This window comes from Eretmochelys imbricata, chromosome 1 (assembly GCF_965152235.1).
Source record: "Eretmochelys imbricata isolate rEreImb1 chromosome 1, rEreImb1.hap1, whole genome shotgun sequence".
Lineage (NCBI taxonomy): Eukaryota > Metazoa > Chordata > Testudines > Cheloniidae > Eretmochelys > Eretmochelys imbricata.
The window spans coordinates 144,698,768-144,770,856 of record NC_135572.1 but is presented as its reverse complement, the minus strand read 5'-3'; the positions used below and the strand labels follow the sequence as shown (position 1 = coordinate 144,770,856).

General features: G+C 42.5%; 2 protein-coding genes across 2 annotated transcripts in view; one reads left to right on the top strand and one right to left on the bottom strand.

Annotated features, from left to right (window-relative positions):
* POLA1 (DNA polymerase alpha 1, catalytic subunit) overlaps positions 1–7,995 on the bottom strand; it is a 353,817-nt gene extending 345,822 nt beyond the window's left edge. Inside the window, exon 1 of the mRNA XM_077807202.1 lies at positions 7,946–7,995. Coding sequence (XP_077663328.1) covers positions 7,946–7,973 — 28 coding nt within the window. The 5' untranslated portion in view covers positions 7,974–7,995. The remainder of the gene's footprint in view (positions 1–7,945) is intronic.
* Positions 7,996–24,390: 16,395 nt separating this feature from the next.
* Positions 24,391–66,024, top strand: PCYT1B (phosphate cytidylyltransferase 1B, choline). The gene is made up of 8 exons (XM_077807201.1): positions 24,391–24,507; positions 37,943–38,042; positions 41,803–41,919; positions 44,382–44,533; positions 46,559–46,637; positions 55,004–55,146; positions 59,855–60,043; positions 65,812–66,024. The coding sequence occupies exons 1-8, from the start codon at positions 24,391–24,393 to the stop codon at positions 66,022–66,024; spliced, it is 1,110 nt and encodes a 369-aa protein (XP_077663327.1).
* Positions 66,025–72,089: the final 6,065 nt, after the last annotated feature.

The window sequence follows — 72,089 nt, the reverse complement described above, 5'->3', positions numbered from 1 at the left end:
ATACCTAGGCTTCCTTCTCTCCCAGGGCTCCCGTACACTCTATCCAGCCCGGGTACAAGCCATCCTTAGCTTTCCCCAGCCTTGCTCTCCACACCAGGTCAGAAAATTCTTAGGTATGACAGGGTTCTGTAGGCAATGGATTCCCCAATATGCTTCTCTGACTAAACCACTCCAAGAACTCACTCGATCCTCTGTACCTAACCCCATGCCATGGCCACTTGAAGCAAATGCTGCTTTCATCTCCCTTAAGCAGAATTTAGCCTCTGCCCCTGCCTTAGGGTTACCTAACTATGACAAGCCTTTTACCCTTTTCTGTCACGAACAATCTGCTTGTGCCCTCGGGGTTCTTACTCAGGAGCACGGTGACAGAAATCGCCCGGTGGTTTATTTTTCTGCAACCTTGGGCCCTGTAGCCCAGGGTTACCCCCTTGCCTACGCGCTGTAGCTGCTGCAGCGCGCCTGGTCGAGATGTCTGAGTCCCTTGTCCTCCGCTCTCCTCTCACTCTCATGGTTCCCCATTCTGTGGAAACTCTCCTTCTGCAACGCAACACTGCTCACCTCTCCTCTGCTCGCCTCACTAGGTATGAACTTTTGCTGCTTTCAACCTCACATATCACTATTAAGCGCTGCTCCCGGTTAAATCCTGCTACCCTCCTTCCTTTACCTAGTGATGGTGAACCCCATGACTGCCTTGCAACTGTCTCCGCTATCACTGTCCCACGCCCCGACCTTTCAGATGTACCTCTCCCTAACTCTGACCTGGTATTATTCACTGATGGGTCCTGTTATAGAAATGACCAAGGCCACCTTCTTGCAGGGTATGCTGTGGTCTCTCTCTCTGAGACCATAGAAGCTGCGCCCTTACCCTCTGTGACCTCTGCCCAGGTGGCTGAACTGATTGCTCTAACCCATGCCTGCTTTCTAGCCGAGGGGCTCTCTGCCACTATTTTTACTGATTCTCGGTATGCCTTTGGGGTTGTGCATGACTTTGGCACCCTCTGGCAGGCTCGAGGTTTTCTTACCTCTACTGGTACCCCTATCAAGAATGGCCCCTACATTGCCGCCCTCCTGTATGTAGTTTTACTACCGTCTACCTTGGCACTTGTTAAGTGTACTGGCCACTCAGCGGCAGACACTGAGGTGGCAAAAGGTAATGCACTTGCTGATGCTGCTGCAAAACATGCCGCCACTATAAAACCTTCACCAGAAGCGTTTCTTGGTCCCCTCTCTGTCTCTGTAACGCCACCATCCCTGTCTCATCTTGCTCAGCTCCAGGATTCTGCCCCAGAAACAGAGAAAGACTCCTGGAGTGCTTTGGGTTGCTCTTTGCATTCTCATTCCTTTTGGCGATCACCCACCGGTACCTTTGTAGCCCCCCTCTCACTCTACCTGTCCCTAGCCGCCCTGCTACATGGTGTTTCGCATGTCGGCAAGGAGGGGATGGCCTCTGCTATGAGTAAGGCGGGGTGGTGGGCTCCCCATTTCAGCTCCTTTGCAACCCGCCACTGTGCCGCTTGTGTTACTTGTCAAAGCCACAATGTAGGCAAATCTGTAAAAGTAACACAAGGGTTCCGGGGTTTGCCTCAAGCACCTTTCCTACACTGGCAACTTGATTTTGTACAAATGCCAAAGTGTCAGAAATATGAATTCATTTTAGTTATAATATGTCTGGTTTTGGGTTGGATTGAAGCCTTTCCCTGTCGCAAAGCTGATTCATTGTCCGTTGCAAAATGTCTATTAAACCACATTATCCCTACCAAGAGAATTCCTGCCACTTTGTCTAGTGACCGGGGAACACATTTTACTGGAAAAATTGTTCAACATCTAAACCAGGTATTACATGTCACCCACCTGTTGCACTGCCCTTACCATCCACAGAGTGCAGGGGCAGTTGAAAGGCGAAATGGTGTGCTTAAAAATAAGCTGGCAAAAATCTGTAGTTCCACAGGGTTAAACTGGCCAGCGGCTTCACCACTGGCCCTTATGGAAATTCAGTCATCCCCATCCCAGAGACACAAATTGAGTCCATTTGAAATCATCATGGGACGCCCTACGCGAACAATGGCTACTATTACCCCAGCCCCAGACCTAAACCTAACTCACAGCACGCTCCTCCAGTACTGCAAAGGGTTAATGCAAGCTGTGAGCTCCTTCCATTCGCAGGTGCGAGCAGCTTGGCCGACGGAACCCACCTCTGCTGCCTGTCACACTCTTGAGCCTGGTGATTGGGTCTACCTGCGGCACCACCTTCGGAAGCACGCCTTGGAACCCTGGTGGAAGGGTCCATACCAGGTACTGCTCACCACCCAGACAGCAGTGAAATTATCCGGCATCGCTGCATGGATCCACGCCTCACAGTGTAAGCCAGCGCCACCTCAAGGGGACCAAGCACCTCTGCAAGACCACGCAGAACCAGCTTCAACCCCAGAAGACAAAGAGGAAGAGCCTGCAATACCTTACAATCTGCGCTCTCGTAAGGGTTGCCAGAAGCAGAGGGTAAACAGACAGCAGGACCCAACAAACAAGAAGCAGTAGTGAGCCTAGCGCCTGCTGCCTGGTGGACGTAAAACCGTGACTGCGGTTCCCTCGAAAGGGGTTGTCAGAACCAGAAAGGGTCCTGCTTCCAACATGTGTCCTTTGAGAAGCTTAATCCTCAGCTACTGTGTCCTGAAGGTCTGGGGAATCCAGAGTGACAGTGACAATTCTTTCATCCAACAACAGGTGCAGATAGCTCAGATCCTGAATATTTCTAATTGCTGGGTCTGCAGCCACATCCCAGCTCACTCACAAGCTAGTATCCCCACCATGGCAATCCCTTTGAATTCCTCAGAGCTTGCTGGAGAACCCTATCCACTTAAAAGGACATGGAAGGAAAATGACACTTGGGGGCTGGGAAAAACATATGTTCCTAAACTTATAAGTGTGGTGAAAGGAAAGGGCCACTGGTGCTGGGTGTGTAATGGGACAGGGCTGAATCTAGGGAGGAGCAGCTGTCTCCAATACATCGTGTCCCATGGTGTATGGGACTATTCAAACAAGGTTGGAGAATGGCGAACCGGGTATGGAAAGATAAACTTCCTCTCAACCTGGGACCAAACCAAAGATTCAATCTCTTGCTCCTCCTACAGCCTCCCTGAGAAAAACAGCACCATCTACAAATGTCATGTGAATGCTACCTCTTCTCCCAGTGAAAATCATCCTGTGCTCTTTGGGGGATACTATTCCTCCTTCGTAAATTCTTACATGTCAAAGGGTTGCAGTCAACCCTTCCCAGCTTTAATGGGACATCATTGGGTTTGTGGGGAAAATGCTTACACTGTGTTACCAGCAAATTGGTCAGGTATCTGTTAACCTGCTCAGCTTTTCCCACAATTCCGGGTGCTTCAATCCCTCCCACAAAATCGTCTCTGTAATTTCAGGCGAAAAAGGAGGGACTTGCCAGATGCTAAATGGTATGTGGATAACATAAGCCCCCTAACTTGGGAAGAAGCTGTTGCCATTTCTTTAGTCCCAGTAGGGGGGGTAATCCACCATGCAAAAAGGCTTTTAAGGTTACAAGCGGTGGTTGAGATCACGGCCAATGAAACAGGAGAGAGCTTAAAAGCTCTAGCCAAAGAAGCAGGAGCGGTCCGACAAGTGGCCCTCCAAAACCGTCAGGCATTAGATATACTGGCAGCCAAAGGAGGGACCTGTGCTCTAACTGGAACAGAATGCTGTGTATACATACCTGATAATACTAATGAGGTAATAAATCGTGCTAGCCATCTGGAGCAAATTGCATACCTTCCCCATGAAGAACCAAGTTCCTTGTGGAAATGGATAAGTAACTTATTCAATTTCTCTAGTCTGGGAAACTGGTTGTTTCAAGGAATCCTGACTATCCTATTTGGAATTCTAATAATCTTCGTGTGTTTTCAATTGATTTCTTGTTGTATCCAAAACTGCATAAGACACACCATCCATCAGGTTACTGCTAACCAGAGTGCTAATCTAATGTTGTTAAATGTCACCAGTGAAAGTAATGAAAAAGAACGATTGATGTATGGAATCCAGTAAGTCATTGGTCATGGGCGTAGCCTTGACCAAAAGGGGGGATTGTGGAAGTAAGTATAATGTTGTATAAGGGGACATGCTGGATACATTGTATATGAGAGGGCATGCCAAAACATGTTACAAAGTATCTGAGGGAGCACACTTAGGGACAGTTAGCTTTTGAATGGAGAAGCAATTAAGATAGAGCCAGCACGTCTAAGAAGCAGGCATCAGAATGGAAGGTGTGAAGGGCAATTAGTTAAGTTAACTGGAAGCTGCTAAAGGAGATTGTTAAGGGTAGCAGGTAATTGAAGATACGTGACTGGTCTCAGGGATCTCAAAGGGTGGTGACTAAAATCTTTTTCTTCTTTTGTCTGTAACTTCTCTGTAACTTGTTCTCCAAAAAACTGTATAAATTAAGAGATACAAGCCCCACTCGGGGGGCTCACTTCTAAATGTATTAGCAGAGCAGCTTTGCTAATAAAACAGAGTGGTCTGATAAATTGTGAGTCTGAGTCAAACTTTGACAAGATTTGGGTTTGTGTTCACCTATGCAAATTGGTGAGGATTTTTATCATGCCTTCCCCAGGAAAGGGGATGTAAGGCTTGGGGGAATATTTTGGGGGAAGACGTCTCCAAGTGGGCTCTTTCCCTGTTCTTTGTTTAACATGCTTGGTGGTGGCAGCATAGGATTCAAGGACAAGGCAAAGTTTTTAACCTAAGCTGGTAAGAATAAGTTTAGGGGGTTTTTCATGCAGGTCCCCACATCTGTACCATAGAGTTCAGAGTGGGGAAGGAACCTTGACGCCTTCCAAGGGGAGCAGTGGGGGCAAAAAACCTAACCGGCTTCAAGACTGAGCTTGATAACTTTATGGAGGGGATGGTATGATGAGACTGCCTACAATGGCATGTAGCTCATCTGTGACTGCTAGTAGCAAATATCTCCAATGGCTGATGATCGGACACTAGTGGGTGTCCCACCAACATAGCTCTCGCCTCTTGCGGAGGTGAAGTAATTATGCTGACGGGAGAGTGCTCTCCTGTCAGCATAGAGTATCTTCACCAGACACATTACAGCAGCATAGCTGCATCAGTGCAGCTATACCAGTGTAGTACTTCTAATGTAGACCTGCCCCCATGTTAATGTCAGACTAACAGATTTATTCTTTTAGCCAGCACAACTGATAAAAATGTAAAGACCTGTTCTAAACCAAAATAGTTAGGTAATAAAGTAGCACATTGTCAGTTACTGTTCGCAAAGAACTATCATTGAGGTCCAGATCCCACAAAAAGATCAACAGAGGTTAACCCCCACTAACTTTAATGGGGCTCATGCAGACCCAGTGGTACACCTTCAAAAAGCTCGTTGCACAATCTTGCCCTGCTTATATCTAGGGCCCTATCAAATTCATAGCATCTCCCACAGTGCTACCCAACCTGAATGGCTATGAGCCAATATGTCTGATACTGAGTAGTATCTTTACCGTGTGACCTTCCCCCCTCTTTTTTTGGTCCACTGAACATAGTTGGTCAGTTGCCTCTGAAGTATTTGTTATAATACTGATACAAGTTTTTACAGCTTTGGAATAATTTGTCCGCCCATGAGCGGGAGGGCTGAGGGGGCATGGCCAGCAGCAGCATCAAAATGCTGCTCTGCCTCTGTGAAGCTACAGAAAGAGAAGACCAGCACAGACATCAAAAATGGGGGGAGGGGGGCATGGTCTATATGGAGGTGTTGTATTTGGGTTCCCCTTGAGCAGGTCTTGGATTTCTTTGGCAGGGGGTGGGGCAATGCTGCAGCATCATGGGAGAAAATGCGTCCCCCATGGCTGCTGGCTAGGAGCAGAGTTCTGAAGGCAGAGTAGAAGAGAGGGTGGCTGTCAGCCGCCCCAGCCCGTGTGGGAGGCTGCCGGGAAAACCAAAATGTATGGTAATCCACCCCCCAATACACTGCTGTTGGCGGTGGTGCGGACTTTAAAGCTTGGCCATTGCGGTCCAGTTCTGAAAGCAGCACCCGACAGCAGCAGCACAGAAGTAAGGAAGGCAAACCCATGATCCCCCCTACAATAGCCTTACGACTCCCAACCCCAACACTTTTTTAGATTGGGATCCTCAAGGTTACAACACCCTGAAATTTCAGCTATAAACATCTGAAACCATGAAATTGACAATTTTTAAAATCCTATGACCGTGAAACTGACCAAAATGGACAGTGAATTGGTAGGGCCCTAATTATAACCATTCAGAAGACTGCTGCAAAGATTATTTTCCTAACTTTGACCATGTCACCACTCTTGTTGCACCCAACCACTGGCTCCTCTTTCTCTATTGCATCAAACATAAGTTATTTGTCCCCACTCTACCTATCATCTTTCCCTCACTATCAAGCTGTCGACTCCCGCCTCCAATGCGCCCACGATGCCAGCCTCCATTGCCCACTTGTTAAATTTTTGATCAAGCAACATCATGCTTTCTTCTATGCTGCTCCTCATGCTTAGGAGAAGCTACCCATAAACATTTGCAAAACTAGCACATTATCCTTCTTAAAACTCTCCTTTGCTGTGATACCTACCAAAATAAAAACTTGATAATGGTTAGGTTGCTATTATGTTGAGGCCATTGCCCATCATGCTAACCAATACTGTCACTCTCTCTTGGTACCCCCAGTCTGTCTGTATCCACATATTGTCCATTATCTTATACTAGTCTGTAAACTGTTTAGGGGAGGGACCATCTTTTTGTTCCATGTTTATATAGCACCTGGAACAATTGGGACCTGATCTATGATTAGGGCTCTTAAGCGCTATAATATAAATAGGTTTCAGAGTAGCGGCCATGTCAGTCTGTATTCGCAAAAAGAAAAGGAGGACTTGTGGCACCTTAGAGACTAACCAATTTATTTGAGCATAAGCTTTTGTGAGCTACAGCTCACTTCATCGGAGGCATCCGACGAAGTGAGCTGTAGCTCACGAAAGCTTATGCTCAAATAAATTGGCAAGTCTCTAAGGTGCCACAAGTACTCCTTTTATAATATAAATAGTAGTGGTTTTTAGTTATTGTTAAGCCACAACAGCCATTCAAAAAATATTTACGTAAAATACACAGAATTAAACTTTTTTTGCATATACGAGGTATTTTCACTCTAAGCAAACTGAATACAATTTCTCTGTACCCCAATTTTGATTTTACTAGATTTAGAGGGTGAAGAAATTCAGGGCTCAAAACAGTGATGATAATGAGGAAAGTCACAACCTATCAAGTACAGACAACTGTCCTAAAAACAATGACATCTTGTGGGATGGAGTGGGGGGAAGGAGTACACGTCTGATAGTGTCGATGAAAATCATGCCTATGATTTCATGAAACAGCAGGTTTCTTTAAAATGAAAAAGGATTACAGTTCTCTCCTCCCTGTGTTTACTCCATGCACTTGACAGCATTTCGGGTATAGACATTTACCTCTATGTAGGAGCTTAAAACCCAGCCCGGAAAAAAAAAAAAAAAAAAAAAACATTCTCCCAAAAAAACCCCAAACCAAACAAAAAAGTGATGCAAAACCACAAATTCAGCAGGACGACGGAGACCAGTGTCAGCACTAGCTTCTTTTAACACGCCGGTGTGTTTATTTTTTTAGGACAGACTCGATTTCAACACACCCTCCCTGTCATCTTCCAAGGAGAATCTTGGAGACACCAATGAAGTATGTGTCCCCCCCCCACCAAAAAAAAAACCAAAAGCGGCCACTCCCAGCTGCCCCACCCAGACCCTGCAGCACGGCCACCCCCGCCCAGGAACTCAGGAGACAAGCTCAAAGGAAGCCCAAATACAACACCCTGCACCGCCGCCATGCAGACCCTGCCCCCCGGCTGCGCGAGCCCCCCTGCAGGAGTCGCACAGCCCCGCCCGCCTCTCACCGCCGCGCCGGCTCTCGCTCTCCGCCATGGCCCAGACCACGCACCCTCCGCTCGCGCCAACGCGCCCGAAAGTGGCGCGAGAGAGGCGACCCAGGCGCCCCGGCCGGCCGGCCAGCCAATCAAAAGCCGCGGCGAGTCCCGTCTTTCTGCAGCCCGCCCCTTCGCCCTGTTCCACCCTCTTGTGCAGGTCGAGGGGAGGAGCCGCAGCTGCGCGCGGGCGCACTGGGTGTTGCGAGTAATCTATGTGTTTGTGGCTGCGGCTCTGGAGGAGAGAGGCGCGGGCGGATGCCTCATGGGGAGAGGTGGGTGGTTGCTGCGCCCAGGCTTAGCGCCAGCGGCGAGAGGGTTGCTATTTATGGACAGGCGTTCCCGGGGGGCGGTCGTCACTGAGTTCCGGGGGAGGCCTTTTGTGTCCGGGGAAGGGAGTGAAAGGACACAGCTATGGGGCTTTCTCCTCGTCCTGGCTCCGGGGAAATAATTTGCAATTTGTAAACTCATGCTGGAGGCTTCAGAAAAGAGCTATTTCGACCCAGCATTGCTATTTGCTGCAGCCCGCACCTAGCCCAGAGGGATGCACGTGCCCTGCTGGCCCCTGGGTAGGGCTCTTAGGTGCTATAGTCATAGAATAATAAACGTGTGTACACAGTAAAACTAACATTTCACAGCTCACTCGGTGTATGGATAGAAAATGAAGTCTTCATCCTCACCATTTGACCATAGGAACAGACCTGACAGAAGAGATTGAGCCATTTGAACGTGGGCTGCAGTGTAAACCAATTAAAATCAGTGGTGTTACACCAAGGATTAACTTGACCCACTATGTTAACTTCCCCTCCTAGAAAAACAACCAGGAGTCCGGTGGCACCTTAAAGACTAACATTTATTTGGGCATAAGCTTTCATGGGTAAAAAAACCACACTTTTTTAGATGCATCGAAAGAAGTGGGGTTTTTTACCCACGAAAGCTTATGCCCAAATAAATCTGTTAGTCTTTAAGGTGCCACTGGACGCCTCATTTTTGTGGATACAGACTAACATGGCTACCCCTCTGATACTTCCCCTCCTAGGTTTCTGAGAGCAGGGTTTACAGGAAATACTGGTAAGCAGGATGCAGCCTTTTTTTTCACTAGCACCTGTGGAATTGCACAGTGCTACATCACCAGTGCAATAAAGTCAGGGTAGCAAAGGCCCTCCAGCTCCTGTGGGATCCCCACAGGGCAGAGGTGTTGGGTCCTTAATGGCCTTATAGCCTTGAAATCAAAAGAAGCTGCAGGATTCCTAATCAGCAGAAACTGTGGCTTGTATAACTTCATCATTTCAATGGCTGAACACAACACTGTGGGAGCAGAGGTAGGAAGGACTACCTGGAGCTAAGTCAGAAAGCAAAGCAGAGCACTGGCCTTTTGCATCAATCTTGCCAGTAATGGAAGATGCTGACTCTTGGCAGAGGGCTCATTCGGGGGAAGACATTTCCTCCTGTTGCTTAGCACCAGATTTCTAAAGTGACCAAGTAACTCGGGACAAGGCAAAGAGCCTTGTCTCCTTTCTCCCTGCCCACAACTGCGGGAGCATACCTCGACTTTGCTTGTGTTACTCCTATTGCTACGCAGATGTCTTCAGTCACATGCATCAGTGCCGCAGCTTCAACTCAGGAGCAAAGCTGGGTCTGGAAAATCATACATTTAACCTGAAATGACACAAAAATTATTTGAAATGGTTTTTAAAAGACTCAGTTGAGATTTTGCTAAACCTTTATTATGATTCAACTGGTGGGATCTCCGTGTAACAAAGTGATATTTAGGGCCCTAGTGAAGCTTTGTGGTCAGCATTTTCTATTGGGATGTGACCTTTGACTTTTCTTCAGAATGGCAGTTTACCAACAGTGCTGACCAATCACTACCCATATTACTCAATCCCTCATTTGTATACAGATTGCGTTCATTTGAGATGCACATGCTGCTCACAAAGGGAGAAATGCGGTAACTCCAGAAATGGTGTGAGAATTCCTAGATGCGCAGATTGTTTATAGCCCTTAGTCTTTTCAGCATCTGAATGAGTAGGATGTGCACCATCATATACTTGTTTCCCCGCTGGTGCTAGGTCATTACAGAAATGGTAAGTAGGACAAGATGGTTTATTCTCCAAAATCTAAAAGAGCTACTCTTTATGGTTCTAAAACAGACTGATAACAACTATTTTACTTCTCTGCAAATGGATTGGACATTCCTTTATGTAGATTAGTGAACCTGTGCTGTGAGGAAAGAAGGAATGCTAATTTTTAATCCTAGTTTCTTACCTGTTTACGAGTGTTTTACCTACCATTATCAGAACATTATCAGACTCTCCTTGCCATACTGAGTCTTAGAGCATGAAGGAACATTGAAGACAAGTAAAACAAATTCTTGAGCTACCTATAAATAACCCTCTTCCACTTGGATGTGTGCACATTTTCCCCTGTGTATTCATTGCCTCTTTAATGTGTGTACAACACAAGATCATATCATTGAGGAAAAGTGGATGACAAGCAAACTAGACATTAAAAGAAATCAGTCCAGTACTGCCAATCCCAAAGGTTCAAAATTCATGAGTCAAACCCCAAAACATCATGTTGGGGGTCTCTGTGTGTGCGCACACATGTGTGTTTGAGAGAGAAGATTATATTGTGGTTTTTTGGTCTTTTCGATTTTTGAACTGCCTCTGTCTGGCCTCAGTGTGTGAATGACAATTATTGATGCCAACTCTCTGAAATTTATTGAGTAAAGTGATTGTAGCTCTTACTGCAGGAGTTCTCACTCCTACATCTGCCAACTATAGTTGCCAATTTTGGTGGGATGTATTCCTGGAGGTTTCATTACATGACAATCTTTAATTCCTGCAGACTCCAGGCCAATCCTGGAGCGTTGGCAATCCTGCTGCCAACCCTCAAACCAGTCTGTCCCCATCCAGTCCCCAAGTAAATTCTGCCCCCACATTAGCATGACAAGGTGGGTGAGGTAATATCTGTTATTAGACCAACTTCTTCTGGTAAAAGAGACAAGCTTTTGAGCTTCAGGAAGAAGAGTTCTGTGTAAACTCAAAAGTTTTTCTCTCTTACCAGAAGAAGTTGGTGCAATACAAGATATTACCTCACTCACCTTGTCTCTCTAATATTCTGGGACCAACATGGCTACAACAACACTGCATGCCACATTACCATATCACACCAGTTCTGCCCATATCTCTGCTCTCCCTTCACAGAAGTTCTGTGCCTCCAGGCCCCTCATCACTTCAACCCTGCCATCAGTTTTACCCGTCTCTCAGCCCCCTCCCATAAATTCTGCCCTCAGATCAATTCAGTGTAAAATATGTAAACCATTTCAACAGTTTGTGTTCATTCAGTGCCTTTGTAAAATACTTTGGAATTTTGAACTGAATTTTGAAACATTTTTTTTTAATTTAAGCAAAGTAAATCCATTTCTGGCTCTTTGTCATCTGTCATACAACCAGAAGAATGTCTGTCATTCAGGCAGTACCAGCATTTGAGCCAGTACACAATGGCACAGTTAATTTATCAAACAAATTGTTGCCAAAGCTCTACCGTGGGACAGTGCAGATTAAACAATGTCCTTTTCACTAATGCCAGGCCAGTTCTGACATTCAGCTCTGGCACAACAGCAATGAGTTTGTTTCCCAGAGCATAACAAGTGCTGCAGAAAAAGGGACTGTGGGCTGCAGAAAAGAATAACAGCTAGTCAGACTTGGGTCTTCAAATGCTAAATGGCCTTATCACAGCAGATTAGTTGGAGCTGATCTTTAACCTCTCTTGAACAATTATTTTGCATCACCTTTGTTTTAAGTGCAAGAAGTGGAAATTTCATTGTGTGCTCAAAGTAACTCAAGGTTCGGTCAAGGGAAAGCTGCAAAGAGAAGTGTGAGAGAAGCAAGTTAAGGGAGATAGTAGGCTGCCAAAAACGCAGGACAGAGGAGGAAACTCAGGATACCTATGCACCCAAATTTCAACAAAAGGTGATTTAGATTTTTTTCATGTTTTTTCTGCAAACTATAACAAACATACAGGTTATGAATAGAACAAATTAGGAATTATGGTTACAGCTTTAAGAAAAGCAAATAAAATAATTAAAAAGAGATTTTTTTCATCAGCTCATCTTTATGTCTAGTTGTTGTAGTATGTACTTTATCTTAAGTATTATTGTAAGATAAATAGTTAAAATAATACTTCCTGGTTGAGGTATTGTACACCAAGTTTATACTTGTAAATGTTAGAATCTCTTGAAAATGCAGGAGTAATATATTAATAGAATGCAGGCAGATCATAAATTATAGCAGTGTTAGCAAATTTCACTGCCATACTTTGTTTAGAAATGTCTAACCATTATTTTATCACTTTTATATACCATATAACTTTTAGTGCATGTGTATATATGCACATGCACACACATACGGAGTGTGTATAGTTCAGTAATTCTTTTATCTCTTCTATATATTGGTCTGAATTCAGACTTGCTGTAACTCCATTATCATCAGGGATGAATTTGGCACTTTGTAACTAATCAAGGAATGACTTATCAAACTGTGCTATTTATACCACATTGCAACGTGACCTATTTAAACTAACATAACCCTTAAAAATGAAGTATTGCAAGGAATTTTTAGAAGAATACACCTTTAAAATAAGAATAGATGAAACAACAGGTTTCAGATAAGGATCCTGATAAGAAAGGTTTCCTCCCGTATATGTGCCACCTACTTAGGTGTTATGTTTGTTTCCAAAACATGTTATTTTTCATGTATAGTTAACTGATTGAATCACCACAAAGAAGCGTGTATTTTTTTCATTTATGTTTATGTAATATTCTGGTCAAACATCTATATTTAAACTGCAGCAATCTACCTGCTTACCAGGTCTTCTGTCTGTTAGACACTGTCTTCATACTCCACTTTAAATCACCTGTTAGGGTCAGGTTGAAGAGAAATGGAAATTGAAGTGCAGACATGAAGCCTTAAAGCCATCAAATTCAAACTGTTCCTAATGCAGTAGACTATCAAGCTGGAAAGTAAAGTTCAAGATGGCATGGTGACATCCACAGTTTTTTGTTTTATGGCCTGGCTGCATTAGTGACACTGAAAGAGTCAAAGAAGAGTAAGAGCATGGACTGAGCCTGATGAGAACACGTTTTAAAAACCATAGGCCAAATTCTTAGTGCAGTGACATTAGACTAAATCCAAATAACTCCATTGACGTTAATGGAGTGACACTGGATTTACATCACTGTAACATAGCAGTTTTCAAACTTTTTGAGCTAAGCTCCCCACCCCTTTGAGTTGCAATGTTTGGTTACGCTCCCCAATACCTACCCTTCCCCTCTCAGGTTTTTAGGGTTGCAGAAGGTGCATGTGATGGTTTCTGGGGTCAGAGCCAGCACTGGGCATGGAGGCATTGATACTGACCCACAGGCTGGGTGGCCTACTGTGAGTCAGGGGGTAGAGGTAGCACTCCCTCCCTGAGCCCCCGGAATGTTGCTCTGTGCCCCCCTTGTGGAATATGCCCCACAGTTTGAAAACCTCCGCTGTAACAGATATCGGAATCTGGCCACCTGACTATTTAAAACTCTATTCCCATCCAAACCGAGAAGAAAAGTACAAAATATTATAATGTAAATTAAATAGGGAAGACAAGCCAGTGCAAACTCACTGAGAATGAACCTTTACATTATTATAATGTCTAACAATTAATTCTGGTGCCAATGTCTTTCAAAGCATGTAGTTATTGCCACAGCATGAAAATCTCTGTTTTAACCACTTTCAGCACTCTCACTCTACAGTTTCACAAAAATGAACAATTAATATATAAGTAGCACATTATTGCAGAGCGGCTGTTACAATCCAAGACCTGGCTGAAGATCAAATACACACCCACTGGTGAACTAGAAATAGATGTGAGTTCTGAGCTAGCTCAGTATCTGTGTGCTCACTAATTCAAGTTTTTTCAGCAGATAAAAGGAGATCATCATGATAAAACATGAAGTTTCAAATAACATATTTCAAATAATTAGTAGCTTACTACTAAACACACTAAGGCTCCAGACTTGCCATTAGATTTGTGTGTGTAGACCATCATTCCCTTGTAGATCGTACTGCAGAATCAGGGTCTAATTTACCAAACAAAAACTTAAACACTGAATTGCTTCCACCATTTATATTAGGCTACTTTTGCATTTCAATCAGTTGGACAGTGAAACTACACAAGCCAAACTTCATTCTTGTTGAACTTTCTAGTTCATACATATAGATATTGGTATTTTTTAAACAAAACTTAGCCTAATGACAATAGTTTGCTATTTTATTTATTCAAAAATTCTCCCCATGCTAAAACTGGAAAAAGAAAATGATGACTCCCACTCCACCTTTCCCTCTGCCTGCCAACCTCCCCCAACCTTCACACTTTAGTTAGGCTTGCAAACCCCTTCGTATGTCTGTCTTCCTCCCTTCCCATCAGGATCATGGTTTGCTTTATCTACATTGTATCAGTCTCTTGCTGCAGCCTTTTCTTTGTGAAACTGTCTTCCCAATGTGGCTATGCTCAGGGCAGTGTCTCAGACCATGTTTGTTTTGTTTTATTCTATTCTCAGGTTCCACATGGCCTCTCTTGATGTTTAAAGAAGACCATTTCTGCAAATTCTACGGCATGACTCCTTTGATTTGTCAGAAGGTGGGATGTACCAGTGTGGCATACCAGCCCATATTAGCTCACTTCAAACACAGCTTTGAAATCCACAAAAATACCAACACTGTGTTTGTACATGAGAGCGAGGAAGTGAAAATGTTCTAGTTTTATTGTCCATTCTGAGTAAAATGCAAAAAATAAATTATAAAAATAGTCCTGGAACTTTCATGAAGTTACTGTGAGTGTGCTTGGATGAAGCCAGCACTTTACTAAAGTAAAGCTTTACTAAAATAATATATCATCAGTGTAGAGGGTTATAATGTTGCTTGCATACTTGAAGCCTAGTGTTGGATAGGAATTTATATTAGATTAAAATTGTGTCTTACATTTAGTATTTGCGAGCTGGAAATTGTACTATGTTCCTTCCCATCTCCCACAGCACCTTCTCTCCAGCCACTCCATTCTATCCAAAACACCACTATTTAGTAGAAGTAGACAGTCTCTTGTGCTCTACCTTTGGCCTTGTCTACACACAAAGTTAAGAAGCTCAGGACTTTCTATTCAATGAATGAGGCAAAGTCTTGTGGAAACATAGTATATGATCATGTAATTAAAAACCATCATTATACATATTCCCAGGAGAGCCAAGTTAAGAGTGTACAGGCAGCCTTAATTCTGGTATTTCCTAACTTTTGGGTGCTTGACTTTGCAACATTAATAAATGTCCTTTTAGCATAGCTTTTGTGTGTAATTTCATAGTTTATTAAACTGTAAGCTGAGAAAAAAAGCTGTCATGCCATCATATTGACACTATCTGGTTCTTCTTCTGGCTTAGAACATTTATAGCCACTACACAGACCTTTGCTACATAAGCTACAGGAGTAACTAAGAGCAATAGTAGGTTGTCATCTGCTATGTGGACTACCACTAGAAAGGGAGGAGGAATACACTTAGCTAGTAGTTTTCACAAATATATTCAGATAGCAGATGCATGCTGAGACTCAGAAATCTTGGATCCCATTCCAGGCTCTGTGTGCTGAAGTGGGCACAGACTCTTCTGCCCAGTTCCCCCAAGCTTGACTCCTTCTGCCCCTAAAACCTGTCCCTGTCCCATTCCTGTCTCTTCTCTGTTCTCAATGCCAGTGCCCAGCCCTACCCTAGGTCAGAGCAGCTCTTTGGGAATGACACACACACAGTCCAGTCAGCACTAGGAACTATGAAAGTCTCAAGCATACTCATTAAGAGTGGACTGTTAAGAGATTTTAGCAGCTAAAACCTAACAAGTCTCTACTGAGCATGTACAAATTGTGACCTTTCAAAGGTTTATAAGTTGCCCAAATTTGGGTGGATTTGCGTGAGGATGGCAAAAGATACCTCCCTGACACAGATGCCTCTCCCCCTATCAAATTTTGAGTCTTTGCTCCAAAGCAGGGGAGGTCCTAGAGCATTTCAAAGAAAAGGTCTCCAGAATTATTTGACATGGGTAAACCAACATATTAGATCCTAGCCTTGTTCTTGGAAACTGCTAAATGATTTTAGTTTGAATTTTTTAAAAAATACTGAGCCTGATGCAGACACCAGGCTTGGGAAATTTCAGCCCAAATGGTTAAAGATTGGCAAAATTATAGGCAACTGAAAACAGGCATAAATATAAAGGGAAGGGTAACAAACCTTCCTGTATACAGTACTATAAAATCCCTCCTGGCCAGAGGCACAAAATCCTTTTACCTGTAAAGGGTTAAGAAGCTCAGGTAACCTGGCTGGAACCTGACCAAAAGGACCAATAAGGGGACAAGATATTTTCAAATCGGGGAGGGGGGGGAAGGTTTTGGTCTGTCTGTTGTGTGTGCTTGCCAGACAAAGATCAAGGAAGCAAGCAAACCAACTCCATTAGAATTAGTAAGTATTAGCAAGGGAATGTGTTAGCTTATTTTTGTTTTGGCTTGTGATTTTCTCTGTGCTGAGAGAAAGATGTATTCCTGGTTCTCTTTTTGTAACTTTAAAGTTTGGCCCAGAGGGAAATCCTGTGTGTTTTTGAATCTGTTGTTACCCTGTAAAGTTATTTTCCATCCTGATTTTACAGAGGTGATTTTTACCTTTTTTACCTGACACAGGGTCTTAGAATAGGAAGTGTCAGGAAACCTTAATAATAGGCTGTGCTATTTAGATTTTATATATATATATATGAGTATAGTTGTTGTTGATCCTTTGAGTTCAAAGATGACCATGACATCACTGAGTGATTTTGTTTTTGTGAACACCTGAGTGGGTGATCAGGCCAATTTGAGCTTTGAATTGTCTGTGGCACACTGAATAAGAGATGCCACTATGGGTTACTTGAGGAGGAATAAGCAATAGAATTTGGACACGAAGAAGAAATCATTGTTCTTCAAACCCGATAGGGAGATAAAGGCTCTAATTTAACTCTTCTTAAGGCCTCCAATTTTGGAAATGTTGAAATGCTGTGTTGTAAATTTCTGGTGTGCAACTCTAGTATTAACTTGGGGCCAAATTCTGAAGCCAAAGTGGCAGTTGTACGTGTGTATATAATTTGTACCCATGTCTTTGGTTCTACAGAGAAAATAGCCTATTAATAGCTAGCTGAGTTCATCAAAATGCTTCATAGTCTCATCCCTGTGCATTCAACAGATGAGTCTGACTGCAGAAGTGTTTGGTTGGCAATCTGTCCTTCCTTGACAACAGATAAGTTAAAACCTGCTTTTAAAATCAGAAAAGAGAATCAAGCCAGCCACTCAGCTAATGACAGAAATGGTAGGTCTACTTGGTCTTAACACTAATTGGTCAGCTATTTATGTATCTGAAAGAAGTGCAAGTGTAAGATTCAAACTGTTATCCTCTCGGGAGGAAATCCACTATAATTGCTCATCAACTGGAATTTTGTTCCAAATTAGTTTACAAAAGCAGTGCATATACAGTCCAATCCCCTTGGGGGGGGGGGGAGTTGGAAAGGGGGGAATAGGGATACATGGAGAAGCCCTAGCATGGGGGAGGGAGAATATGGGATCCTGGTACAGGGGGAGTGGGCACACACACACATCCTGGCTGGTGACTTTGGGACCGTGGTATGGAGGAAGGGGAAATGGGGATACACGCAGATCCCTTGGCATGGGTAGAATGGGGGAACTCTGCAGTAGGGGGAATGGGGGCACACAGAGCTCCTGGCATGGTGAGGGGGAGATTGGGGAATCCTGACCTGAGTGGAAGGACATGCACACAGAGCCATGGGGATGGAAGAATGAGGAACCCTCATATGGGGGAAAGAGTAATGGGCAGCACACACAACCACTGGCAGGGGCAGATTGGGAAACTTTGCTGTGGTGGAAGAGGTAATGGGGGATATGGAGGAAAGTGGGAAATAGGGTCACACAGAACCCCTGGCAGGGGGAGACTGGGGGACCTGGTACATTGGACAAAATGGGATATGAGGGAGAAAGGGAAGAATGGAGGAACACAGAGCTCCTGGTATGAGGGGAAAAGGGGAATAGGGGGCACACAGAACCTTGGCCTGGGGGAAGGGGTGGGGAGTAGCACTGAGTTACTTAAATATTGGGGAATGGGAAAATGGCACATCAGAGCTTGTGTGTTTATGGGGTGGGTGGGAGTAGAGAGGAAGCGAAGAGCCCCTGGTGTGTGCAGTGAGTCTGGCCCGCAAAAAACGCAGAGTGCATGACCCCTTACCATAGCAAAGATCTTCATGTAACTTCTTCAAAATGTGTATCAGGGCCGCTATTAAAAGCCCCTGTTTTCAGGAGTTTATGACCTTGTGATAATTCACCTTGCGATAAAGTTATTTGTACAAAGTGTATATGCCTATAAATTTAAATTGTTAATTAGAAGTAAATTAAATCTTACAGGCTTTGTGCCTTCTGACCATACCTAGTTCAACTGTGCATTTAAAAATATGTTTTCAGATAAATAGGAACACTGGAAAATAAGCAAACTTTATTTATATACACACACGTTTTGTCACACACACTGAGTCCAGTGGGATTGTACTAGGGCAAATGACTGGAAATTGATCAGTGGCCCTGTTGTTGATGCAAAAGAAGGAATAGAATCCAACTCACTCTCCTTGCTGTGCTAGCTGTACAGAGCTAGCAGGAGTAAAAAGACATAAAAATCTTATTTTGTCACTACAGTCAGCAGATATGACTCAGAGGCAAATCTGTTGAGTAGGCAGGTGCTGTTTTTACATTACTTTCCAGAGTAGACTCACATTTTAAAATATGTAATATATCTCAAAAGCCATAAACATGAGTATGTAAAACAAGAACCCAAAAATATGGACTACCGAATCTCCATTAAAAATGATATCCAAGTGGTAACAAACAAAACTCACTAACTCATAGAAGACTGCTATTCTACCTTTACTGTTGTTCCCTTTCTTCCCCCAGGATGTGAGTTTCTCTTAACTTGGAATTTCCTGACTTCTCACTTTAGGTCATATTATTATTTTTAAATAATGAAAATGCCACCTTTGTTGTCCAAGGGTTAGAACTAAGGTCTGTGAGAAAATCACTTTGTTTTGTGACCTCAAGCAAATCAGTCAGAACCCAATTCACTAAAGCATCATGTTGAGGACAGCACTAAAACACATGATTAAAAGCAAGCATGTGCATAAGTTCTGTCCTGGATTGGGGCATTAACTACTGTCTCTCAGTCTGGCCCCCGTGCAGTAAATAGGATTACTCACATGAGCAAATGTATGCACATGCTTAAATGCTTTTTGGGATCAAGACCATTATCAATATGTAAAATTGGTATAGCATTACCTACTTCAGTGTTTTATGAGGCTTAAATAATGCTTATAAACCCTATGTAAATCTTTGGATGAAATGTTTATAGAAAAATCTGACAGAAGTTAATTTGGTAACCTTTTCACAGGGCCTTTAAGTCTAGAGAATTTATAGAAAATTGTATCCCTTCTGTAGAATGACTCAAAAAGCCTATAGAAAGGATATCATGCTGTATACAATTCTATATATTTTAGAATACTTTCTAAAGAACCCTATCATATTTCTATAGAACCCTAATCCATAATAAAAGCCTTTATTAAAGGGCAACATATGTTTATTAATTACTTTTTCTGTTCAGGCAAATGACAAAAGATTTTAATCAAGACTTTTTCCCCAGACCGGGATATACAATGAGCAGCAGCAAGAGGATATTCCACTTCCATCTTGCATCATTGGTATAGTTTAGATAGGCTGTAGTATTACTGCAAGAGAGAACCATTATTCTTTAATGCTACCATCAGATGAAAAAATAGCTGTACTGTAAACTTACTAAATCAGAATGTGGACAAGATTTAACATGCAGACCTTAAATGAAATAAGGGTATAATTCACCCTTCCCTGCACAATGCTAGAGTAATGGACTTTGCACAATTAACTAAAGAGGAGAGTGAAAAGGATGGGAAGAAATTTACATTGCCAACTCACACAAAGCCAATGAGTTGGAAGAATAGCTACGTCCCCTCTGTACTCCCTGATGGAGAGGGGTTTGGACCACTGGGTCCAGCTGAGTAGACATCGAGTGGTACTCCCGCCTCTGCCAGTTATTCTCTCCACACTGGTCTTTTAAGAACTGGCATGCCTGGAAAAGTTTGCAGAGGACTGCTTTATGTCAACACTCTGCCCAAGTCCCCACCTTACTCAGCCCCACTGCATGATGTGAAGGACCCTGCATTTACTTTCCATATCTGGGTGAGTATTACCCTAAAAAGCACTGCATTTGTTTCTTAAGGAAATGAGTAACAAATGAAGGTCATGGTGCTTTATTAATCATGTTTATAATTATTTCCCCTGAGAATGTCTTTAATAGTGTTTTGAGTCCTGTATATATAGGAAAATAAATGATAGGCAACTTAATTACAAGAGAAAAGATTCAGCAAGGGGGTTTAGTGACATCAAAAACAAAAAACCCCAAACAAAAAACAAAACAAAACATGTTTTGCCTTATTCAGAGTTTGCCTCTTTTTTATGTGTTTTCTCTATTCTTTCCCCAATCCAGTCTCTCCCTTGTACTCTCTTTTTGCATTTTCACTGGTTTACATTCCCATGTCTCATCTCCTCGTCTTCATCCACACCTCCCCTTCTCTTTTGAAGAGTTCCTCTTCTCTACAGCCTGTGCCATGTCTGATATGACATTTTAAATAAAGCTGCCTATTTATGAAGAACAGTTTTGAGTCATGGTTCTCTTATAGTTCATCATGGTGTCAGCTCACTCTAATTTCTATTTTTCCTTTATTAAGCTTGAATTGGAGCAACAAAATCTTCAAATTATTTTTTAAATAAAAGTTAAAAGTAGCCACAGTGGCTAAGTGCTACTGAAAGCCACATCTTTCAGCCTATTACATTTCAAGCCAACCAATGTATTTTCTTCATTACAAAAGCATCAACTCAAAGTTATCCTGACATTACTGCTATGTACAACAAGTCTGAGAAAATCTGGTATATCAGTAGTGAAAACCCATAACCTATGTGTCATAAAATGGCCGTACAGGATGACTAAAGAACAAGTCAATTCCTAAGAAGACACTGTCCAGATTCCTACCCTATTCACTGGAGATTAGAGATTTAATTCATATTTCGCTGTGGTAAAAATATTTGGTTATATTTTGGGCTGAGGGCATATTTTGGATCAAAGGTCTAATTCCTAAAACTGTGCCACTTTCTGTGTATCTAGAACACAAATACTTTTTGTTGAATACTATATAAATTTCCTTTACATCAAAATAGCAATTTTTATTACCAAAAACTACAAGCATATATAATGATAAGACTTTTCCACATAAGGTGAAGACATTTTAAAGAAAAAGAATACATTATTAACCCCTGTGTCCGCCTGCTGTCTTTTATAAAAAAGTATATACATCAAAGCAGGAAAGAAATCTACAACTATGGATGTCGGGGCTTGGAGCGGTTCTTCCCTGTCTGCATCAGAGGGAGGCCACTATGCCTCACTACGCCACTTAACGGCTGAGGGCCAATCAACAGGGGATTAGCACTGTAAATCAGTAAGGAGTCTATAGCCAGCCCTCTGGCTGGGCCAGGCAGCAAACACAGCTAAGCTCAAGCCCTCTGGCTGGAGCAGAGCAGAAGCAGTCTGTGGCCCAGCTCCACATCTGGGGCAGAGAAAAAGTAGATTGTGGCAGACAGTAAACAGTTAGGCTCAAGCCCCCTGGGTAGGGCAGAGAAGAAGCAATCTATGGCCGAACTCCCTGGCTGGGGTAGACAGCAAACAATTGCAGGCCATGCGGCCTAAGGTGGGAGGCTGCCATCTGAGGGGTGGGTTTGGCAGCAGGGGGTAGAGGGTTCTGGGCCCACCCTACTCTACCAGGTTCCAGCCCCGGGCCCTAACAGTGGCGGGAAATCCCACCACTGGGTTAGCGGGGATCCTGCCAAAAAACATGCTGACTGTAGCTTCAGCAAACACAACCGGACTAATGTCTGGTTTCCCTGGGCTACTTCCTTCCCCTACCTAGTCATAGGGCTTCATTCCTCACAGGCACTCGGGCTCCTTGGGGTACTCGGCATCTGGCAATTCCAGCAGCTCCTTGGGGTATTCGCCAGATGGCAGTTCCTCCTCGTGTTCCTCCAGAAGCAGAGTTGATACAGTTCAGTCCCTGGTTCACGGGCCAACAGCAAGGGACCAGCGTCTGACTCCGTCACTGGCTCTCCCTCAACTGAGTAGGAGGCCTGTCCTCTTATAATTCCTGTTCCGCCCTCCGCTTCCAGCACAAGGGGCAGGCCCAGCATGGCTTCACCCACTAGGGGACGGGAAGTGGTTCCTCCCTGTCTATGTCGGGGAAGGCCAATTCACCTTGCTACAATGGATAATAAATGCCAGTATCATCATATTCAATACATCCTTATAAATGGTCTAAGTACAAGTGTCAGGAACTACAAGGAAATACATTCCATCAAGGGGAGAAGCAAATAAACATGTTAATCAAAGATTCTACTACTGGCTCCATGACTAACTCAATGAAGGACAAGCCACTCACAGTTTCTCAGATTTCTCATTCTCTCTGTGTACTAAGTCCATCCGGGGGTTTGGACTGTAACACAGATAAGAATTTGTATTCTGAGTCATTTGACTTTGGAGAGGTACCCGAGTCTGAAATTATGTAAGAGATATGAGTTGACTGTTTTCCCTCCAAAATGTCAAAAAAGAAGGGCAGTAGATTTTTGCTTTCAAGCTACCTTGAAAGTCCAACTCTCAAGTCCCTTTAGTAAAACATAGCATTGTAGATTTTAGTGGTGTGCTAGGGACCAAGCCTTCAAACATTTACAACTGTGTGCAGTGCTTACTAGCGTGAGTGGCTGTGGCTAGATGAGCAGGTCTAGATAACATGGTGGTAAAAATAGTAGTAGTTGGTCTTTGTTTGCGCTCCCACAAAGCATCGCAAAAATGGAGCTCTATCAATAATCAATCACCAGTGGACAAAGCCATTGAAGACACTGGAAATAGAGTATTAAGAACAGTGCAATACGGTAAGTGTTAGCATGAACTGGGCCGGATAACCAGTCCCTCTCTATATCTATTTTTCACCAATTGATGCCACAAGTAAAGTTTCCACTTGGAGGAGCTGTCCCTTCAGCACCAAAGAAACACAAAGACACAAGTCAAGAAAGAACAGCAAAGCCATATAAGACTGGGTAAATTAAGACTCTCTTTATAAACAGCATTACCATGTCAGTAGAACACATCCTCTGCAACACAGAATGCTGCATAGGTCATTGATCTTTAGTTAACAGATATATCAAGCTGTTAATTGCCTTGTGATTTCAATTTAGAAAAATAATACTTTGCACTGTTATAGTGAAATAAAGTAAAGGATCTCAAAGTAAAGTATTATTATCCCACTTTATCGTGAAAATCAAAGCAGATGTAGGTTAGGTGACTTGTCCCTGTCACATAGGAGGCTAATGGCAGAGTCAGGCCAGTTGGCTGACTCCCAGTTTTACACCCTGTGCATGGACAGTAGCAATGCAAGCTTCACTACATCACCTTACCATTGTGTCTCAGCCAGGACTTAAGGAATCACCTAGACTCTAGAATAAGCTTTTACATGCATATCTGGTATCTGTATGTAACAATTTATAATTGTGCCTGCAAGTATGTGTTTTGTATGTGCAATAAATGCACACTTTTTTTGCACATGCATCTTAGTCCCCCATATATAAAAATGTGGTCCTCAGTTTTTGTCTATAAATCTCCAGCAGAGTGCAATACTAATTAAAGCTTGGTTACATGCAAAAAATGAGTACCTTTCTCTATTAATCATGCCAGAGGGGGGTATAATTTGAGAGAATTTTAATATGTATCTTGGGAAGGGGGGGTTGTCTGATATGTAGAGTGCAACTGTGTTTGTTCACATTAACAAAGTCTTATAGTGCTAAACAACCCCTCCTCCCATAAGTTCTGGTGCTGTGTGTATCATCTAATATCAATACAGCACATAAATCAGATGGAGTGGTACTATGGTGACAGGAACCAACCAGAAGACATCATGCAAATGAGAATACTGTATCCCACACCAGCTGCTCTGTTGCTGGCTGGTTGTCATAGTGATAAACTGAGGCCTTTCCTCTTCACTTCTCCTTGAAAGAAAAACCTTTAATTCCTCAAGGGAAGGGAGAGAAAAGAAAGGTGAGGGGGTGCGGGAGGCAATTACATGACAAAGAAAAACATTATCTGTCTGTGAAGAGAACAGCAGAGAGGGCATCGCGGAGAAAAACAAACATTCACTGGCCATGCCAGTGCTCACCACCGATGCTGAGTCAGAAACAGGTATCCCAAAATCCCTCTCTAATGAGCTTCTTTCAGAAACCATGGAGGAGATAGAACACACATGCCCTCAGCCTCGGTTGGTAAGTAAAGACAAAGGATGCATGTATTTGTCACCCAAGAGCTCTTTGCCTTATTAGAATGTAAAGGAATCAATTGTTCAAAGATTTAACATGTAAATATGAATTCAGCTGCAGCCTAATCTATCTCAATTGATTGTGTTTAGGGTCTGCACTGGGAGAACTTGGATTACAAAAAACTATTGTACCAGCTGTGGAAAAAATACAGACGATATAGGATTATTGTATTTTTGTCTGTGAGGAAGAGGTTAATATTCTGTTATGGCAGGTCTCTTTCTATAACAAAACCTGTCAGAAAATGTAAAAATGGCATTTTTCTTTAGCCTTTTTAGGTTCAGATTTACAGCAAGCTGTTCATTGTATCCTTGCTTGTTCTTTGTCTTTGTGCTGACTTTGGGAAATAAAATGACAGATAAGCAGAATTGCCATATCCCTAAATAAAAGACAGTGAATTAAGGATGCATGGGGGGCCAGGGGACGGAATGATATGGCAAGATCACCCACATTTCTAAAAGGTTCTAATGAGATTGCCAGTGTACGCATCCATGATTTCACTTCAGGGTATGGAAAGCATGTGACTCGGGAAAGCTGCATTAAAAGAAGAGCTGCAGGTCTTAATTAGTGTATGACAACAGTGCATTCAAAGAAGCCGGCTGCATATACGGTAGAGCATTCCTTTATCCCTGTATGTCTGATGTATTGAATTCAACCCTCGTCCACCATCACTATTCAGTTTCACTCCCAGCGTTCTGCAGGTTCATTCTGCATCAGGCAGGATTCAGCTTTTTAACAAATAAGACAAGATAATGAAGTGTTACTTGCTGCTTTTCTAAAGTCATGAAGAACTTTGGAGGACAGGCTTCTAATGGAATTTAGCACTCTAAATTATGGTAAATGCCACCCATCCTTTATATCTGAGAGGGGAGCTTGCCAATTGATTAAAAGAGTGCTGTTTGAAGGTGCAGTGTGGAGAAACGGGATTTTGTGGGGCTGGGAAGGTGTGTAATAATTAAACAAGTTGTTAGTTTTTGACTGAAGGTGACAAAAGGCTCATTCAGGCAGACCAGGCCACTTCACAGTCAAACAAGCACAGGCTCCATTCAGGGTGCTGCATCCTAAGTGCAAACATCCTAGAGCTGTGTATTTTCATATGCTAATCTTTCTTACATTTGGAATGTTTTTATTGTTGTTCCGCATATAAGACTGTCTGGTTTATTATTCTTGACAAGGGTAATTGTTAACCTTTCCCTATATGTGTTACCACAAGGCCCGGATAATGATGATATATATGAAAGAAGCCCAAGAAATGGATATCAGTAAGGTGTGACACTGTATGACTTATGCAATAGTTTAGCACTGGAAATGAGATCATTTACCACCAGAATTAAATCACAACCTTAATTAAAACAATTTTAAAGAATCCAACTTCAATAATTACATTTAACACTATATTTCAAATATTATACTGTTCTGACAAATAGCAACAGTTGCTGGAGTTGGCCTAAATTAACATTTTCCACTAGCTCTTCTTATAATGAACTAACAACTTTTAAAAATAAAACCTGTTAATTTATAAATGGAAAGGCTTTGGGTGGGTTTTTTTAAAAAAATGTTTGTACTGCACTGTGTTTACTAATGCTGTTTGTTAAGGTTTTTCTTACACATAATACAACCCTTTTGAATATATTATATCCCTTCTATCCTGTCACATAAAAAGAATTTAAAGGACGAAATGTCAGTGTGAAGCAGGTATTTACAGTATGTCATTCCAGTAGAATTCCTATGGAAATGAAGGTGGTAACCAGAGTACATAGTAAAACAGGAACTCATAATGATCTGTTTTAGAGCTTCATGATTATTAATAAATCAGTAATGACAATAGAGACACTTGGAATAAAGATTTATGGAAAACTCATACTTCCAAGATGAGATTGTGGGACTGCATATCTACCTTACCTCCATACTTGCTGAAATAAATGTGCCAATGTTGAAATAGAGGAAAAGTCAGAATATTTAAGAATACAATATAGTCTACCTAATAGTCCTGAATATTTAAGAATACAATCCACTATCCACATGATAGTGAATGGTCCTGACTGCTGCTTAATCAGAACTCTTTTGGCAAAAGTGTGTCTTAAAGGGGAAATATTGATAGCCAATGCCCAGAAGGGTTAAATGGAACTTAGAGTAATAAAAGGCTTGAATTTCTAAGCTTTGTTCTTTATGTACAAAAATGATAAAGATTAAAAGAACTAATAAAGATCAACTAAACATGGAAAGTAGTGTATATGCGACCAGATCCTTATCTGGTGTAAGTCAGCATAGCTCCATTGAAAACTATGGAACTATGCCACTACATCAGCTGAGGATCTAGTCCATTATTCTTAGTCAGTCCAGTACTGGATTTCATTTTAAGTCTTTTCAGAATTTTTTAAATAGCCTCTTCTCTTAGTTGCTGAACCAACTCCTAAGATGTCAATAGGAGTTGAGTTGGACCATTAACTAGGACAGCCACTTAACCGGGATACAAGGCTGTCCACTGGGGAGTCCTAATTAAAAGAACTTTACTATAATTTTATTACACTGTATTTTAATTTGCTATCAGGCGATTATGTAATATTAGTGAGCTGAGTTTGTGTTATTTTCAAATTATTTTTTTCATGCTGCTGGATGGTCATTATGTTGGTGTGAGAGTAATGAATAGTCAGGGCACCCAGAACTCTTTGTATAGGCAGGTTTTTTTAAAAAAAACTACTGTTTAAATCTAAATATACATATAATTCAAAATTAGATAAAAAAACATGAAATGGTTGAAGAAAGTGTCCACTAATTAATAATGAAACTTTCATAGGTCAATACATATTTTCACAGAAGGAATTGGAGTTAGTAGACTTCATAAATAGATATTTTGTATTGTAGATATTTACTGTTATTGGGTTTTTAATTAAAAAAAGAATTGTTTATTTGATACCCCAAAACAGCAAATATTTTAATTAATATCTGTCACAATGTAAATATTTCTTTTTCAGTCAGTCAATCCCTCTGACTTTATGTCATGGAGGCTGCCATCTTGGCAGGAAGTGTCACAGTAGGACTAAAGGAAACTTCTGTGTCCTTCAGTGAATGAGGAAAGCAGGAGATACTGAAGTCAGTTTTCAGGTAAGTTTCAATGTGTATTGAAATATGAGGTTTTCCTATAGGTAGGACTGTTTATTTAAATTGCCATGACTTTCTTTTTTTTGCAGATGCTGTCTGGGATTTTTGAACTAAAAAAAAAGTCAGTCAGAGGCTCCACTAAGAATTCATATTGAAGTAGATACTCCCTGCTCCATCCTTCCCTCTAATTCTCCTACTCTGTGTTCCCTATTTTCATGCATCTGCGTGCCAATTAATAGCTCCGTTCTTCACACACCTTCAGTGACCTTTAGCCTCAGGTGGCTAAAAATCCACAGTATAGGCAAGCTCTTAGTTTAGCTAGGAAGCAGAGGCATGTGGAATAGAGAAGATCAAAGGGGGAGGGAGGGAGTTAATTTGGAAGATGCAGCAGTTTGAACCTATTTAGTTTGTTTATGATGATGCAGTCTTGGGCTTGATTCTGCAATTAATTCCCTGTGGATAGCTCCTGGTTCCTTGCAGGAACAGGGCCTGTGTCTTTATCCGGGTTTGGAAAGCATCTATCACCCAGTGGGAATTACCACAACCTAAATATTAAATAATAATGACAATTCACATGCTCCCGGGTGGGGTTGGAGACAATCCCAGACAGTGTCTGTAACAAAAAGAAGCAATGGCAATTTATAATTACAGTTCTGAAGTTAAAAAACAATACACATAGAAACTTACCTGAAAACAATCCTGAAGGACTACCACTTGGTTTGACCTTTCACTGAAGTGCAGTGGGAGTTTTCTTTACTCATACTGTATGTCTCTTCCTTCCAAAATAAGTCTCTAGGAGTAAAATTTTCAAAAGCACCTACATGACTTGGGAGCCTAAGTCCCATTAACTTTCAATGAGACTTAGGTTCCTAAATGCCTTCAGTTTCTTTAGAAAAGAGGACTTAGGTTCTCAAGTCACTTAGAAACTTTTGAAATTTTTAATCTTAGGGGCTTTAATAATTTTTACAGTATTTTTTTTAAAATATGCTAGTTGTGTTGGTGAAATTATTCAGGAGTTTTGAAAAATGCTAACATTTCAGTTAAGAGTAGATGAGAAAGATTAGTATATATTAGTCTCACTCAGTGAAGCTATAATAATGGTTTAAACTAGAGCTATAATGGCTGCAGAGATTATTCCCCACTGATGTGACTAAGTATGAAATTTGAAGAAGCTATATCTAAAAATTGTATTGGCCTTGACTTTCAATATTTTGATCTCTGACTTTTTTTCCTTTTTGTCTGATTTGATATTTAAACAGTGATTCAGGATGCTTCATACATAACAGCTCTAGAAGTATTTCAGATAGTCTTACCAGTTCACACAAGTAAACTCCTCAACAAATGCATATGATTTTAACTTTTATAGTTAGTAACATTATAGATATAAAGGGCTTTATTATAGTTACAAAACCAGCCATCCTTTTGTTTTTCCACAATGTGGTGTGATTTAGGGAGCCTGCCATCAGCGCTTCTTCAATTTGGATCTATGCTGAGGTACAGCTGTCATGGAAAAGAAGCATTAGAACAGATGACTGAGTAATAAGGCTGTGCCTGAAGCTTAAAAGAGACATGGTTTGACTAAATGTAGGTGATCTTAGCCCTGCAGAAGGTGTGTACTGTATTTGGACCCGAAACTAGTATTCATGAATTCTGGCTGTTTTGGACCAAAAATTTAAAAAGGATGTCAAATCTGGCCTTCCTTTGTATGTCCATGACTTTCTTTGGCACACGTTTTAAATATTTTTTCTTTGCCTGCAGCACATCACCACCAAAAATTAAAGTGTGATTTGCCTTTCACTTCACTAAGAGTCACACCATTGCTACATATCTAAATTATGTTGGCAACAAGATGTTGCATCATTTATCAGATATATAGAACTACTGAGATGTCATTACAAGAGTCACACACAGCATAGGAGAACTGGTGCGAATATTATATACTATAGAATGTATTGTATTTCTTGCTCACATGTATGTGTGTTATGCTATTTGGAACTTGCTGTTTCAGTTGAACATTGTCTATTTCTCAAACAATATTTTTTTCAGTTATTGTGAATGTCTATATCACAGCCTAAAGGAAGATGAGTAAAAAGGCTACTGTAACTAGACAACAAAAGCAAGGCATTTACTACATAAAAAATACTAAAGCAGAAAAAACCCATAGGAAGAAGCTAAGAACTATTCACATTTGTCAGAAATACATATATAGAAACCACCAACACAGCCAGCTCTATATACAAAGGTTTGCCAAAACTAAGGGTTGGTCTACGCTATAAAGTTAGGTCGGCTTAACTACATTGATCAGGGCTATGAAAAACTTCATGCCCCGTGTGATGTAAGTAAGCCAACCTAAGACCAGAAGTAGATGCTGCTAGGTTGATGAAAGAATTGTTCTTGGGTTGTTCTTTTGTGGATCTGTGTTGGTGGCTAACTCCCATGAAATGCTTGTCTGTACCGAGGCAGTGTTGAATTGCAGAACTGTGCCTGTTTCCATCTTGTGTACCTGATGTTTGGTACATATTTGGTTCTTTCACTTGTGCTTTGTTTGAGTTTGGGACCCAACATACCTCTAAAATATATCATACTTTCTAAAAGATAATTTCTGTTTGAGCTAGAGCCTATGGGTTTGATGCAGAAACCACTTCTTGAAATGCAGGTTAGACTAGATCATAATGATCTCTTTTGGCCTAAAAAGCTATGAATCTATACATATCACCATGTGCTTTTGTAAAATGATGGGAAGAATTTTCTGCATTGTTCCTTTCTTTCTGAAACTTATACTTGCATCTTGTGATTATTAGTCAGTCAATAATTATTACACAAAGATTAGTAATGCATAACATGACTTTATGGGAGGATGAACCCAGATAGTACTTGGGAAAAAGCCTGTCTGGATTGTTTGCAAATTGGATGAATTTTTTAAAAATATTATTAAAAATATAAATAGATTATTCCGAATTACTCTTTATTCATATTGGCACTGCAGAGTCAATAGAAATCTGTGAGAATGAGCTGGATTCTCTTTTGGTTCATGCATCATCAACAGAACTTTTAACTAAATTCCACTTGCAGAATCTTTACCTGGAGGTACACAGAGATAAAGGGGCAGTTAAGTTGTAACTGCAGTGTAATACACCTCAGCTGGGTCATGGTTACTGGTAATATAGTTTTAATTTATAATTGTGAGGTAATATCATGAAATAATAGATGCAAAAAAGAATCTTAAATCAGACACCTATCCCCGGGAGTAAAAATTCACTCCCTGAACACCTGGTCCTTCAAGAGGCATTCCTTGACTACCCAGAGGCAGACCTAGATAGTCCTTAAGGCAGTGTTTCTCAAACTGGGGTCCATGGGCCCCACTGATCAACTCCCCCCCTCCCTCCCAGTGCCTCCTGCACACCGCTGAACAGCTGTTCAGTGGCATGCAGGAGGCACTGGGAGGAAGGAGGAGGAGTGGGGATGGGGGTACTTGGGGGAGGGGTGGAAAGAGTTGGGGTACAGGAGGGAAAAGGGAGGAGCGGGAAGAGGAGGAGCAGGGGTGGGACCTTGGGGGAAGGGGTGGTGTGGAGGTGGAGCCTGGGGGTCCGTGAAAAATTTTAAATCAAAGTGGGGGTCCTTGGGTTGCTAAAGTTTGAGAACCGCTGCCTTAAGAGATTCTTCATCTGCAAGGAATGCTCATATTTTAGGCCTAATGTTTTATAGACCCAGCATGTGTATATTTCTCATTCTTCAGTTACTTATAAGATTTTTGGTAGTATTTTATTCTTAACAAACATGTTGAAAACTGCTTTAAATTTTCCCCCTCAGATTTTCATGTTCCTGATTTGTAGTCACTGTTTGCAAACTATGGGTCCAGTGCTACAAGTCCTTACATGAGTAGTCTATATACATGGGATTAGTTCCATTGAAATCAGTGTTCAGTTTGGAACTGGTCTAAAGTCTCTCTCTGCTTTTAAGAGACTGTCAACATGAAATGTAGGGAGTTAAAAAATGAGATAAAAGTAGTGTAAAGTATTGTCCCTGAATCCTCCTGCTAATTCTGTGGTTTTACAACATTTTCCTATTTTCAAAAATGTTTTCTCTCCCTTGTTGCTGTGTGAAAGACCCACACAAACAAACCCAACCCACCCCTGTTCTAAGGGATATAATGAAACTGACTGTACACTAAGTGCTGTCAAACATATCAAGTAAACCAACTGAAAACCTCCAAGGTGGTGGTGGCAGCAAAAAGGGCCGAGTTCAAGATCTACAGTTCCTCTTAACATTTTTATAATGTTCCTCTTAACAATATAAACCAGAACCAGCTTGAATCCCCACTCAGAAAACTGGGAAAACTAATCACCACCCGTAGAGGCATCCAGGGGAATGTCTACACTGCGTTTTAAAATCTGCAGGAATGAGTCTCAGAGGCCAGAACTACTGGCTCAGGCTCACAGGGCTCACACTATGGCACTAAAAACAGCACTGTAGACATTGCAGCTGGGGCTGGAGCTCTGAAATCTATCCACCTCTCTGGGCCTCAGAGGCCAAGCCCAAATGCCTATACAGCTTTTTTTAATGCCGTAGCACAAACCCGAATTTGTAGACCTAGGCTCTGAGACTCACAGCTGTGGGTTTTGAAATGCTGGGTAGACATACACTAAGAGGCAAGACTTCCCTGCTCACAAGCGCTGAGGGTGTGCACAACAAAAGAAAACTTATTACAAGAGAGAGGGAACACAGTATTACTTTGGAAAAACACCACAGTGATTCAAAAGCATGCAAACTACAAGTAAACACCTGCCTCCACGGTATCTTGGGCAGTGTCCTTTGCTCAGTTTTCCACCGTGCAGCGTGAAAGTCCAATGGACAAATGGCCATTAGCATGCCACTCCCCTTTCCCTCCACTGCACCCACTCACGGTTTGTTGTGTGAAGTCAGCAAAGTCCCAGAATCCAGTGGTGCATTGATACAGCTTCACCTCCCACCCCTGAAGGGAGGGGAATGGTTGAGCGATGCCTGCGTTGCCACGGGTGACCCCTGCCGCTGTCATCCCTGCCACTCCTCACCGCTGCTTCCGCTTGCCACTTACACTGCTCACTGCCTCTAGCCGCAATGCTAGAATGCTAACCACCACTTAGCCCACTTCTTAGTGATTTCACTGGGTAGTGGGGAACCTCACTTGATGCTGAATCCGCTGTGTTGCTTTTCACCACGACACTGTCCACAAACCAGGTCTAATGTTCAGGCCCCTAGACCTGCTGAATGATTTCAGTGGTAGTGATTACTGAGCAGAAATAAGGACTCTCAATGGAGTCTATTTTTAAACACTGGAGAGGGAGGATCAAATGATATCTAGGGCTCCTTAAAAAGAGGTCACACCACTAGGTAGAAACCCCTGTCTCCACGCCCTCTGACTTTCACTTGGATTTGGCATCCTTACCCCCTGCTTAGCAAATGAGGTAAACTTAGGGTAACCCCCATCAGTTAGGGCAGGCTAAGGACAGTTCTGCTGCCCTTTCATTATACAGTAAGGATCAACATTTCATTACCTCTGCACCCAAAATTAAAGTACATTTTAACCCAAAGCAGCCAAAATTGATCATTTTTTAAAGTAGGTCTCTCTGCTGATCACCTACACAAAGTAGGTGCATCTGTGCAAATATAATCTGCTCCTCAGATCTTCTGTCTCAGTTTTTCAATAGATGGAAGGGGAGAGAGCTCCTTACATCAGTTCCCCACCCCATTCTCATAAAGTTACAGAAATTGTAGGGGTTACAAGTAACAGCACTTTGTAAAATATATTTAGACAGTGTGCCTTTAATAATTGTTGGACAGCCATCTGATTTAGAATGCACAAGCCAAATTCCTCCTTGTATAGCTCTACCAGTTTCACTGTATTGAATGAGTTTATTTAGAGAATTGGAGAAATCTCAGCAAACGCTTCATAATCTGAGATCAGGGAAACTTTCTAGGAGAGTTTCCCTGGCAAAAAGGGGAAAGCTGGGCCTACAGGTCTATTCTTACTGGTTTAAGGAAGTAATCCGGACTGGGGGCTTCTCCTGGCAAGAGTTCTGATGATTTTTCCTCCCCTTTGGAGACATTTGAATTCTTCGCTAGCACATAGAGTCAGATGAAGGTAACTCAAACCCTTTATAAAAACTATTCTCTTTTTTTTGGGGTGGGGGGGGGGAAATGAGGAAGTCAGTTCCAAAATTTTCTATAAATTATTGCCTCCAAATTGTCTCTGTTCACCTGTGTCCTTTTCAACAGTAAATCAGCTAGGGTTTAACAATCAAGGCATAAAACATGAAGAGACAGATGAAAGAAAAATAAGGAGCCAGGCTATATTCTGCAACCCTCTCACTGCAAATTTCAGGCATGGGAATTGCACCAGAAACAGAAGGCAGTTCCTGGATAACTATATCCAGGTAGATGCCACCATGGCAGAATTAACCACACTGTTCATTAGTACTCTTGTTTTTGAACTAAAATATTATTTGTTTACATTTTCTCTGGCTCAGTGTTTTTCTGAAGTCACTGGCACAGGTGGATAAATGGGGAGAAAAGAGTTACCTTCAGTGTCCTGGTTGGCAAATTTCTTTGAAATATAATATGCTGGCAAATGGATGGAGAGAGATATTTCCTTGGTGGGGACATAGCAAGCAAGCAAGCCCTGTTATTGCAACATTCTTTGTACACTCAAATAAAAAGAAACTAAATAATCTGATCTGTGTTGTCAGCCACAGCTAGTGATTTGAGCCAAGAACACATGGGTATCTTAGAGTAGTGTTTCCCAAACTTGTTCTGCTGCTTGTGCAGGGAAAGCCCCTGGTGGGCCCAGCCGGTTTGTTTACCTGCCGCATCCGCAGGTTCAGCGGATCGCGGCTCCCACTGGCCGCAGTTCGCTGTGCCTGGCCAATGGGGGCTGCGGGAAGCGGCGGCCGGTACGTCCCTCGGCCCGCACCACTTCCTGCAGTCCCAATTGGCCTGGAGCGGCAAACTGCGGCCAGTGAGAGCCGTGATCAGCCAAACCTGTGGACATGGCAGGTAAACAATCCAGCCAGGCCCACCAGGGGCTTTCCCCTGCACAAGCGGCAGAACAAGTTTGGGAAACACTGCCTTAGAAATTACTTATTTGAATGGACAGAAACCAGGTGCAGTGGTAATGTGGATCTCAAACCAATCATCATGCCAGATCCTCCACACCCAAATTTGATAGGCCGGGAGACAGCATGCAAAATTAGATCCACTGCTCAGCTGGTACACAGGGATCTTCAGGCTAAAGAGAGATGGCTTGTGTACACCAGGGAGATTTCCCCACAAATTCTAACCATTTTAAAAACTAATTGGAGCTATAGGGTTGGGTGGCCTGAACCATTTATACTCACGTGATTTCAAAACCACTGATTTTGCTGAACTGGTTTAAGGTGATTTTGAAACCAATTCAATAAAAACAGTTCAGGCCACCCAAGCCTGGTCTATACTATGGCTCCAGTATAGCTGAAACAGTTTTCAAGCTGGTTAGAATGGAGCGGGAATTTCAGTGTTGTCAGGATGATTTCATATTGTTTTTACAACTACTATAGCCAAGGGCTAAATTGGGCACTTATGCCCAGATTTTTAAAGGTATTTCGGCATTCCAATTTGCTCCTCTCAGGGCTAAGTAACTTGGATGGCCAAGTTCCATTTTCAAAAGTGACTCGGTTCAGCGAAAGTTTTTCCTAGTTTAGATTCAATGACACAGCCTCAGGTACCAATTGAGAGTCTTCTTTGTATTCTGTTTGATCTAGAAGCACATTTTTATGCATTTCTGAATGCGTGTTCCTCCTTGACATATTCCTGATTTTAGTCTCTTGTCCCTAATTACTGTCTGTTTTAATGTCTGAAGGTCAAGAGGGCACATGGTAAGAAAAGAATTGGCAAGACCTTTTCTAACAAGACCCAGGCTAGTGGGAAGCTAAAACAGGATGTCCTTGGCTTTAGTAGGGGCTGAGAGAAAAAGCTGCTCAGTATTGAAAAAGACATGTATATGGGTAAAAGGTTTACTCTGACTCGCAAAAAATAAATAAAGAAATAAAAAATCTCTTGCTGCAAACCAGACCTATTTTCTTCAAATAATCTTCCAGGAAACAGCCTGTACCTAGCTAGGATGTGATTACCAGTTGCAGGCCTCAGACCATGGCCATTATTGTTTTAACATTCCTCCCTTCCTCTTTATCCCAGTATGAAGCAGCCTGTGTGGGATGTTGTGTAACTTGACATTGCTTGGAGATAAAAAGGCAGTTTAGCACTCAACAATCACGGAGACAGAAGCAAAAAGACAGTGATTAGAAAATAAAGAAACGAGTGTGCAGTGTGCTATGTAGGCAGCTAGTTGAACAGGATTCCCTTCCACAGAACCCAAACAGAAAGTTTGATTTTCCCATATTTTATTTTTAATTTTGGCAGTTACATTTAACATGATGAAGGCATCAGTGAAAGTAGGGCTGCTTCACTGCAGTACATGAGATTTTTTAAATCTGTAGGAGTGATGAGAGTTTTATAAAAGCAATATTGGTGGTGAATCCCAACCAAGATAGGCTACAAACAAATCCTAGAGTTCACTTTTATGTAAAGTGGAAACCACCCTCTCAGCTCAAGAAACAAAGGGTCCCATTGCAAGTGCCTGTCAAGTATGGAGATTCATCATCAAGAAAAAATAATATTTATAGGAATGGCCTAAATTAAGAGCAAAGTTAGTCATCAACTTGAAACCATATCAGCCATTCCAAGAAAATAAATGAGATAAGTGGGCAATTTTTGGTAAAAGGAGTCAGACACAGTGTTCTAGCATTGCTGAGAAATGCCCACTAAATGACACAGCAGTCTTCTAAGTATTGAAAAATGTAAATAAAGGGCAAGAAATACTTTGTTATGGCCAATGATGAGTGCTCAAATAACAGATAGGACAACTTAGTGTGCTCCATTCAGTCTCTTCCAAAGAACAATAAAACAAGACAGATGATGCAAGGCCATGAAATCCCAAAGACTAATAGGGGATGTATTTGCATTTGACAAAGGAGAAAACCTTTTTATTGTTAATTGATTACTACTTTCAACTAATGGAGATTTCAAAACTAACAAGCAAATGGTATTTCCCCCCCATATCAAATCACAAGGTGCAAGGCATATAATACCAGAGGTTATAATTGCTGACAACTTCCTGACAAAATATTTAATCTCTCGCTGCATCAGGAGGTTCCTATCTGTAAAATAGGGATATACCACCTCATTTCTCCCACCCTTTGTCTTTCTTGTACTTTTCAAGAATAAACTCTTCAAGCACTCTCTCTTATTATATGTATATATAGCCCCATCTAATAAAATGGGGCTCTGATCTCAGGGTATCTAAGTATTACTTCAATACAAAAAATAATAATGAAAGAAATTCCAGATAAATCAGTCAGAATTTCACTGGGATTTCCTACCTTAGTCCAGCCCTGGCTTTCTATGCCCTTTATAAATAATAAAATGAAGTATCAAGGATCCTTGCTTGATGAAAAATTCAACACAGGTAGTTTATATCTAATTTCTGTCAGTGGGTGGAGTTTGTGCCCAATCCACTCAAAAGCTAGTGAGGAGATGGTCAGTCAGTGTCTTCCAAAATCCTAGGGTCTAATCAGTTTTTCAGTTACTTCTAGTATATATGTGAGTGTTTTATCTCCTGGGCATTTGGACACTGATCTGAGTACAACCACCCCGTGCTCACAAATGATAAATAGCAAAAAGTAGATGTTTTATCTGAAAATTGCAGGAAAGATGCTAAGGAAAATGGAACCCTACTCACCCTGATTGAGTTTTCCAGCAGACAAGCTACTGTGCCAGCTGATTGTTTTGGATTTCCTCAGTACACAAGACATAGCCCAGGGAAAGAGAAAGCTCATACAATCAACAGTCCAAGAACTAAGCTTCTTACACTCTGGGCCTGTAGCCAGAGAGACCTGAATTCAGTGTGTGGATAGATTGTTTATTTTCCTGAACCATTTCCAAAACATTAGAGCTTCTTGATAAGACCAAGGTTTAGTTTGCAAGGTGTTTTATAAACACCATAGTCTCTTCAGTGGTTAATTGGCACTTTTTGTATAAATTGCGTGAGCTCATGAGTGATTTCAAAAAGGAAACAAGCCATCATTATGCACAGTTAGGACTTGCTGACATACAATGAAATGATTCAGGTTTGTCTTCCTAGTTGAAGAACGAACTAGATATTTGCTCATGTAATTTTTTTTTCTGTCTCTACCCCTCCATTGCCTTCCAGACTCTGATTGCACCTGCTCCATTTGCCGATGAAATAAGCTGTCAGTGCCAAGCCCCGCATGAGAAACTAACCATCTCTCAGGCCCGCCTGGGAACACCAGGTGAGACGTCCAATTAATCAAGACTTTGCCGACAGCGGCATTAACAGGACTAAGAGCAGCTTCCACAGACACGGCCTTTCAGCTGTGAAAGTATTTCACTATTACAATAGCACTCTTCATTTGGGAGAAGGAGGAGCAGCGTGTGCTGCCTTGGGGCTCAGGGAGGTGTAACAAAAGGATATTTATGGTTTCTTAATGATACAGCCCACACACTTTAATGTAGTTATTAAATGTACAGGGTTACTTTCTCAACAGGTATAAAAATGCTGGGGAGTGAGATTTGGACATAAGAGGTAACTCAGCAAATCTCAACACACAGGTTATTTGGATACCGAAATCATATGGGATACTGGCTAAAATGAGTGTTTTCCTCACATTTTGAAACACACTTCATGGCCTCTGCATCACAGCTGTGATATATCTCCTCTGACAGCACCACAGCTTATGAGTGTATATATGTACTCTGCCTGAGTATCTATAGTGGTGAGAAATCACTTTTTCCTTTCTGACATTACCATGACAGTCAAGGCCAGCAGTGCAGGCCATACTATAGCATCAGGGCCCCCCACAATGATAGTTTGATGTTTGGCGCCCATTCTTCAGTTCCAAATGGTGTGGGGTATGAGCTGATTCATGATGACTGACAGGAATTACAGCCCTAGGGAATCAGGGAGCCTTTCCCTTTATTGAGATCCTGGATGGCCACATTACAAGTTCCTCCCTCCGCCTGTCTAAATGGAAATGTTGATCCACTATTTTTCTACATAATACAAACACAAGTGTTAAACACTTCACCTGTTCCCCTCTAATCTGGTATCATGGCAGAGGAGTTTAGGGTAGGTAATACTCTCGATCATGGACCTTTCAGATGGTGGGGAGGATCCCAGCTGATGGTTTTACAGGGGGCCCCAAAAAGCTGCCTGTTACCCTGCTTTGAGGAAGCATCCCCATCTTCCCGGTGAGTTTTCCAAGAAACATGGTTTTCTCCACATTTCACCTGAGTCATGGGAGATATGGTCATCCTGAGCCGTGACCTGCCTTTCTGCTGCACTGCAGCAGCAGCTTTGGAGCTCAGAGCCCCAGTTGTTTGTCTTTCAGTTGTACAGGGACTTCCTATCTGTAGCAAAGTGGCCAGGCATGATGCTCAGTGACCCCTTTAGGCCTGCAGCCCAGTGCTAGGGCATGATGAGTGGGGCTCAGGAAGAGATGGGTCGTAGGGAGCAAACAGGAGGAGGCAATAAGAATAGGAAAGATAGAAAGGTTAATCAGAAAGGAGAAGCGTCTGAGGGAAAAGGAAAGGTGTAGCTGCAAGAGGAAACAAACGTGTGTACAGCATTAAGCTGAGGAAAAGAAAAAGGCAGGAAGCAGAGAAAAAAGTGAAATGACACAAAGGGAGTGAGACAGGAAAAAGACCTTTTTTCCAAGTGAGAATTCAGGGAAAAGGGAGGATAATAAAGAGGCCAACTTGGGGAGAACACAGTAAAGAGGATTCTGATGGGATGGGACTCACCACTGAGGCACCGCCTGCTGGATGTTCTGGGGATCAGCTCTACTAGCCAGGGCTCCCTCTTCTGGTGGCATCTCATCACAGTCACTTCTGCTCCAGGGACCCACATCACTCCCAGGACCAGGGCATTATCTTCGTGACAGAGCCCTCCAGCTGTGCCACTGCACTCTGTACTCCCCGCTTCCAGGGGAATGTTACAGTCCCTTAGTCTAGCCACTTCCTCAGTGGCAAGTGAGGGCAGGGGAAGGACTCATGCCCGCCCACTACTCCGGGTCCCGGCCCAAGGATCCTGTAGATGGCCACTGCTTGTGGCACCCCCTCTTACTCCTCAGTAGATTTCCCTGGGCCACTTCCCCACGGCCACAGCACCCTCTTTGCCCTTGCCACAGGGCCTCAGCCTGCAGATCCCTGTGGCCCACCAGCAGCTGCCTTTATATCCCTGGATCGCTGCCTGCAGCACTGCTCTATCCAGGGTGCTTACTGCCTTCAGCCTCCAAGGCAGCCAGTCTACCTCCCTCCTCAAACTCCAGGGAGTAACCAAAACTGCTCTGCAGCCCTTCTTATATGGGCCAGCCCAGCCCCTCTCTGATTGGTCGCCTCCTGTGAAGCCTCCAAAGGATGTAGAAGAGTAAGTAGACTAAACATTTTAAATTTACCCACTGTAATTCTGCATAGCTGAGGAGAAAAAAAACAAAAACACAGCATTCTTACCAGAGGCCAAAACTTATCAGCTGGATTTACACATAACTCCTGTTAAAGCTGAAAATCATAAGAACAGAAGAATGGCCATACTGGGTCCATTTAGCCCACTATCCTGTCTTCTGGGTAATCATCAAGTGATCCATCCCCTGTCGCCCATTCCCAGCTTCTGGCAAACAGAGTCTAGGGACACCGTCCCTGCCCATCCTGGCTAATAGCCATTATGGACCTATCCTCCATGAACTTATCAAGCTATTTTTTGAACCCTGTTATAGTCTTGGCCTTCACAACATCCTCTGGCAAGGAGTTCCACAGGTTGACTGTGCATTGTGTGAAAAAATACTTCCGTTTGTTTGTTTTAAACCTGCTGCCTATTAATTTAATTTGGTGACCCCTAGGTCTTATATTATGAGAAGGAGTATATAACACTTCCTTATTTACTTTCTCCACACTAGTCATGATTTTATACTCCTCTATCATATCCCCCCTTAGTCATCTCTTTTCCAAGCTGAAAAGTCCTAGTTATTAATCGCTCCTCATATGGAAGCTGTTCCATACCCCTAATCATTTTTTTGCCCTATTCTGAACTTTTTCCAATTCCAATCTGCATGCAATATTCAAGATGTGGGCATATCATGGATTTATATAGAGGTAATGTGATATTTTCTGTCTTATCTATCCCTTTCTGAATGATTCCCAACATTCTGTTCACTTTTCGGACTGCCACTACACATTAAGTGGATGTTTTCAGAGAACTATTCACAATGACTTCAAGATCTCTTTTTTGAGTGGTAACAGATAATTTAGACCCCATCATTTTATATGTATAGTTGGGATTATGTTTTCTAATGTGAATTATTTTGCATCTATCAACATTTAATTTCGTCTGTCATTTTGTTGCCCAGACACGCCGTTTTGTGAGATCCTTTTGTAGCTCTTCGCAGGCTGCCTGGGACTTAACTAACTTGAGCTATTTTGTGTCATTTGCAAATTTTGCCACCTCACTGTTTATCCCTTTTTCCAGATCATTTATGAATGTGTTGAATAGGCCTGGTCCCAGTACAGATCCCTGGGGGACACCACTATTTACCTCTCTCCACTCTGAAAACTGACCATTTATTCCTACCCTTTGTTTCCTATCTTTTAGCCAGTTACCAATCCATGAAAGGACCTTCCCTCTTATCCCATGACAGCTTACTTTGCTTAAGAGCCTTTGGTGAGGGACCTTGTCAAAGGCTTTCTGAAAATCTAAGTACTGTATATCCACTAGATCCCTCTTGTCCACATGCTTATCAATCCCCTCAAAGAATTCTAGTAGATTGGTGAGGCATGATTTCCCTTTACAAAAATCATGTTGACTCTTCCCCAACAAATTATGTTCAGCTATGCATCTGACAATTTTGTTCTTTACTATAGTTTCAACCAGTTTGCCCGATACTAAAGTCAGACTTACCAACCTGCAATTGCCGGAATCACCTCTGGAGCCCTTTTTAAAAATTGTCATCATATTAGCTATCCTCCAGTAAAATCATTGTTGTGTTTCTTTCCCCACAGTTGACAGACCAGTTAGAGTGTATGCAGATGGGATATTTGACCTCTTCCACTCCGGCCATGCTAGAGCTCTTATGCAAGCCAAAACTCTCTTCCCAAATAGCTACTTATTAGTAGGAGGTAAGAACACATCTATTTACTGGATTTTTGGCTCTATTATGCAGTAGCAGAGGAGCAGTATTGCCACGTTCTCAACTGCAGCTGTTTATACACTCTGACTTTGAGCACTACTTCCCGTTTTGATGGTATTTTACACCTTAAAAAAATAGTCCAACTTAAAATGATGTCAAACAAAGTAAGAGTCAAGTCATAGAGCTGCATATGCACAGTTCCCAGTCTAGTTAAAGGGAGATGCCTGCATGACTCTGAGGGCAGAATGTCTCCATACCAGTGTTTATCTTTTTTTTTTTACAGTCTTAGGAGTATAAAATGGTAGAGATGAGTGAATAATCTATAACTAATAATCTAATTAATGATTTTTAGCATATTTTTCAGCTCACAAAACATCCATGAGCTGATTTTGATTTCTTTTTCATTTATTTGGGGAACTTTTTTGAATTTGTTAGTCCATGGATTGATAAAATACATTCCAAAGTTGTCATATATCAGAGAAGTATTGTTTTTGTTTCCTGACTGGATGATTGTGCAAGCACATCTAATGTGAATACTTGCACATGTGCATTTAAGTTTTGGTGTCTTTGAACACTAGTGCATGTTGCTTTGAAATTTGGTTTTCAAAAATAAAACTCTACTGCTCAAACATTAACAAAGTGTGACTCAAGTGAGTTCATTGAAACATTCAAATGAATAATGTGAGGAATTATTTTGTATCATTGCCTCAGCTCTGCCAAAAAAAAAAAAATTAGAAAAGCAGCATCTTGTTCTTATTCACACTTTGGTTTTATACTTAAATTATTTCAGTTCAAATGTAGGTAGTGGGAAGATCTGTTCCATAATGGAGGAAACACTTAAGAGCTCTCCCATGCTCTTCCAGCTGACCCAGACAGAGTAGAGGGAAAGCAGATGGGAATGCATAGGGGAGCTGCTCTTTGTCGGGGACCTTGTCTCAAACTGGGGAGGGAGCTATGAGGTGAAACCTGGCCCTATTAAAGTTAATGGCAAAATTTCCATTGAGTTCAGTGAGGCCAGCATTTCACCCACTGTTCTTTGGGTGTGGGAGCAAGCTTTCAACCATCTTCATCAGTTTCCCCGAATAATGTGCTGTCTCTTGGTGGGTGTGGAAAACTGTCAACTATCAATCCCCACATAAAATTTGCACTGCATCAAAGTCTGGTGTCACCTGTCTTACTGTGTGCATCTTGTCATATTTCTTGTTGTGGAAACATTTATTTGGAGTTAAGATTTTTTTTTAAAGTAATTCACTAAACAGATCTTATAAATAACTTGCAAACCAATAGGCCCAGAAGAGTGTGGTAACCAGAAAGAAGCCCTTGGTGACTGATGGGTGTGTACCATAGGTGGACAGGCACAATTAAAAGGAAATATTTTCTACAAATCAGAAATAAACTAAATATGCTACCTCCTGATAATCAGTAACATTGATAGAGCACGTCTCTTCGAGGAGAACCAGACCCTAAGGTGATTTACAGACTGTAAATAAAAATAAATACATGGAGAGATATTTCCACTCATTATTGAAAATGCACTGACCTGTGGCACATTTGTTGCCAGCATACACCACAACTCTGTAATGGGAAGTGAGGCATCCCTTACCCATTTGAAAGTCTAGATGAGTATATAACTATTTGAGTTAGAATTTGGCCAGGACTCCAGCAATAAGGTACTCCTCCTGCTTATGTATAAGCGCCATAAAATCTTTAATGATCATGGTAGTGAGAACCTCTATTTTACATCTTATTCAAAAAATGACACCTTCAGCAGAAGAGCATCCACCAGCACCACACTAGAGTATTAGGTCAGCGCTGATACAGAGGGGAGAGTGTCCAGCTGGTGAGTCATCAATACCCTTCCTGCAGCCGTAATAAGATTTAGCATTTGTATAGTTCTTTACACCTTCAGAATGCTGCACAAACATTAACTAATCCACACAACAACCCCGGGATATAGGCCATTTTTCCCAGCTTCTTAAAACACAGGATTAGAATATAAAATTTCCTGAGTCCACATCCTATGCAACATTCCTCAAGAGCACACTGCCTCTTACAATCCCACAGCTGGGCTTTCCTCAGAGATTTCCTGTTTGAATACGGATCAGGTCCAACCTCACATGCTGTGAAATCTGCTGACCCCATAGCCCAGGCCACTATGACTGCACTTGTTTGCTATTAATTTGTGCTGGTTTCAATATAGCTGTCCAACAGTGATTTAGAGATGTGTAGGCAAATTTCTGGAACTTTGCAGAGCATTCCTCCTATTTAGCGTGAACTTCTGGTCTCTGTTCTAAAGACAGAAAGAGGCACATCTTTATTTGGGTTGAAAATGGAATATAACTGAACAAACAACTTTAAAATAAGGATATTGATCAGAAACTTCTTACCGGCCAGATGCGCTAATTGTGCAAAGTTAACATAGAAATATTTTGTTGATTTTTCTTATGTCAGTTTGCAGTGATGATCTAACCCACAAGTTCAAAGGCTTCACTGTAATGAATGAAACCGAGCGGTATGAGGCACTCAGACACTGTCGCTATGTAGATGAAGTCATCAGAGATGCTCCATGGACGCTCACACCAGAGTTCCTAGAAAAACATAAGGTACCATTCTTCTCCAGACCCCTTCCCTTCCTTCTGTAAATTAACTGCTGGGAATACATAACAAGGATATGAGATTCTATTAGCTGGAATAAATTAAGTAATTCAATTCCTGACAGCCAATTATTACAAATCACCTGCCAGTTCTAAATCAGAAAACTTTCTGTTCTCTAGCTCTTTTTGATGTAAGTGGAAGTGGGCACGTATTCTGTTTTTTGGAGACTGACTCAAAGTACCAGTGCGCCAATAATGCAAACTTAACTCATTGACCTGTGATAACAGGACACTCTTCTCAGATCTCCTGCCTTTTGGAGCTAAGCATACGTCAGGGATTTATATCATGAGACTTTCCATGGGTTAGAAAGTGACTAAGGATTGAAAATACCCACAACTTGCCAGGTACTCCCATATTCGGAGGCATCCAGTTGTTATTTCATACAGCTAAAGTCTAACTCCTGAGGTTATACTATAAGTGAAGTGCATGTTATCTTCTTGATGCCATGGCAAGTGAGATCCACCAAATAAATGCTAAGAACAGAGTTAGCATTTTTTAGGATTTGGATTAAAGCAATAGGACAAGAGATCATGGTGGTGTCCCACATCTGGATTAATCAAGTGGATAATGATTAGATTAATTTTGTTAGCCTAACTGTAACAAATAAGAATACTCTTTTGTGTTAATGTTCAGGGGCAGATGTAAGGGACTATTCTAGCAACAAACTATATATGACCATGTCTACACTACAGAATTAAGTTAATCCAATTTATGTCAGCATACAGTAATTACATTGCTTGTGCGTATCAACACTTTGCTTCTTCTGTCAGCAGTGCGCATCCTCACCAGGAGCGCTAGCACCAATTGAACTGTCAGTGTGGGGCATTGTGGGACGGCTTCTGAAAGCTAGCAACTGTCAATGTAAGCAATGCAATGTTTACACGGACACAGCATCAGCCTAACTACGTCAACACTGACACGAAGGTGGAGCTATTAAGTCAGTATAGCAGGCGAGTTAGGTTGGCGGGAGCAAAATTTTAGCGTAGACACTCAGAGTTGGGTCAATGTAAACTTTTCAGTGACCTAACTCTGTAAGGTAGACCAGGGCTCAGTCTCTCTTTAGGAAAAACCTGGGGCCCAGTTATTCGGTGTGTGTGGGCTGATTTGCATGGGGGATCCTCAGGTGGCATAGAGCTGCTGAAGAATCAATTGCAGCAGGGTCATCATTTGCTGTGGGGTAAGAGGGACAAGTGCTCTCCCCGATTGAGCTCCACTTTTGTTGTCCTTCCCCCCAGATTTTGCAGGATATAATACAATCACATATAATCTTCTAAACACTGACAGAACTTGGCCCCCTGCCTCTGAATTTTCTGAAATGATGCCCCTGAACTGCTCCCACCAAATCAAAGGCAAATCTCCCAGTGATTTGCCATCATCAGTCAAAAGTATGTACGTGTGCCATTGTCCTCTAATGGATAGAACTTCAGACCTGGTCAAGTGCATGTGTGTTTTTGAGCACCCTACTGACTGCCCTACAGTGTATATAACCCCAAATGCAGCTACAGCTCACTGGACTTTACTTTAGCTCAGATGAAATAGTCCTTTGTAATGAATCTACAGTTTGATAGACAGTTTCTAGATAAACAAAACACATACATACAAATATGGAAAGCTGGGAATAGAAACCCTGCTCCTTCAGTTTTAAAAGTCAACTCTCTAAAAGGAGATCTCCTGTAGGTGACAGTAGCAGCAGTAGGTCCCTTATCCTTTGTGCATAGAGAATGACATCACACACAAAGCAAGGGTATGTTATACCTGTGCCCTTGGAGCCAAAAGTCCTGAGTGCTACCGTAATTCCACATGGTGCGCTCTGTTGTAGCCCCAGCCCCTAGTGCAATGTTTTGAGTAGTACCTTTCAGATGAGACTTTCAAAGGCAGGCAAACACAGTTCAGAAAAGAAACTGCTCTTCCAAAACCAGTGCAGATTACCTGATGGCTGCATCTGATTGTTTCTTCTCCTGTATCTTTTGCAGATTGATTTTGTAGCCCATGACGACATTCCATACTCCTCCGCTGGCTCGGACGATGTGTACAAGCACATAAAGGAAGCAGGTGAGGGCAATTTTCTGTTTTAACTCTCTCCATTTCAGCCTTTATTTAAAGCCCATCTATGTATTTTACAGCCGTGTAACCACACCTGCTGGAGGAGGGAAAACAGAGATAAATGCACATTCCTTTCTGGCCAGTCAACAAGTAAGTGCTGCTGACTTCAGCAGAAAGGTTCTTGAAACCACCGGTGATGCCCTGGGCTGGATAAACAAAAATAGGTTACAACTGTAACCTTCTGGAAGCCATTTGGTTTGGCGGTAAACATTCCTGCTTCGGTTACTGTTGTGATTTGTGATGGTTCGTAAGTAGTATTGAAATGCTGGAAAAGGAGTTTACTTCCCATGTACCTATAGTACCATGGCCAACATTAAGTCATCTGTTTTCCCTAGGCTAAGGTGCAGCTCTGTTCTGACCCACAAGTGTGACTCCTATTATGGGGAAAATGTACAGTTAGCAATTAAAAATCATTAGGACCAGATACGCATTTACACCAAGGACCCTGTTACATACTCTGGCACTGCAAGAGGGCCTTAAAGGAGTTTAATGTGGCCTTAGGATAAGTGAGAAAGAAGCTCATTCATGTCTGTCTTTGAGTGTGAGCCCCTTTCACATTCCTTCTCCAACCATAGTGCAGCTCAAAAATATAAAACAGAAAGGACCCTTAATTTTAAATGAAGCAAATAGTAACTGTTCTTGCCACAGAGAGAGCAGGCTTGATTCTCCACTGCCTCGCACCATTTACATTTGCGGGTGTAAATCACATTGCTGGTGTAAATGAATGGATTAATCTGATCTGATGACGCTGTTTAGCCACTTTGCACAGGCGTAAGGCAATAAAGAATCAAGCCCTGCCTCTTCCTCAGTGTCCATGGTAACAACTGAGACCAGCTGAGCATAGCTTTCATTCCTGGGGTGTGAGGATAGGTGTCTAGGTATTCTCAGTGCAGAGTCCCACGGTGTCGAATTTGCTCTCTCCCTTGGTCCATCAGGGACTCAGTTTGGTGGCCTTAATGAATTCTGTCAGCGCATGTTGTAATTGATCAGGGTTTGGTAGCTGTCTCCCACCGGGATAAACTAAATCAGTGCGCCCGCCAGTTGTCCTGGCCATATCCGGTCCTGGATTACACTGTTCTCTTTGGGGCATGCTGGCCATCTCCAGGGCCACTGGTGGTTATGCCATTCCAATCCCCACCCCTCCAAAGGCCGACTTTTCAACACCAGGGCCTTGCAGCCATAACCCAATATTAAATCAAGGCCACTGCGGAATATAGTATTTGCTAATCTTGTTTTCCTTTTCTTTTTTCTTGTTAACTGTTTAGTTTATGACAGATAGCTAACGAGTGAGTATGGATTTGTATGTGTATGCTGTTAAAGGTATACAATACATTACACAATGATATTATAGGCAGAACTGGTAGCACCACCTACTATGAAGGTTGCCGGACACTTCCCATTATAAGACCATGGTTTTGGTTGCTTTATAACTTTGTCAAACCGTAATCATTTGGGCTGAAGCTTTCCATGCTAAGGTATCCACCTCAGGCTGAATTTTTTGAAACATTTCAGCCAAAACAGTTTGGCCTTCTCCAAGAAAAAAGCGAGGGAAATACATGTTGTTTTACCCATGTTAATAAATTCTGGTGACCGTTTCTTTGAGAGGCTCTTGTGCCTCTATACTTTGGAGCAGGGACTTGAAATTCAACAAGCTGGGCAGCCTAGAAGCCTGGATTGCTGAGCAACTGGGAGCTGGGGCGCCCAGGCTCTCAGCTCCCTGTCAGTCCACCACACGGGCTGCTGAGGAGCCAGCAGGAGAGGTGGCAGGAAACCAGAAAGGTTCCTGCCTGGCAGGAAGGCTTCTGTTGGAAACCTGCCTGGTTTCTGGCAGAATTTCATAGGAATTGAACTATCTCCACTGAACAAGAGATCTGAATTAAGATTGAACAGACGACCTTAATTCTGGCATTTCCTAACTTTTGAGTGCTTGACTTTGTAACCTCAATACTGTTCTTTTCGTATAGTTTTGGTGAACGTAGCATATGCAAACACAGTGGGTCAGGTTTTCAGAAGACCTCAGATCCCATTCAGGCATCTAAATGTCTAGCTGGATTTTCAAAAGTGCTGAACACTGACGCTACTAAGAGCAAGTTGAGCTCTTTTGAAAATCTGACCAATGTGCAGCATGGGCAAAGTTCCCATTGCTGTAGGAATGCCAACTTTTATACAAACCCCGAGTTCATTTTATTTCCCAGCAGTTTTCCCTCTCCTTTTCTTTAGCAAAAAGATATTTAAATATATTTCAAAAACTGTTTATTTCTATAGTACTCAGCACCATAGTATCTAATAAGTACCCAGGTAAACTAGATCTGCATTGGGAGGTCCATATTGGACTGCCTCTACCCTAGGTATGTTCATCCATAGAATCTGCCATGGAATATAGGCAGAAAAGGCCCCAATTTCTATTACAAAAATCAGTAAGGAGAAAAAAACAAATGCATAAAGAAGGCTTGAAAATTGTATCATAAAGCAACAAAAATAAAAGACACAAACCCATTTTCCCCCCTTCTCATGCCACCTTGAAGTCAGACAATTGACAGAATATTCCACCTGCCATTCTAAATGAATGTTATCATGATAGGATGTTGCTCTTTTTCTCCATCCTACATCTATTTTAAAAAAAATCAATCCTTTAAATGCCTTGCTGGCTTCTGTTACTGTTGTGATGCTCGCTGACTCACTAGATCTGCTGAGTCTGCTCTCTTGCACCTATGTCTCCTCCATGTCGGACAAACGATTTGCTGTGGCTTCAGAGGCAGTAGATCCAGTCCAACTCTGAAGTGAATGGGACTCTTTGTATTTGTCTTTAATGGGAGATGGATTGGGCCCTGTCATAAATATAAAGGGAAGGATAACCACCTTTCTGTATACAGTGCTATAAAATCCCTCCTGGCCAGAGGCAAAATCCTTTCACCTGTAGAGGGTTAAAAAGCTAAGGTAACCCTGCTGGCACCTGACCCAAAATGGCCAATGAGGGGACAAGATTCTTTCAAATCTGGAGGGGGGAGAACAAAGGGTTTGCGCTGTCTGTGTGATGCTTTTGCCGGGAACAGATCAGGAATGCAGACTTACAACTCCTATAAAGTTAGTAAGTAATCTAGCTAGAAAATGTGTTAGATTTTGTTTTTTTTAATGGCTTGTAAAATAAGCTGTGCTGGAGGGATTGTATATTCCTGTTTTTGAGTCTTTTTGTAACTTAAGGTTTTGCCTAGAGGGATTCTCCATGTTTTGAATCTCATGACCCTGTAAGGTATTTACCATCCTGATCTTACAGAGGTGATTCTTTTACCTTTTCTTTAATTAAAATTCTTCTTTTAAGAACCTGATTGATTTTTCATTGTTCTTAAGATCCAAGGGTTTGGGTCTGTGTTCACCTGTACAAATTGGTGAGGATTCTTATCAAGCCTTCCCCAGGAAAGGGGGTGTAGGGCTTGGGGGGATATTTTGGGGGAAGATGTCTCCAAGTGGTCTCTTTCCCTGTTCTTTGTTTAAAACGCTTGGTGGTGGCAGCATACTGTTCAAGGACAAGGAAAAGTTTGTACCTTGGAGAAGTTTTTAACCGAAGCTGGTAAGAATAAGCTTAGGGGGGTCTTTCATGCAGGTCCCCACATCTGTACCCTAGAGTTCAGAGTGGGGAAGGAAACTTGACAGGCCCTGTGACAAAAATTTAAACCATTGTGATGTCAAAAGCCTCTTTATCCTGAGCAGCTATCATAACACAATGAACACTGCAGAAGAGGGAAGCAATTAAACCTTCCTCCCACAGCTCTCTGGAGCAGACTGCTTCAGGCACGTGAGACTTTTCCCTCTTCCCAGCCTACATCAATGTGTGCACTCTAGAATTTCCTAGGGCCTCAGAATCTACTATGCGGTAATTTGCAAGTGTTAAGTGAAACGCTCACTGTGTTTGGTAACTATTACCTTGTAGTGAGCTAAAAGCATTAGCCTGTACGATTGAGCTAAAGTACCAGGCTGTCAAACTGGGCACTGTAACAGACTCACAACCTCTGAGGATTGGGAACAGAGGAGAACACACAATATGCAGTGACCAATAGGTTAATTATGTGTTGATTCCTTGAGGAATTCACATTGTCAAAAATGAACAGATTAAGAGCATATTAGTCAAACATTACAGTATCATTACTAATCAGTCTTTGGCAAGCGCTGACAGTGAGGGCTAATCTAGCAATTCTCAGGCTGCTGCATGGAGCCAACACTTACTTCTCCATTACTGTAAAACAAAGGTGTGACACAGTTCTGACAAGTAATTGTAACTTTATTTCTTCACTTAAGTCACATAACCTAGGTCAGGTTTCAAAGGCCAGTCCCCATCACAAAGGGTTACTGGTACAATTGCATACTGCACTCTTCCCCTATGACCTTAGTTAGCTTTCTCAGGTACATTTGGTTAAAAAGGGAGCAGAAAAAGCCTTTACAATTTTTTTAATGGCCATTATTTGTAACTGGAATCAGTGCTGTGTCCATAGGTTTCCCAGTAACGCCACCTCTCCTGTTCCTATGGTCAGCCCAGCTTGCAGATTTAATTTTACATTAAAATCTCACGTTGGCTCTGGCTGAGGGGTTTCGCTAGATAATTGAAGTAAGCAGATGTGTGTTTGGGATCTCTGAAGGGATGGAGGGAGATGGAATCTGTTCCCCAAGACTATGGAGCATCATGGCTGAGTGAAGAGAGCACTGAACTGGGGTCTATTCCAAGAGCTACTACTGGCCTGGTGTGTGGCAAGTCATTTCATTGCGCTGTGCCTCAGTTCCCACATGTGATGCCTACCTCCTTTGTAAAATGTTTTGAAATCTCCGTAGGTGATATCCTTGGCCACCATATGAAAACATTATTACTGCAGTCAGTCCTCCTGGCCTGTGGGATTTGGTCAATGAACCTGCATAGTCGTGAACCTAGTCACTTCTCACTTTCCTTAGCCCCACAACCCCTTTCACATTGCCATGTAGAGAGTTGTTGGGGAGCAGTGCTGTGTATGGGGATTGTATAGCCCTTTACAAAAGTTCTCCATGGTCTGCACCCCTTCCCCTCCCAGGTTTTCTGCAGCAAATTGGGTCTTCAACACCATGGAAAGGAGGCTAGGTTTGGCGCTGAAGAACAATAGCATTAGAACAGGTGAGGGGAATGGAAGAAAGGAGACAACCAGATTTAATAGATGAGGAGAATCTTAATAAAAACGGACTGTATAGCTTTAAAGAAACTATGCAGTGGGCTCAGAAAATCCTTAATTTTTTTAATTGATGATTGATAGAAATGCAATAGATCAGAAAGTTGTATTGAACCATGCTTAATTTTATTTCTCAGTTTTGCAAGGTTATCTGTCCTACATATGCCCCAGACAGTCAGTAATGTGACTTGTTTAGCTAGTAACAATGAAGACCATTCAGTAAACGACTAACCAGCATCAATTTCCCATTTTAAGAAAAGTATGGGCTGATTCTCCTTTCCCGTCCATGCTTATCCTCACTGTGGATCTCTGTTGGATGTTTTGCACTTGATTCTTGCACCAAACTACCTTGGACAGCAGTAGAAGGTTCACACACAAAATGAATATGGGACAGGTAACAGAGATTAACAGCAGGTAAAAGCTGGTCAGAAGGGTGATTCTTGATCTCCTATTGTAAAGATAGCTTTGTTTAAGACTATACAAAAATTTCAACTTCGTAGCAACCTGCATGAAACTTGGAAGGAGGAACACAGGTTACAGGAGGGAGGATTTGGAGGAGGTGCCAAGAAGTCAGTCTGTGTGCACGTGGCTAGAATGCTAGCTGCAGATGCAGCATGTCTGCAAATAGTTCCCTTAATAAAGAGTCATTTTCATTCTAGAAACATAAGCATTTCTCTCTTACCAATATTACATGCCAGGGTCTGTTTGTGAAACCTGACTAAAAATGTGGTTTAAGCTAAATCAATTGTAAGCCAGTATTTTTTCAGGCATGCTCTTAGCTCTAACCTGTGCTTAGATATGTTTTACTGCTTCCCATAATAGCTTCCTTAGCAACTGCTGCAATTCTGAAAAGCATGCTAGGGAGAATATTGTGACAATGATTTAAACTGTTTAGCAGAATATTAATCAGAATATAGAGGGGGGAAATGATGTGTTCATCATTAAATCATGAGAGGTTGTTGCCTCTTGATTCCCTCCCTGAACCCTGTGAAATTGGGCTAACAATGCTTACTTATCTCTGTGACGAAGTGGGAATGTTCTTAATGTTTTCTCTGAATACCATGTGGGTGCCTCAGTTTCCCCTATGCAGTTCTTAAGCATCTAGGTGGTGGGATAAGGGTGTGTGATTGTTGCAGAGCCCTAGAGGGCCAGTGTGATGGTGTATGCACAGAGAATGGCCATCCCTGTCTTCTGGCAACTGATGGCCTGGGCCCTTCCTCTGCAATAGTGCCAACTGAAGGTGTTGGAGAACAAAGAGATCAGGTGGCCTCCTGGCCCGGGAAAGAGATAAAGGTGAGAGGAGGAATGGGAGAGTTTCAGTTTGGAGCTGTCTGGGGAAATGGAGGGGGGCCCAGTTGGGGCTCTGGCCTCCCTGCCCCTCAAGACGGACTGACTGAGGCGTCCTGGTTCCTGTACCTACAAGCTCTGTTTTGGACTGTGTTCCTGTCATCTAATAAACCTTCTGTTTTACTGGCTAGCTGAGAGTCAAGTCTGACTGCGGAATTAGGGTGCAGGACCCTCTGGTTTCCCCAGGAGCCCCGCCTGTGTGGACTCGCTGTGGGAAATGCACGGTCTGGAAGGGGATGCTGAATGCTCTGAGGTCAGACTCAGGAAGGTCAAAGCTGTGTAGGCTTCTTGCTCTGGAGACAGTCTGCTCACAGAGAGGAGGCTCCCCCAGAGTCCTGACTGGCTTCGTATGGAGTAGTTCCAGAGCATTGCCCAGTGACTCCGTGACAACCTCACAGGGGCATTGTGAGGATTAATTACTTAATATTTGTACAATCCTTTAAGTCGTTAAGTAGTAAGTACTATTATTTCACAAGACTATTTCCAGTCCAGCCTCACAACTCTGTATCACCTGCACTTTCCTATATAAACTGTTAAAACAAATGGTTGGATCCGGAGCTTTATTTGGCTTGTTTGGACACGGTTACTCTATTGGCCCTCAAAGTGCGTGCCCTTTGCATTTCTATCTGGCCTACGTAAATCTGAGCCAGACAATGCCCTGAGGTTCTCCTCCCTTTATTATTTAATATTTTACATATCCTTCCATCTCTATGACACTCTGAGTTGAAGGTGGGAGAACAGTGTTTTCTCAGTATAATGCCTCTCTGGGCTGTGAATCATTCACCAACAGTGCCTTTAAACTGCTCTCCCTTCCAAGTGGAAGTGTGAAACCTGAGCTCCGCTGGCCCAAGGCTCATGTAGTGGGTGGCCTACCTCCGTCTCCATTACCTACTTAGGTCATTACTAGGGCTGTCGATTAATCGCAGTTAACTCACACTGAACTATCAAAGCCATTACTCTTTTTCCAGGTTGACCAGTAGAATTATTTTATTCAAACTAGTTTGCCCATCCCTAGATGAGAGCTTGGAATGCTTAACACAGTCATCTCTACTTCATAAGCCAGACATTGGCTCTAGGAGTTGAGTTTTCATCTTTGCATGGTGTGCATTGTTTCACTCAATGCTGTACAGAAGATGTATTCACATTTACTGCTAATATTGCTTCTGCCTCTGGCTTTATTTAACAGTACGCATGGGCTAGTCTTAATGGCAAACAGTTAAAAACTAGTCAAATATTTAGAGGAAATAAGCTAGTAATAATAATAAGTAGCCCTCTTCACCACCCCGGTTGTACTTCCTCTTCCTGTGAAAGTGTACAAGCAAACAACACTTCAGCGTAATAGAGAATCTCTGCTATACGAGAGAATCAAAGAGCTCAAGGGAATGAGAATAGCAATAGAGAATAACAATTTGCCCATCTTCAATCTAAAGATCTTATAATGCCACAGACAGCCAACTAAACCTCACAATAACACTGGATGCTGGCAAATATTATACACGTTTTACAGGCTGAAAAAATGAAGCACAAGGCAACTAAATGACTTCTCCAAGGTCATACAGGAATCCAGTGGCAGACCCAGGATTAGAACACATGAGTGAAATCCTGGGCCCATTGAAATTAATGGCAAAACTCCCATTAACTTCAGAATTTCACTGCATATCTCTCAGCTCCCAGTTACCCACCTTATCCACAGGAGCATTCATGCTAAAACATGCATCCCTGCCTAACTGCTGTGATGTCTTGTCATGTCATTCATCTCTCTTTGCTTTCCACTTTCACCAGGAATGTTTGTACCAACACAGAGAACTGAAGGTATCTCAACATCAGACATCATTACTAGAATTGTACGAGACTATGATGTCTATGCCCGACGCAACCTCCAAAGAGGATATACCGCCAAAGAGCTGAATGTTAGTTTTATAAATGTAAGTAAGCACATCTTCTCTTCTCCCTCTTCTGATAGGGTTTCCATTAGAAGCCCAACCTTGGAGTAGGGGTTAAGATACACTAATTTTCCTCTTGTGCCTTTGACATGGGAGATGGAACAGAGCAGGAGTTGGTTAAAACTAACTGGGAAAAATAAACATTGGTGGGCTTGAGATTTATTTTTAAGAAGTCCTGGCAAGTATCAGTTTCAAATATACCACTTGGCATAGTTCTTGGAAACTGTAGCTCTTTAAGTAAAGCCAATACTCCCAATTTCCCGTTATGTTTCTGAACTACTGCATACTTCTCATGGAGCTGCTGATAATTTAATAACACTGCCGCTAAAAAAAGCTTCCAATCATGTAAGGAAGACAGTCACAGTCTCTCCAAAAAGCAGCCTGCAGTTTGACTTTGTTTCCTTATTGTTGCTGTGATGTGGCCAAATGCCAGAGATCAGAAGGAAAAGGCGTGGAAAGCACAAGTGTCTGCAATCAATTTTCTTCCTCTACAAAGCAATTACATTGAAGAAAAGAAAAAAAAGATGTTAAAGTAAGCTTAAAGGGTCCAGTGTAAGCCCAGGGGGTGAAAAAGGAAATCTGTGGTGAGCCACTGTTTTGACAAATTTTGCAGAAGTCAGAGAGCAGTTTGTCAAGTCATAGAACGTGTGAGACAAAACCTAAGCAGAACGGAATGAATTAGAGAGCTAATATGAAAGCTCAGAGGTTGCTGAGGATTGCTCTGGAGGATGCAGTATTTCAAATTAAGCAGCGTCTAATGACAGAACTCTCTGTACTGTCTAGGAGAAGGGTAAAGATGTGTAGGAAACATAAGTTTTCCTTCCGCCATTTTCTCTTTCAAGTCTTAGCAGCATAGCCCCAGGAAAGTGACAATGCTGAAAAGCTCCTCTGCACTGTGCCATATTACAAAAGGACATTGTGAATGACTACAGCTAGTTAATGAGAAAAAATTTTAAAGGAAGGACAGTGCATCACAAAATGTACTTCTCCTGTTTATTTGCCATGTGCAGGATAGTTTTATTTATTTCAATAGCCCTCACTTTAGCACTTTGCTAAAGAGAAACACTTAAGCAGATGTCTAGCCAATTTTGAAAAAAATGAGTAAAAAGTATTGTCAAGTCTTACACCTTGCCAATTTTTGTGGGATTGCAATTATATTTTCCTACTTTTTCTTTAATAATCTATCCCCCCCTTTTGCTGTGTCAAAGAGCCATATGAGCAACAGGGGAAACTGTAAATAAAATGCTATCAGGTCACAAAGTAGGCAATGGGGGGAAAGATTTTTCTCCCTCCAAATGTTCATTTACAGTAATCTGAAGTGTTACTTGTTCCAAGAGCAAACAAACTTATTTCAGACAGACATGTAATTTTGAAGAGTGCTCCCTTAAATATCTTCTAAGCAATGAGGACAGACTGTGTGTGTGGGATTGGACCCTGGGACTTGCAATGGGAGTTAGGCACCTATCTTGATTAGGCACTTTGGTAAGTCCCACTCAGTGGTTAATTTGTATCAGGGCTTGCCAGGGCTGAGCCCCGGCATCTCTCGGCTTGGTGGTTCATAGCCCCAGCACCTCTGGGCTTGCCGCGTCAGTAAAAAGTAAAAAAAACTGCTTGAGCCCTGGCACCTCTTTCATTACAAATTAAGCACTGGTCCCACCAAAGGCCTGTCTGTCTCTTTAGGCCCCTAAGAACCTTTGTAAATCTGGCCCTTTCTCAAGCCAAGGAATGACAGGCTGAGTGGTACAATTCTCCCATACTTGAGATAGAATAAATCAGACAGTCTATAGATTTTTTTGTAATATGCACCTCTCAGCTGGAGTTGGAAACACAGAGATAGGCATTTTCTTGGTCTTTGTTTCATATTTCATTTCATTTCGGAGCACTGGATCTTATATTTCCCACTTGGAAATGGCACATCATGAAGGGGCTCACTAATTTAATTCAGGCGGTGACTCAAGATTCATCGGTCATTCCAATTTAGGAGGATCCTTGGGATCCTTAGATTTTCCCTCTGAACCTTCATTCTCAGTCCAGGTCTACTGTACTGCTAGTTTCTATGTTCATGTTTGAGGTGGGAGTAGGGGCATCTTATGTATCCTTCTTTTAGACCTAGAGGCTTCCCCATATTTTCCCTGCTGTAACTATCCACGCAGGAGGATCAATACTGCAGCCATCATTCAGACAGAGGAACACTGGGTGTGAATTTGCTTTGGAGCTCATCAAATCTGTTTCTTAACTGGTCAGAGGGTATTACTGTTGCATAGCACATGCGGCATTTCTTCACCCCGCTTCTAGAGACTCAGGCTATGGCTACACTAGCGCTTTTGTCAGTCAGGGGTGTGAAAAAACACACCCCCTTACCAACATAAGTTACAGCGACAGGAGCACCGGTGTGGTCAGCGCTGTGTCGGTGGGCGACGCTCTCCTGCCAATATAGCTACTGCTGCTCATTGGGAGTGGTTTAATTATGCCTACAGGAGAGCTCTCTCAGGCTTGCAAAGAGCAGCTACATGGATGACCTTAGCCTGTCGCTGCAAGGTCTGTAGCATAATGATGTCAACCTAGCCTAATGCGTTCTGAAGTCCCTGCTGGCCTAGGGTTACACTAGTTTAACAAAAGGAGTACTTGTGGCACCTTAGAGACTAACCAATTTATTTGAGCATAAGCTTTCGTGAGCTACAGCTCACTTCATCGGATGCATCCGATGAAATGAGCTGTAGCTCACGAAAGCTTATGCTCAAATAAATTGGTTAGTCTCTAAGGTGCCACAAGTACTCCTTTTCTTTTTGCGGATACAGACTAACACGACTGTTACTGTGAAACTAGTTTAACAGGAGACGCTCTGCTCTTCTCCAAGGGCTTCTAGTGTTTCAAAACAAATAAAAGGGACCAGTAGACAATCAAAATTCTGGCATTCCTAAATTAAGGCTTGGTTGCTTATGTAACTGTGGGGTTTGGGGTGGTGGGGTTATCCTGATTTAGCCACTTTGGCTAGTCCTACTAAGCTGAAAAACAAATGCTCCTGTGTCCTTTTGAATTTCTGTGTCAGCAACAGCTTGGAGGTGCTAATATTTTGAGTTTAAGATAAAATGCAATTGTTAGTTCCATTAAATGTTTAGCATAAAAATGACTTAGTAAAAGTATGGGCCTATGTTAGAACTTGTAAACTTTGAAGCACACGTCAACTCTGAAAGTAGCTCTAAAATGGCATTGTAGAGCTCCTTTTTCATTGTCCCATGGTGCTAATTTTTAAAAGTTCAAGTGCACAGGTGTGTGTGTGGGTGGGTGTGTGGGGTGTATGCACATGCGTCTAATTTGTGTACTTACCATAACTACCTGCTCAAATTGGATATTTAAGCATGCAGATAACTAATGAGCTGCACCAGAAGCACAAAACTAATTTGCATCTGCAATGTGGGAATTGTGCATGTAAATCAGGTGTGTGAATGCTCACATATTTTGGTGTATGCATTTGCATGGCCACATTTGAAAAATCAAGACCTCAATGACTCCCTATCATATCTGATTAATTAACAGGTTTACAAAAAGTTTTCTGAATGCCAACCCTGAAAACTCAAACTGGAAGCTGGAAGTCAAGCTGCGTATTTTCTGGCTTGTTCTTCCTCACAACTAATAAAGATTCTGCAACTGGACTTCAACAATTCTACTGATGATGCTTGAGCTGGAATAAAATCCATCTCACACTCACCTAACTGCAATACTAACAAGACCAGCAAGGAAAATTTGACTGGCTATACATAGGAAGTAGATTCTCTTGAGTCATAAGATGCCAAATTTACACTCCCACTTCTTCAACCAAAGCTGCACTTTTATAGGTTAAGCTGCCACAGTGGAGCTAAAGAACATTTGTCTTAGAGGAAAATTAATTAGTTAATTACTGTGTAATCCAGATTTACTCGAATTCCAGTTAACTGAAGTTCCCAGGCTGCCAAAAGTTGGTTGTGAACTGACTGAAGCTCTGCTCCTACAGAGCTCATAAGATCTCCAGAGACAGAGCTTCAGAGCCTTTAAGCTCTGCATGACTGGCTGTGCTTCTGAGGAGTTTAGAAGCTTTTCAAGACTAAAGCTTTGAATCTGAGGCACTTAGCAACGCTGAGAGCCCATTCTTTTTCTCTTCCGATGAGCTGAGCGGATCTCTGAACATTGATTCTTTCCCTCCACTCCTCAACTGTTTGGTCAGCTAGCCTTCTGGCCTAGACAAACCTCTCAGGTATAACCAGGGGACCGCTGATTATCCAAAGCCACAATCATGAAGATTCTCTTCTGTTTTGAAGAGATCTCTTCACAGGAGATACCTTGGACTGGGATAGCATCAGGGCTGCAAGCCAGTATTGGGATGCACTGGCAAGAGAGTGTGGGGAAATTTGCATGTTGCCTGCTACAGGCCTGGGTATTAGTTCTTTACTTGCACGAATACTAAATTGACATTATTTTTAAAGAACACTCTATTTTAATGTATCTAGAACTCTGTTTTTCTACTGGGGAACATAACACATGATAAGCATTAAATGATAAATATTTTCAGAACATCCATACATTTACATATTAAAATATTACACAATAGTAGTCAGAAAAAGCCCTGTGTATTTAAGCACAATTAACAAGCTTTCTTCTTTCCCCAAACCCACTTGATAATTTTTTTGTCTGTCCACACATACTTTTCAAACAGGAAAAGAAATATCGCTTTCAGAACCAAGTAGACAAAATGAAAGAAAAGGTGAAAAATGTAGAGGAAAAATCAAAAGAATTTGTTAATAAGGTGGAAGAGAAGAGCCATGACCTCATTCAGAAATGGGAAGAGAAGTCCAGAGAGTTCATTGGCAACTTTTTAGAGCTGTTTGGACCCGACGGAGCTTGGGTAGGTACTTCATTCCAGGAATTCTGTCTGCCTTCGATTTATTCTTAACACAGACCCATAGCAAGTGCTTTTGCTGCAGTCTTTGTTTTGAAAGCCAATCTAGAAGGTCAGTGCCAATTCCACTCATTTCATGCCACAACATGTTCTAGAACCACAGTGCAAACATCTCCCGCTTCCAATGTCCTTTTCAGGCCAATTTCTGCGTTTGTATTTTTAAAAGGCACTACCAACATTATGTAGTGACCAAGTATGTTACAGTGTAAGACTGCATTAGGTAGTACTGTGTATTAACAGATACATTGTACATTTATACACAGAGGCCTATTTCCCCCTCCCTCCCACATCATCAATAAACAGGAGTTATGCACCTATATTAGGGAAAGCTTATACTCCAGAAAATGGCAATAAAGAGACAGGGAAACATTAAAAAATTTGGCAATATTTTAAAATAGCATAATAAATATAAAAATGGTCATGTTGTAGTCAGGTGTAAATTTATACTGAGAAATTATTTCAGTCCCTAATAATCAGACTCATAGGGATGCCTGCAGAGAGGTACACATCTTAGGCCAGGCTTCAAGATGCACTTTTGTAAGTCACTTCTTTTTGTGAACAATTGACCCAGCCACTTTCATCCAGAGATTTCATGGAGCTTCCCAAAGGTGGTCATAGGATTATTTACAGTTCTCGTTTTACAGCTGGGGAGACTGAAGCACAGAGGGGTTAACTGAGTCACACAAAATTGCACCTCTGGGCCTACCCTTTCCTTCATTCCCCACGTTTGTTACTCTAATTTAGTGTGTCATGTCTAAAACTGGACTGTAAGCTGTTCAGAACAGAGAGTGTGGCTTATTTGTTAGGTAGAGTGCCTAAAGCCAGGTTTCCACTGCAAACTTTTGCCAACATAGCTCTGTTGGTCAGGGGTGTGAAGGGATGTGAGCTGATCGGTGCAGCTGTGCCAGCAAAAGCCCCTAGTGCAGAAGCAGTTATACCAGTAAGCATGTGCTTTTGCCAATATAGTTCATTTCATGTGGCTGGAATAAGCATTACTGGCAAAACTGCTTTGCTAAGATAAGTAGCATCTGCACTATACTAGGCCATGCTCTGAGTCATTGGCTGAGCTAGGAATAGAGGCCAGGGCCTTGACTCAGTTCCCTGCTCTAAGCACTAGAAAAAATACCATTGAGAAATATTTTATCTTCAACATTAGATATTTTTATAGACTGAAATTCCTTAGTGAAAAGCAGTCGGCTAAAACTCCTGCTAAAGAATATTTGTTGGCTCTCTGATTTAGGATGGCAGATGCAGAGTAGGAAACCAGATGTAATTTTATGCAGACACATTTGCAGAGCAAAGTCCCATAAAAGCGTCTGGTAAAGAGTGAAATCAGAGCTGGCACTGTTCTAAGGAAAGCTTTAGTGACAGTGAACTGAGGTGTTTTCAGAAATCATCTTCAGCCTGGCAACTGGAAATTGGTTGGTTTTTTTAATAATGATAACTTGTTATTAGTGTCAAAACTGTTATTAACATTAATTTGCCACATCATTGTTAGTTAGATGTTGCTTTGAATGTTGACATTAAAAGTCCAGGAATAGTTATAGGCATGTTATATTCCTAGATCAGTAATTTGCATTCCATTAATATGCTATTATTATAATTACTATTTGTGAAATAATACACTTTGTGCTGGCATCCCTTTTCTAAAGGATAAACTAAGGGCTGGGCAACCCACTTAAAATCATATATAATTTCTGGAAAAGGTTAAAATGCTGTTTTTCAAAATTGCAAAGGATGGATAGAATTCATTTGAGAATTTGTTCACCAAGATAGTTTTATACACAGTTTATTTCCTTCAGATAGTCCCACAGGTGCTGTGATACAATAATAGTGAATGTGATATAAAACTCTAGGAAAAGAGCCAGACCGAAAGCGGTCTTGCAATCTCACAATTGTGTAGTGCAGTACAACGTAAAGCAGATAATGAGCAAGTTCCCTGCGCAAACCTGCTGGTGGTGTGAGTATAACAGCCTCTGCTGCTCTGGGCTGAACTATTTGAAGAAAGATGTTCAAAAAGGTCCATGTTTTTAAAAAATAAAAATGGTTACAAAAGTCCCTCAGAAATAGAGCAACATTATAGGAAACTAGTTTAAAGAGCAACCTGCTCAGTTCCCCAACCGGGACATCTCAGCTTGTGGAGAGCAATCCTGATCATTGTTGGAAATATGTTTGACTGGCCAGAGCCTGAAGTCAGTCATATGTGGGCTTCAGGGTCCAGATTGAAAGTATATTGTGCACTAAATGCGGGATCCTGGATTTTGATTAGACTGACCGTAAACTGTGGCAGTATGACCCCACTGAAATGTCCATAGTGTGTTGTAGAATCAGAAGCTCAAATAGCAGCAGCTGCAGACCTTCAGAGGGAGTTTTCCAATGCTTAGGTTCTTTACCTGGTCACTTTTATTTTGTAAAGAAAATGAGACTTCCATACACAGGAAATGCAACTTTTGCACAGCCCCATAGAACTTCCTAAACCCAACAAAGACTCTTGCACCAATACTTTACAGAGCCAGACCACATCACTTTCCTCTCTTAACCCTCCACACTAAAACCCCTCATTGGGACTGCTACTGCAACTGATTGTGATGCTGCTACAGGCTTGGGATCTTTGCCAGCATTGATTACATTCTGACAGCGCTGGACTAGTCACACTATTAACCCTTTCCTGCCCGAACCGGTCCTCTACTTAGCAGGCTGGAAGCTACTGCAAAGAGCAAGAACTTTCTGCTAGCCCAGGAGATTTACAAAGCATTGAATAGTTCAAACCTAGAGAGCAGGACAGGAGTAGAGACACATGGCCATGGGTGTGGGAGGGATACCAACCTGAATATTGTGCTGAAGTTGAATTTACTGGGGTTGTATCCTCTTCTACCATTTGGTTTTGCAGCTGAAGGCAGAGTGTGACATTAAGTTGATAATAGCTAGTTAATTTTTAGAGTTCTGTTCAAATAGAAGATAAAATATAAGGTTGGTGTGGGGGCTCTGGAGTTAATTGAGATTTGTTATTCTAGTTTGGTACTTCACTCCCTGGGCCAGTAGCAACCAGGAGCGTGGTGGAAGAAACTAGCTTAGTCCCCAGAAGTCAGAAGGGCCTTCCATTCATTTCAGCAATGCCTCTCGCTGCTGTTGTAGTAGATCTGACAAGCTCCAAAGGGAGCCATCCAACCTTCTTGGCCAGAAGGAAGGTCACCACAGCACAAGATCTTGATGACTTGGGGGAAGAAATCAAATTGAGAAAAATCATGGAATTCTTGGGTCCTCCAAGAGGAAAAGAAAAGCAGAAAATACTCAGCAAGCTGTATGATCAGAACATTGCTAGCTACTAGCTACTTATGGTTTTTGAAATCATACTAATTGTTATAGTATGTGAGCACCTCATACACATTCATAGATTTATCCTTCTCATAGCCCTATGACTGGTCTAATAGAAAAGTATTGCTATCCCTGATAGAGAATAGAGCCATAGCATGACTGAGCAATTTACATAACCACACAAGATGTCTGGGCACAGCTGAAATAGATGATCTCCTGTATTCCTGTACTTCAGCCATGAGGCCATGCATGGCACTAGAAACATATGATGTGCCATATTAGAGCAGGTCATTCATTCATCTAACCCTTATTCTGCCTCCAGCACTGGCAAGTACCACATATTTCAAAGGAAAGTTAAAATAAAAACCAAATCATAACACACCTTGCCAGTTATTCCTCTTTAGAGCAATGGAAAATGAAATCCAACCCAAGGTTTTTGTTACGATTTCTGGCCTGTATTTGTATGGGTTATGTGTGTTGTGGTTAGATGTGTAGATCCAGCTGGTATTCGACAGGCACAGAATTGGAACTCTAGCACTGAGCAGGAGGGGGACACATCTCCATCTTCCGTGCAGCAGTGGAAGCTAGCCATGAGAGGGTGGGGCAGGATTCATCTGGAGATTATTGTCCAGCTCTGACCAGGAGAAGTTCTGGCAGCAAAAAGGGCTCAGAGTTTGGACAGAGAGAAAACCAGCTTCATGAGACAAAAGGTGACCCAAAAGCTTAACACTGCCAGATGAAGTTGCGGCTAGTTGGCAGAGAGCAAGTCATGCAGTTTTGTTGGACAAGAGCTGGCTGACAAGGCCTTGACTTGCTGTGCAGAACTGTTAGCTAGAAAGCGCTCTTCTTATTTTGCGTGGAAATACTCTGGAGGAGGAAGCCTTGGGGCAAAAACTTAAGGTGTGCTTTTAAATCATGTTAGTTAAACTGATGTCAAAGGCTGTGTGGACACACTTATTTTGGCTTAAACTAGGCTTATTTAGGTTCGTTAGCCAAAAATAAGAGTTTGCAGCAGTTTAGCAGGTTCGTGGTGCAACTTTTGCATGTAGATAAGGCCTTATTCTTTTCATTAGAACTCGGGCTGCAAGCAGCCACTTGCTCTGTGCAGACTAAAAATATAGGGCATGTGCGAGCAAACACATTTTAACTAACCATCTTTCTAAACAATGGTGTAAACAGGGTTTAACACCTTTCAAACCGTGTTAGTGGGTTGTGGTCCAATCCTCGAAGGAAGCCCAGAAGGGGCCAAGGTTGTTAACATTGTTGTCAAAAGTGTCAACCCTGCCTCTGCTGCTGTTTAGAAACATGTTAGTTACAATGTGTTAGCTCACACACGGTCACACCTGAGCTACACTTTGCCCTGAACAAGAGCACAGTCCAGCTGCAAGCTGTTGAAAGAATTACCAATACAATTCAGTGACTCAGGCAGCAGTAAGAGCTCCAAAAGAAGTATCCCAGACAGCACCTTCCCCACTCCACCTTGAAGGTTAAGCTCCATGTCTCCTTTGTCACAAACTTAACAGTACATTGCTGCTCTCAAAAGTGACTACACCAAAATGTGGCATCTTGTTTTGCTCAAAAGATCTATTCCATGGGTGAAGTCAATGGAGAACTTCCTACTGACTTGAATAAGGTCAGGATTTCACCCCATACTTGTATCCAGAGTCGTCATCGCTGGCTACAACAACAAAGTGAAGGCCGGTTTGTACACACATCACATAAGCGCAGTCCCATTGACTTCAGATGTGAATAACCAGGGCCGTCTCTAGGGAAGTGCGGGGCCTGGGGTGGAAGTGACTAATCCGTCACTTCTGGGACCGACTGCACCGGCTAATTGCACTGGCCCACATGGCCCCCCAAAGCGTGGGGCCCGGACTGGTTGCCCCGATTCGCCCTACCTAAGGGACAACTCTGTGAATAACCACCAGGTTGCCCAATCTGACTTTACATTTCTCTGACTGACTCCTGTTGGTACAGTGGAGCCAGCCCAGCTAAGCGAGAGTGAAACGAAGTCTGTTCTGGCTCACCCAGGAACCGAACAACTAACTAAATTCTGCCCTCAGCGTCTCTGCAGAGATCTGTAGGATGTGTAGTGTAGCTGGAAAGCTCCCAGCAGCACTTTTGCATCCACACCAGTTTGCTGGGTACCCAAACCGTTTGGCTTGTAAAGTGTGAGCATTTGCCTGGAATGAGTGAGAGGCAACACCACAGGGGACTCCAGGGTGCCATTTTGACTGGCCATATTTCAGAGCAGAAATGCATGTTAAGCCTCTCCCTTTCCTCAAGGTCAAAGAACCTCTCCCCTTATGTAGGTAACTATCCCCAGCTGGCCTCCCAGCACCCAACCCCCCAGTTGTTGTGCCTGACTCACACAGTCTCTTTTTCAAACTGCTTTTCAGAAACAGATGTTTCAGGAGCGAAGTGGCCGAATGCTCCAGGCCTTGTCGCCGAGGCAGAGCCCAACCAGCAGTCCAACGCGCGGCCGCTCTCCATCCCGCTCTCCGTCGCCGCCCTCCCCCTGGGTGTTCAATAAAGCCTCACCCCCTTCCTCTCCGAAAGCGGCCTCAGCCTCCATCAGCAGCATGAGCGAAGGAGATGAGGATGAGAAGTAAAGAAAAATAAACAATAAAAAAAAATAAAGATACCACCACTCATATAACCTGCAGGTGGCTGGGAGGAGAGGAGCTACATACAGCTGTTTCTAACAGAGGCGAGTGCACTGTAGGAAAAGGCATTGCAAGGAGAGTGGTGCATTGCAAGGGACGAGATCTCAGGAACAGCTCATCTCTGCCCCATGGGGGCTCAGACACACCCGGACAACCAACACACACATGACCTTGGAGTAAGTACCTGTCACTAGTCACCACTTGCTGCAGCTGCTAGGGCCAGACAAGAACCTCGGGGAAATTGCACGCAGGGGAATATTCAGCCCCTGAGCTAGGCTGAGTCAGCATGGGCACAGCAGCAGCACTGCGTGAAGAGATAATTGAGCCACTTCTGGACTCTGCATGTACCTTGGGTGACCCGACAATATTAGGGACTTGCTCTTCCATAGGCATCTATACCTCCACCTTCGGAAAAAAAATGTGTCCTGATTTTTCACACTTGCTCTCTGGTCACCCTACTAAACTTGAGCCCTGCCAGTGTGATGAGGTCTCTTGTCACAGCAGCAAAAAGCTTCTTTGTTACAGGAAATGTGGTTTTTTTTCTTTCAAAATAAAAAAAGCCACCAAAAAACTAAACCAGGCCAGTGCAACAGGGATCTGGCCAGTCGGCACTGGAGATGCATTGAACAGATTGAGTTTAATGAATGTTTGCTGACCAGGCCTTTGTCAGGGCATGTGCAAAGGTGAATATAGTGTGAATCCAATTTGCTTTAGCAAATCTCACTCCTTGTTCCTAGTGCCTCAGAAGCCACCTGTTGTGTTCTGGTTTTCTTTGTGACATTGCTTTGAAGGTTGCAGTGTAGGACAGTGAATGTTCTAGCTGGGATTTCTTGTCTGGGGGAAAAATATTTTAAAGAATTGGGCTGTTTTAGTGATCACCTTAAGAATACACAGGAACCAAAGCCCCTCAGCCACACTTCTCCTGGGACTACCACGCCTTTGGAGATGTCAGTTATCAACCGACTGTCTATGCAACAGCGTTTCTACCCATCCCATGTATCAATCAGATCAATTTTAAAACTTTTGGCATATCTCTAAACAAGACAAAAGCATATACGGACTGTACTTTTTTACAGCTATGTATACAGTACATGCATGCACACACATGGATATGCATTCCCAGTCTGGGATCCAGTTAGCTTCCTGCTGGCAACTGCCTTTAATACATCCAAACATGGGGAGCCCAGCTGGAAAATAATGAAACTTTATACATAGAATTGGATGCTGGTGTTTTCTCTCCTTCCCTCAGAGCATCCTCATATCCCTAACGGAGCCACAAAAACATCAACTTTAAGAAATTTTCTCCTCCTTTTTACACGATCATGTTGAAATCACCAGCCTCTCAGCTCAGCATGAGATGAGACTTCCCTCATACTCCATCTACGCCAGATCAGCAACCACTGGGAGGGGTGGCTGTTGGATTGTGTGACATACCACTCTGTGGCTGGCTGAACTACCTCCCATAAGACTCCCGTGTTCCTCCCAGCCTGGAAAATTAGATTAGAAACTGATCAGACAGCACTACAGAGAAATGATCTGCTCCATCCACCTCTACAGCAGGGGTCCCCAAACTGTGCAGCATGCCCCCCTAGGGGGCCCAGGAGGAACATTTGGGGGAGGCAGCCCCCACAGGGGCAGCGAGGGAGCACCACCCAGCTCCACTCCCACCCCGCCCCTAGCTATGGTCCCAGCCTTGGCTCCCTTACTCCTGTCCATGTCCCCCACTCCTGGCCCCAAGGGGGGGCACAAGGTAAAAAGTTTGGGGACCACTGCTCTAGAGGCTGCTGCACTGAACCTACCTATGTTCTTATGCTGGCATGTCAAGTGTTTCTCCATCCAGTCCACTGAGTGGTTTGGGCACCAAACCAGCAAGGCATACTAAACCTGCAATAAATTCCAATTTGCAGCCTGCCCGGCTGCCAGAACAAGGAATGGCATGGACAACAGTAGCCAAAAGCCAACTGCTTCACTTGCTTCCTTCATGCTGCGAGCACATCACAGTGTGAAAGTTACTGTAGATTTTAGTATTCTTCATTTTGTTGGTTTCCTGTACAGACAGGACAACACAGCTCCAGTGGGAAGGAGAGAGAGACAGGGGGATTAAAAAGGGTGAGATCAACCAGCAAAAGAAGAGGACTTTGCTCCAGCTCATGAAGAACAGACTAACAGTAACATTTCAGAGAGGCACCAAGAATAGGAGTTTGTGAAAAACAGGTGTTGGTGTGTAAATGTACAGTGTGTGTTCATGTATATCAAGGTCCTGGCAGCAGTTTACCCTCTGGCTGCATTCCCTTTCCCTGCAGAGTTAGAAATTATTGGTAATGAGCCCCACCCTCAGCAGTTTCCAGGTGGGCCACTGAAGGACTCTAGCACCAGGCCCCCAAGCCAGCCCCGTGTTTTCCCTCTAATAGCCAAGTACTCCGTTATCCACCCAGCAAGGCCTAGCTGATTGTTCATATGCAACCTCAGCCCAGCCCTTATCTGACTCTCTCTCCAGGAGAGACATCCTTGCTGAGTAACTGGTTTTCTGGAGACACCACCAGTCCCTTTACAGAGTTGCAACAACAGGCAGCTATCATGGTACCAGGGGCACTCACTGCTTTTCACTAGTGAGAATGACAAGAGGGCCACAGTGTCTGGCTGCCACCTGCCCTGTGAGAGAGGATAGTGTAATTAAAACCTTCCTGTTCACCTTAGGCAACCAGCTACTGTAATTTCATCCCTAGGGTGTGCTTGTTTGTTCTTCTGATTTCTCCACTCCTCAGTTTTTCCCATCACAAACCACCCCTTCACAGTGAGAACAGCCTGCTCTCTATGGTGCTGTTTATACCAAGAAGCCCTGTCCAAATGAGATTGAGGCTGTCAGGGTTGGTGGTTTTTTTGTTGTTCAAACAATGCCCTCTGTTCAGCAAAGTTTTGGAGGAAAATTAAACTGCTTGGCTAGTAATGGGAAACAGGACAGACACTCACCAGAATGACCTCATTTTAAGCTTAACTATTGCTCCCAGAGTCACGTGTGGTTTACCGAGTGACAAAGCCATATACCTGTACCAGACGTGTGGTGTGCGTTTGGGATAAGACTAAGCCCGAACGCCTGTTCTCTTAGTAAGGATACCACCCTCCATGCGTATCTCCACCATGCACAGAGAAGACAGCCAACCTCCTTACCATCTCTGGACATACAGATGATGATTTGCACTTTTTGGTCATCACTGGGTTTCATTTTTTATTTTTAACAAGTGTTGCTTTATTGTGTTCCTATTTATAAGCCCAAGCTCCATGGGGAAAATAAATTAAATACAACAGAGAGTGCAGGTTGCCTTCTTTATTTTACTACGGCTCTGCCGGAACGTTCTTTGGTAACATCAAGCCCATGTTCTAACCCCAGTGGCTCCATTATGGACATCCCCTGTCTCTACAGCCACGATACTAAGTGAGCTGAAAAACAGCACAGCCAGCCATTCTGACTTGTCCAAACCCCTGCTGCTAAACTCATCCACCTCCCAATTGTCTCTCCTATTAGCTCCTTGCCAACCTTCCTCCTACTCTTAGCTTTGCAGTGTATGCCTTGTGTTTCCTTTACGCCAAGCACCTGCCTTCACCACCTTCAGACCCATTTCTTCCAGGAGTTTGTCCTGTGTGGCTGTCTTCAGTATTGCTTCCTCCCTCACCTGCACCGCTGTCCCATGTTTTGTCTCGTCCCAGATAGACTGTAAGCTCTTCAAGCAGGGAGCAGCCATCTCTTATATATAGTTATACAATTAATTAAAGAGTAGAAAACAGGATTTTACTCTCTTTCTGCTACAGTATAGCTTCTGTTAGACGGCACCCATAATTGGTAGGCATGTAACCTTTTAATTAATTTCCAATTAATATTAAGTTGTTAAAGATAAGGGCGCAATAAAACCCAGCTTAGCTTTCAGGTTCAAACGTCTAGGTCAGTTACAGAAAATGTATTTAGAGAGGACCACTAGGAAATACTTTAGGGATAGCACTGAACTTTATTCAAAAGGAAGATGATTAGTTAGGCAGATAGGCATGCAGTTACCACATACACAAACACTCACACTCAAAGATGAAATGGTGTATTAATGATCAGTCCACTGACAAGAATGAAGTACTGTACACCTTGTAATCCTGGAAACACCCACCCCTACCCATGATGTTAATTGGAACTCCCATGCAATTAGCAAAACTACTTTTTATACTTCATAACTCTGCTAATTAACATTAAACTCCCCTTCATCATAATTATATTGCCACAAACTTATTGGCTCTTTATATTATACATTATTTAAATTAACAGCTGCATCAATGTCCTTCCCATACTATCAATATAGATAGCATTTTAATCAAACTTTTATAATTCTTAAAAACATTGAAAAACCTTGCTTCAACTAGCTATAACAAAACCATAATGGTCATGTCTTTGCTAACTCTTACTTTCCCATAACGCACTTTCTCCAACTTGCCTTTAACTTCTCACACTAGCATCTTCAGTTTCCTGTATTCCTCTCCACTGAGGCTCCTAACTTCTACTTATTCTTAACCCAAACCATCCGATAGGCTACAGGTGCAATGAATTTAAAATAATGCAATTCTAAAACATCTGGGCATTTATATTCAAGAATCAGTCCCTACCCTTAGTGTAGACATGGAAAAGTTAGTTTCCACATACAAGACTATTTCCTTCCTTTGTCAAGTTCACCACCACTAGGTTTGGGCCAAGGGTGCTTGCTCTTGGCTGGGTTTTGGAGGATCTTTTGTTGCTGGTTTTGAAATAGATATTTCATCTACTCCCTTTCCTCCCCCACCCCCCACCTCTTTATTACAGCTTCTCCCTCATTCCCCTCTCGCTACAAGCCCTGATTCAGCAAAGTATTTCAGCATGTGTTTAACTTTGAAGTCAATGGGACTGCTTACTTACTTAAAAATAAACATGTGCACAAGTACCTTGCTGAATTGGAGAGCTGCAATCCACAAGAAAATGCAATTACATTTAGTGAAAGACGTGTTTTCTAAACTAGAGGGTCACACAGTTGTTTCCGTAGGCCAAGTAGATTGTGTACACCAAGGGGACTCCTTACCTTCCTCCACACAAGCTCTCTGTGCACTACTCTCCCATCCCCTTACATTTCTTTCAGGAGCTTCCTGAACCTGAACCGCCCCTTCTGTGCACATCCTCTCCTCAGGCCAGGTGCTCTATGTGCCCCCCATCACCTGCTCTGCCACATACCAGGGTTCTGTCCCTCTCCTCCCATACCATTCTCTCCACCATCCCAGGGGCTCCATGTATGCCGCCATTGCACCTTCACAGCTGCGCCACGTGCCCCCCAATTCCACCCATGTCAGAGGCTCTGTGTGCACCCCCACTCCCCACTTCCTTAGGTCTGAGAGACAAATCATTCAGTGTCAACATTTTAAAACTATTGGGAGGGAGGACAGAGCTGGGGTAGGAGGCGGTGTTATGTTTGAAGGCAATAATGGCTGCCGTCAACCGGGTCTTTGGTCTATAGACAATTACACACTGGCTAAAGCTGTTGGCTCTGCTAACCAGATGCCATGGGCTCCATGTGTCCACCATTTTCATCCTTCTGGTTTTTCAGTTTTACTCAAAATCAACAGAGTTCTGCCCACTGGTGCCTAGATATTGGTATTCAGGTGTGCTGCAGCATCATATATCATGAGTTTCAAGCCTTCCTTAGTCTTTGCCAGATGCAGTGGAACCTTTGAGCTACTCTTAGCTTTCCCTTTTGATCCTGATTTCCTCCCCCCCCCCCCACACACACACTTCCCCTAGCTTTCACAGTGGAGGCACTCAGGGCACTGCTGGGTGTTCTGGATTACTTGAAACTACCATTATTTAAAGACTCAATAGGAAAGTTTTGGCCTAGCTGAAGCTCTAAACACCACAACAACACTTTTGACTTTCCCTTTCTCTTCCCCATTAAAAATTAGTCAAACATCTCATGACCCTGATTTCACTCTTTTCCTTCTTTGATCTTAAATTT

Excerpts from the sequence above, each read along its gene's own strand:
- PCYT1B (XM_077807201.1), top strand. The coding sequence starts at position 24,391 with ATGCCAGTGCTCACCACCGATGCTGAGTCAGAAACAGGTATCCCAAAA. Across the intron at positions 38,043-41,802 it reads GGCCCGCCTGGGAACACCAG|TTGACAGACCAGTTAGAGTG; the intron begins GTGAGACGTCCA and ends CTTTCCCCACAG. Across the intron at positions 46,638-55,003 it reads CAAGCACATAAAGGAAGCAG|GAATGTTTGTACCAACACAG; the intron begins GTGAGGGCAATT and ends CACTTTCACCAG.